General features: G+C 43.4%; 2 protein-coding genes across 2 annotated transcripts; both read left to right on the top strand.

Moving 5' to 3' along the window:
• The first annotated feature begins 29,044 nt into the window (after nucleotides 1-29,044).
• On the top strand, nucleotides 29,045-41,557 carry LOC146197257 (putative phospholipase B-like 2). Its single transcript, XM_084596453.1, has 8 exons — nucleotides 29,045-29,164; nucleotides 33,271-33,362; nucleotides 34,520-34,680; nucleotides 35,984-36,076; nucleotides 36,175-36,246; nucleotides 37,802-37,954; nucleotides 39,347-39,506; nucleotides 41,343-41,557. The coding sequence occupies exons 1-8, from the start codon at nucleotides 29,101-29,103 to the stop codon at nucleotides 41,514-41,516; spliced, it is 969 nt and encodes a 322-aa protein (XP_084452579.1). The 5' UTR covers nucleotides 29,045-29,100; the 3' UTR covers nucleotides 41,517-41,557.
• An 11,466-nt stretch (nucleotides 41,558-53,023) lies between these two features.
• LOC146197256 (putative phospholipase B-like 2) lies at nucleotides 53,024-71,698 on the top strand. The gene is made up of 11 exons (XM_084599054.1): nucleotides 53,024-53,281; nucleotides 54,255-54,501; nucleotides 59,464-59,561; nucleotides 60,771-61,000; nucleotides 62,497-62,588; nucleotides 63,474-63,634; nucleotides 65,246-65,338; nucleotides 65,436-65,507; nucleotides 67,027-67,179; nucleotides 67,586-67,745; nucleotides 71,478-71,698. Exons 1-11 carry the CDS (start codon nucleotides 53,076-53,078, stop codon nucleotides 71,649-71,651), a joined length of 1,686 nt encoding a protein of 561 aa, XP_084455180.1. The 5' UTR covers nucleotides 53,024-53,075; the 3' UTR covers nucleotides 71,652-71,698.
• Nucleotides 71,699-72,089: the final 391 nt, after the last annotated feature.

Here is a 72,089-nt window from a genome sequence, read left to right as displayed (position 1 = left end):
AAGCCCGAGATTTCGATTTGGTGACCGACTTGGCTACTTTGTAGATATTTGGCATAGTAACCATTTCGACTTCATTTGGCACTTGGCAAGGACATGCCCAATGTTTATTGGCAAATAAACACTTGACCTACCCGTTTAGTCAGTAGGGCGTTTAAGAAGAAGAAAATCAAGAAGACAGCTGGCCCAAGTGAAATTTTCAATAGAATGCGACCACGGCAAACCTTCTTATGTCTTCTCTCCAGAAGTCTTTAAAGGGCCCCTAGAACGATACCTGCGGCCATATTGTAATGGAAGAAATCCATGGAGGAGGTCTTTGCGAGTATTCGAGTCAAATTTCATGGCTTTACATAGGGTTACAAACATTTATTTAAAATTCCCCTGGCGATCACTAATAACAGATTAGGGCAACACCACCCCGCGCGCTCCCTCTCTGACGACGTCATCGGGGATTGCTGAGCGCGCCCGTTCATTGGACACTCCCAAGTAGCGGAGCATGACGGTGCGTGGTGGGGCGCCATCGCAACGTGTGTTGGATGCCAACTGCACCGTTGGCGTAGCCGGCGAAGCCCGAGAGCTGCTAACAAACACAGTCTTTATTCGAGCCTGGCATAAGCTATAACTGCGCAGCACGAGCCTCGCCCAAGCTGCCGGTAGCTTCCACGAGCGCACAGCAGCGCCCCCCAGGCTATCCAAGACTAACCACTGCAAGTGGCTACTGCCTACTACAACACATCATTCCACTCATGCCGGATTCATAATTTTCTCTTGCGCGCCTGCATAGCATAGCCTGGGTTTAGGCGGTTGAAGGAGAAACCATTTCTGATCGCCCATAAGTTCGGTGTTAAGGGAGCTAGCTTAACCATTTTTGCATTGTGCAGAGGATTTATGGAATATGCACTGCTAGTGCGCGTTTTATAATTTTGTTAAAAAGCTTTCGATGTTCCCTTTTACTCTGTTTGATGAAGATGCTTACTCCAATCCACTGAACATGCCGGCGAGGTTACCATGTTCGCTCCTTATCCACGGGGAGCAGTGCAGCCTGCCGGCTTCTTTGGTGTTTATGCCCCGCAGGAGTGGCGCAGTGGTTACGGCGTTGACTACTGTTCCCAAGGATGCGGGGTCGAATCCCGGCCTCGGCGGCCGGTTTTCGATGGAGGCAAAAAGCAAGGCGCCCGTGTGGTGTGCAATGTCAGTGTGCGTTAAAGAAGCCAAGGTGGTCGAAATTTCTGGAGTCCTCCACTACGGCGTTTCTCATAACCTGAGTCGCTTTGTGACGTTAGCAGAAAGCAGAAAAAAAGCAAAGTAAAGCCTAGCGAATTATCTGAACATACTCATCACATGAAAAATCCTGTACGTTTTGCAAGTTTAAAGAAAACCAGCGCGAAAGCGTAGTATATTTACCGCAATTCAGAAAAAAAAAATCTTTTCAGGGGTATGCAGCATCCATAAACAGCTCAGGTACGGATAAAAATATTCGGAAGGAATTTCGAAAACTAAATGGTAGGCATTCCCTATATAAAATTCCTTTCTTGACAACCTCTCATAGTATATTATCAGAAAGACAGACGTACAAATTATGCAAAGATTTTTCGATAGTTTCTCCCATTGCAATGACCAATTTCTAAACTATAAAAATACAATTGAAATAACAATTCTTCATCTATAGTGTGAATGATCATTGCACTACTTTATACGATCTTCACGAAAACAAACTGTACTAGAGGCTGATGAAATACATTATGAATGTGTCTCACACTCCTGAGGATGCCATAGGAACAGTTCTGAACTTTTTAAGCGAGGTATGGGCACAATGTAGACTGCTCGAAGCACAAAAGAAAGAAATCCATTCCCTGTAGTAATCAGCCCATAGCACTCACAAGTTTTTGCATCAGATATTCAGAAAGTGTATCAAATATTAGATCAATTTCCACGCTGAAATCTTGTAAGCTGCGTGATGTTCATCCATGTAGGTTTAAGAAACTCAAGGACTTCGTACGGGCATCGCGCACGATCTGCATCGTCCATGCTTAGTCTATCTAAAGCAGATTTTCTGCGTTACCAGTTGCCCAATCGGCATTCAGCTTTTGCCAGCGTAACTACCTTCTCAAGGTTCTTTCCTCATTTTTCGCGGTGTGAGAGATTCTGATAGCGATCTGGAGATGGCTGCTTAGCTAGATGGATGTTCTTGGTAAATGTACTTAGCAACAGTTCATCTATACTTTGAGGGCACGTCTACGAAGTACTTATATTTAAACGTGAAAGGAAACGTTGCAAATATAGCCAAGGGGCAGTGCATCTTCGAGAGCGCCCACCAACCCGTTACCATTTGAACATGTACGGCCCGGCACTTCGGCTCGGACAAAATAGCACCACTAGGCTTTGCTGCCTGGCGGATATCACTGGCCACCGCTCCCGGACCGAATCCAGTGGGAGGCGGACATGTCGCTGCAGGCCTCTGAAGCGTCTTGCATCGTGCGCGCTCTGGAAGAGTGGCGAGCACCATTTATCACGCACCAACAAGCAAACGGGCAATCTTCATTGGAGGTAGCAGCTCTGGGGCAGGGCCGAAGATTGTGGTCCAGAATGCCCAGGGGTGGTATATAGCCAGTTTTTTCGCCTGTATATAGGCACTCACATATAATTCAGCAACAGCAATATCAAATCATCGTACCCGCAGAACCAAATATTCATGATGATTGTTGTTGCCAGAAAAGGTGCAACTAAACTTACCTTCCTTATGCTCTGCATTTCGTGGCCGTCCCAAGGAATAAATGTTGAAAACCGGGAGGAGAACGGGACGCAACGTCTTCGAAGCTTGCTGTGTCCCAAGTAACTCATGTCTACAGTAGAGGGCAACGAATTTGTTTCAATTCGCAGTTGTAAAGTAATTTATACTTAGAGGCTAACGCGTATGGCTTAAAGAATACAACACAACGTTTCATATTATTTCATAGCCTGCCTAGCTTAGTGTATCAAGGGCTCTAGTGTGGTGTCAATGAAAAACTTCAGTAGCGTGGGTTACCTCATTGATTGATCCGCTTCCATACTCACATAAGGGAGGGTGTCTTCTCATGTTGCTGGAGCGAGCTGGTTACGTCACAATTAAAATACCTTTTAATTCTGCGGGATAATCCTTGAATTTTGCATAAATAGCTTGTAGATGTGGCTTTTACGCGCACGTACTTACGTATATTGAATCGGAGAGGTGGCCTCCCTAGAACGTTCCTCTTGAGGCATAATTAGGGCAGTTATGTACTAGGGGTGTGCCCGGTATATGTGCCCGAAAGGCGAACGCTAGCCGTTTCCTATAGGCTTGACCAAAGAATTGGGAAGCTCTACAGGCTATGCGAGCTTTATCGCGCTTCTTGAACGACACGGGGCTGAACGTAGGGTTGCCAGTGATGCAAGTTACGCACTTACTTTCATACTTATACTCAGCATATCGCCCCCTATTCTGACACTTTTTCTATTTCTCCTCTTTCCCTTCTCCAGCGCAGATTAGCAGGCCAAATACAGAGCTTTCCGGGCGATCGACCTCACTGCCATCCCCACCAATAAACACATCTATATATCTTTTTAGACATGCACTTAAATGGTTTCGGCCAAGTTGACGAAGGCGAATTGCAGGGTCGATCACGTTTTGGAAGGCGAGCCAGTTAGGCCACAGTGACGGTAGGGGAAAGGGTATATGTGGCGCACTTGTAAGGCTGCAGTGTCCTGGCATTGTGTATGACAGTGTTCTAGATTGGCTTAGCTTATTGAGTTACTACAACATTTAAAAAAATGTTCCCGTTGTGAGAGACGCTGTATCGAATGGCGCCCTTTAATTTAGACCAGCTGCGAGTTTTTAATGTACACTATTTCACAATACGTGGGCGCCATGCGTTTCGTCTCTATAGGAACACGGCAGTCATAGCCAGTAGACCGAACCGGGTAACTCGGATAAGTATTCGAGAGCCGCAGCCACGGGGCTCGGGCTGTTTTATACCTGCGACGTGTATGAACAGTTGGAGCACTGAAGCATGGAATCTCTCTGTCGAAAAAAGGGGGCAGAATTTTATTTGGCGAAGGGTGCGAGTTTAACGGATCGGTAGAGTTATGTGCGGCGGGAGCGAATTAGCTAAGTCCAATTTCCGGTACGTGTGGTTTCATGGCCCGGCAAAGCTTTTGCTGGTCCGGGCTCCCCCTCCTTTTTTAATGTTTTTTTTTTTTTTCAGTTGTTTGCGAGGACAAATAAAATGGTAAATGGCCAGCCTCTTTCTGACTGCCTCCAGAATCGCTGAATTGTCCGTGAGATCCCTGGCACCCGGAGTATTGCAGTGCAGACAGTCTAGTGCATGTATTAGCTCACTTCTAAGAATAGACTTCACCAAGATTCGCCAAACATATTTTTTGTCATGGTGTCAAGACCAGGGCCTGAAGTCTGGCTCCATCGAAGGGGAGCCTCTGTAGTTATTGGAGCAGAGACGAAATGGGAAATAAAGAGGGAGAGAGGGCAAGTGGTTGGCGGACTGTTTTACACATTGTTGTATGCAGAGAAAACCAAGTAAACTTTATCGGTGCTTTTTTGCTCAATTTATGACAGAGACATGAAGCAAGCGAAGGGCCCGTGTGTTCGACGGTATCGTATACCTAACAGGAAGTGTAAAAGTAACCATCATAACTTCTAACGTTTGTAGCATTTTTCGGAAAACCAATACCTTGTATAAATAAAAACATGTCTAATCTCATACGAAATAAAGGTAAGAGAAGACAAGATTTTAAACTGCTTGAAGCGATTTTGAATTTGGAAAGGCTGGTAGCTCCTTTTGCTCGTGAAGGTTGCTGGCTGGAGACCGCACTGCTTCATATTGTTATTGTGTAGCCTCACTGGATTGACTCGTCGTGGGAGGGCAGGGATTTCCCATTTTGTGCAAGCCTTTGCTCCTGATATTTAATTTTTTTTTAAATGTTAATAATTCTGATTAAAATCAAGGAAAAATTTTGGAATGAGAGCGAAGAAATGGCTTCACCACCGCTAACAAGAACACGTAAAATAATTTGCGGCTTCGGATTTTATGCAGACTTACAATGAGAGATCAAGGTGTAAGTGAGTCATATGTGAAAGTACTGGAAGATATATATAGTGGCTGCAAAGCAACCATAGTTCTGCATAGAGAAAATGATAAAATTTAAATTAAAAAATGTGTTAGGCTAATAGACACAATCTCCTCTGTATATTTGCAGCTTGTTTAGAGAGTGTATTCAAAGACATGGAATGGGAGCAGTTAGGCATCAGGGTCGATGGAGAATATCTCAGTAATTTGCGATTTGCTGATGAAATTGCCTTGTTAAGTAACTTAAGGGACCAACTGCAACTAATGATAAATGATCTTGACAGGAGAAGCAGAAAGGTAGGCATAAATATTAATATGCAGAAGACTGAGGTAATGCTGAACAGCCGGGGAAAGGAACAGCATTTTAAAATATGTAGCGAAGCGTTGGAAGCGGTAGGCGAATATGTCTACTTAAGGCAGGTAGTGATCGCAGATCCGGACCACACGAAACAGAAATAACTTGGAGAATAAGATTGGTATGGAGCGCATTCGGAAGGTACTCAAACATCATGACTAGAAGCTTACCGGTATCACTCAAGAGAAAAGTGTATAACAGTTGCATCCTACCGGTACTGACCCATGGGGCTGAGACATGGAGGTTAACGAAAAAGGTTCTACTTAAGTTGAGGACAACGCAGAGGGTCATGGTACGGGAAAATGTAGGTGTAACGTTAAGAGATAGGAAGCGTGCAGAGTGGGTCAGAGAAATAACTCAAGTTACTGACATGCTATTCGAAATTAAGAAGAAGAAATGGGCATAGGCAGGACATGTAGTTTGAAGAGAGGATAACCGATTGTCTCTAAGAGTAACCAATTGGATTCGAAGGGAAGGTAAGCGTAGCAGGGGAAGGCAGAAAATTAGGGGGGGGGGGGGGGGGGCGATGAGATTAAGAAATTCGTAGCAGTCAAGTGGATGCAGCTAGCACAGGACCGGGTTCATTGGAGGAATATGGGAGAGGCCTTCACCCTGCAACTGGTATAGTCCGGCTGATGATAATGATGACGACGACGACGACGACGATGATGATGATGATGCATTCTAATGCGGGTAGCCCAGTTCCCTTATCTGGGCTGGTGGGTGGTCTGAGACCTCCCGAGAAACTCTGAATTTATGCTTTAGACACTCAGCGTGAGGCACCTCAGGTCGACCAAGTAGGGGAGCGGAGACCTCTGCAATGAAATGCATGTAGGGCTGCTTGCAAATCTGTGTCGACTATTCATGCTGGAGACGAGGGTACACGATGTTGAAGATCTTGATGGCATCGGCGACTCCACAGACTTCTAAAGCGACAAGGATTGCTGAGACCGTATAGATTCCGGAATAACAATCTGCGTGTCATATCATGCCCACCAAGGCAGAGTACTGGCCTCTTTTAAATCACAATCACTACAGTGCGAGAGAGACAAAATACAAAGCGACGGCTGCTATCCCTATCGCTTTCTTCTCCAGTCTCTATGCTTCTCTTGCGCGTTACATATACGAGCAAATATGAACTAATTATTCATATACAACCAGCCATGGTGGTTCATAGGCAAGGGTATGGTTGACTACTGACCCTGGTTCAATTCTGGCCTCGGCGGCGGCTTTCGATACACGCGCAAAGCAAAGCCCCCATATGTTTTGCGATGTGACTGAATGCAGGTTAAACAACTCCAGGCGGTCAAAATTTCCAGACCCTTCCACTATAGCACCCCTCAAAACCTGAGTCGCTTTGGGATGTTAAACTGTATAAACCTAGGCGAACCAAGATCTTTCCTCGAGAGCTGTGTAAAACAAACTACCCCGTCTACTTTGTGGCCATTCTATGGCGTTGGTCAGCATCGGTTCCGAGGATCACTTCCGCCGACCATTTTAAAAAACTGAACGGTAATGCAAAGTGTACGTGCGTCAGGAAAAAGAAAGCGAGAGAGAGAGAGATAAACATAAAGCGAAATACAGCGAGGTATCAAGAAGAGGATTTAGGTTTACTGCACTGCCCTTGGTGAAAGAAAAGAAGGGAGAGGATCGGGGGAAGAGAAGGAGATAATGACACTCGCGAGGCGAGACGTTCACGGCATTGTTACAGCCTCTAGCGCAAGCGCAATGCCCTCAGGAGTAGCAGTGCATAGCAGACCTTCAGGGCCGACTGCCGCTGGGGCCACAATCGAAGGATCCGTTCACTCTCAGCGACCATGTGTCAAGGGCGTCGAGTGCTGGACGCAGCAGTTCTTTCCGCGTAAAAGTGATGGCGTGCGCAATGCTGCATGATAACCCAGAAAATTCTACAACGTTCAATTTGCCCTGCGTTCATTTAACGCAGAGAAGCACGAAAATTTAAGAAGAAATTGGAAAATCATATCTTCAAGTATCCGTACCCATTCAGTGCTGCAACATTACATCAGGTCCTTATATCTCATAGTGAATGCTACACACTTCAGCGGCACTGTAGAAATTGCATAGTATTTTAACGTGGCGCTAACAGAGTAAATGTTAATTGTAAATGCAGGGACATCATCGAAATTCCCTTTAGTTTCCTTCCTTGATGAGCAGAAAACAAATGCAGGGAAAATGAGCTACATCGTTATGAGGTACATAAGAATGTTGGCGCTGATGAACACTGTCAAGGACATGTTACACGTAACATAAATACCGGAAAAAGTAGAAAACTGAACAGATGCGTCGCCATAACTCGGTCAGTAAATCATCGGAAGCGAAATTCGGAGATCATTGATTTCGTTCTCACCTGCGGTATGAGGTTGTTTTTTCTTCTACTTTCTAATCAATATCTACGTGACATTATTACTTCACAATGATTCCCAAAACGTACCCTATGGTTTGCTTTGTATCAGTGGTTATTTGTTTCCTTCTAATGTACTTCCTTGATGAAGGAGCTGGATTTATTTATTAGATTTATTTTTTCTGGCATTAGATGGAAAGAGGCTTTTATTTTTTCCAATACAATATTGATTGGATATTTCAAAGACCGTGACTGACTGCTGAACTTCCGCACCATATAATACAATATACGGCAAGGTCGTTTACTCACTGGGCGATATCAGGTCTACTTTTATATCTTGAGGTCCGATAAAACACTACGAAATTCAGATATGCTCGGAAGCATAAACGTTTGGGTAACCTGGTAAAACGTGGTCAGCTGCAGCATTTATTACATAAGAATTACTTAGCGAAAGAGTCTTTGTCGAGTGAATGAACAGCCGAATAATTCATCCGCAAACACAAATTCTTGCTGATAAACCCCTCATTTTTACATTCAGTATAGACTTCATCAGGCTCCGCATTGCGTTTCTGAAGACGTTTAATCCCTCTCATGACCGGTGGCGTAAATCCGCGCCATTCCATAAATCCGAGCCATATGGATTACACTGTTCTCTATGCCGTGTACTCAGTATGGCTGCGAGCTTTCATGCAGTTCAGAGTCAACAAAAAATTGGCCATATCGAGAGGAAATGAGAGGAAATTGTATGAATAAAAGAGGGCCTCCAATGCCCGCCTCATAGACAGTGAAAGTCCCTCATCTCCATTTATTTTTTAACCACTCGAGTAAAAAATGGCACTGCGTTTATTACTATCTACGTCGAGACAATCACGTTTATGTTAAGTCCACGGGTTAGCCGTACACATAGCTCGCGCTAACTGAAAAATAATGGATTGAATGTCAATTGGTTCGAATTAGCAACATACCGCTTTCTCAAAATGTAGCGGGCTAACCAAATTTTTATATTGGCATTTCAGCTTGGCTACATTAACCACCATACAGTGGAGGTATTGATTGTTTTTCTAGTGCGCCTCCATATTTGGGTCACTGAAGGGGTAAATATTGAGTTGTATAAATCTCTGTAAGTAATTGTTTGAACTTACATCCACCAGGAAAAGTGGGGGTGAATTACGGCATGTGACCTGCAAGAAATTTGCGAGATAGGGTACTTTTATGCAGGTATACGTGAGTCGCATGATAGCTTTGCCTTTCTAAAACTGTTGTTCCAGATGAATATTAGTATATGAAGGCGTGGTGAACACTTACTTTAGGTTCAATTAGTAATATAAGTAATGGGTCATTTCAGAACTTCTGATCTAGTGCTGGACTTTCAGAACAGCGATGAGGTGACCAGCTGCATACTTCTTACGGCCTTTACCGGAAGAAACATATGGCTTGGCGAATCAGAAGCTCTAGCTTAGGAATAATACTGAAGGATAAATGATTGCTTTGAATCAGATAAAGAGGCTGCTGAATCTACGCCTCATGAAGCGCAGACATGATGGCACTTAGGGCGCAGAAATACTTATTCAAGATGATTTTTTTCGATGCAGAAATAAAAATACCAAGATTCATAGGAAATGTGCTTTAGTGTTGCAAATAAAGCGATAGTGTAGTTGTGCCAATAAAGATTATGATGAAAACATAATGCTGCCGAGAGTGTGAGGAATTGAAAATATCGGCGGTCTGTTTCCCCGGTTTGGACAACGCGCTTAAAAATGGCACAAAAAATGAATCGTTAATAGATTCGATTAGCTATCATATACTGATGGCGCAGTCCTGAGATATATTGGTCTGGGGAAAATACAGAACCTTGTTCTACCAGAGCAATACAATGGCAGAAGCAAAGCTCTATTCGAGAAGTTGGCATCGATGGCTTTGTTTTGGAAGCATCCAAAAGAAGAAATGCATTCAAGGTGACATTCAGTATGCCCTTAATCTCTATGTCCAGACGTTTAACTGTGCCGACGGTAGCTCTCTCGCCAACAAAGAGACTCCGATCTTTTCAGAGCGTTATTGTTCTCGGAGATCAGTGCCGAACAGACAATGCTAATGGCAAACCAGACTCACGGTTTGCCCTTAAATGACACCTTCCAATATCAGATGCAGTACGCGCCGTAGACTTCGAAGGTGGTCCGTCACTTTGAAAACCCGGAGCATGTAAGCATACATTTGAAGTCATTATGTCATGTAGCCGCGATAATGTTCTTTTACTGTGCCAACAATGCCGCCTGAATGATGCCGGTGGTTCCAAGTCTCGGCCGATGCTGAACAGCAACAGTGCTTAGAGGAGGAAAAGGGGTGAAATAATACGCATGCTATGCTTACATAAAAACGCGACGTATCACGCACGATCTGCTTGTCGGCTAAAACCAGTTTATTTGAAAGTATCACTATATTTCTTGCCGCATTTAAATTCAGGCAATGGAGCTAAATGTGATGCATGTGTAAGGTGGAGTCCTCCGCTTTAAGCCTCCGTGTGCCAACGTTAGGGTACTTTGCTTCCACAGAGTGTCTTCCAGCGTAGGACACAGGCAAACCGGTGGCAGAAGCAGTGAAGGAGACGAAACCGCCCTTTTCATTTGAAGAGAGCGAAGTCAAGCGATCGCGTGCGTCGCTGAGGTTTGACGACCTCCAAGCGTGTAGATGCAGTATGCACGCATGAAAAACGCTCGCGTGAGTCATTCGCCCCGCGTCGTCCGCGACACGTCGTTACCACCTCCCAGGGACGCCCTCTAATAGGCAGCCTGTTGACCAAGTATTCGAAGAGTGCAGGCGCGCCCTCAGTCGGTTGTGGGACACACCACTGTAACAGCTTATGGGCTTTCCTTACTGCCCCTCCTGCAGGTGGCGCAGTGCATGACCGGACGGATACTGTGTGAGTGTTCACCCGATTCATGAAGTTGTTTCCTTCTTCCATGACCCACTTCAAACGGCCTGGCCACCAGTTCATCATCATCATCACACAGACAAATCAGAACATGCATTAGCTGCAAGCATTGCCACGTGAGCGTGATGGTGTACGTATTCAACGGCTATGAAGAGTTCTGGTATAGTCTTGCAGCATACAATGCTACCCCCTACAGCTGCTTTTAGGTGCTTCGCACAGGTATCACACGCGTGCATATCTAGAATAGAAATCAGAACGTTTTAACATCCACTTACAGCACTGCTATGACAGCTAGCAAGCATGAAAAGAACTGGGCATGCGTGTGCTGTACGTACGCTCCCAGTCAGTGATTGTCGAGAGAGGGTATAGAGAAACATGATTACAGTATGCTAAAGCATTCTGATGTGCACTTCCAGGGCCGTTTTCAACAGACATGTGTAAGAATCCTCATCTCAACTTCGGTCGCGCGAGCCGCCTTTCTCTCGAGGGCGAGCCCTGTATAACGTCGTGGGACGCCGGAGCAGACGCTCGGCTAGCTTCTTGTGCATGTGAGGCGGATGAATTGCTGCAGGCGGCATTTTCACAATGACAGAAGCAGTCCCGTCGATGCAAAACAGAGGTGCGAAGTACTGTTGCGTTGTGGGCTGCCATAACAGCCCACGAAACACTAAAGAACGAGACCCGTCTGGGAAAATGTCAGCTCCGAAAGTATTGTTTTCCAACCAAAAGGTGCCTTTCCAAGACGTGTCGCATTCTTTGCGTAAACGAGAAAAACCAAGTTCCTTTTCTGCGCAAACTTAGAAATGTCGCAAGTTGACCAAGATGGCTTTGAGGGAGGAGTCGAAAAGGTGCAGTGATTTAATACCCCACCCAGCAAATTATGGAGACGGAGAATAATCTTGCTTTGCTTCTTGGGCGTGACAGGCTCTGGCCGATTCGTTGCGCTCTCTTAATGCTTTGTCGGGGTTCAGAAACCAACCGGATCGGGCGCGCGATGCCCCCGTCTCGCAAATGTGAATGTACCCTAAAGTAACCTGGCTCTTCATTTGCACGACGACGGAGACAGTGCCAGCGAATGATGCCTTTTGGTTGAAAAACAAGCCTGACATGTAGTTTTCCTCAAATTTGTAAATTACGAAGACACGCGCATGCGAAATACAGCAGCGCGCCTGTGGCTCAACGCCACTCACACGGAACACCTCACTCATGCCACACGTTTTGTGTGCAAAGTTCATGTTCACCAATAGATGAGATGGGAGCATTAAGAAGAGGAATAAATGACAGGGGCAATGCTCCTGATTTCTCTCAGCTTCAATTTCATTTTCAACAAGAAACAGCGAGCGGGTTATGTCCCTGCGCACGCAGCAAGCATGTCGCAAGCATTACCAGGCTGTTCAGTCTACTAGCATTCTTGCCCATGAAGAAACACTACTTTCGCTCCGTATACGTATTCTTCGAGTCTACACAATTTGCTTTAGTAAGGTCGTAATACATAGTACACTAAACCGCGTGCGCGTCGCCTGCTACAGTCTACAGTGACGGTCAACGAGTGTGCCTCATAATTTCCCAATGCTGATAGTACTATGGTAAAATTTAGGCGTATTAAATACGCTAATAAAATACATAGCAGACCTGCGACGAGGCAAACGTCGTACACAATGCGTTTGCTCGCTTGAAAAACGCATTTCGCAATCAAATCTCTCTCATCATGATCAGTCGTCTGCTTTGCAGAGTTGACGTTGTAATAAGTTTCTGGCATTTAGCAAAGTTTGCTTCGCGTTAACACGCAGCAGTGTGCACGGCGCAATTCAGGCGGTACATTGCGACAAGCCAGTGAGTACACGCGCAGAAGTAAGAGCGCGAAGAAATAAGCGAGTGAAGTGGTCAGCGCCTCAGTTGGCACTTTTATATGCCACTGATAGCACTGAGCAGTAGCAGCTGCAGCGCCGCTCAGCGTTACTTTGGGAGTCTATGGGGTACGTGCTTCTGAACGGACTCAACACTTATCATCCTTATGTTAATTTTACGCGAAAGTAGCTTTTATTGTCGCGAGTACCTGACATGATTCTCAGAATCATAATCTAGTGAACAACACCCCTTGTTCGGGACTTGTTAGCATAAATCAAGTTCAAGCATTTCTTTCTTTTATTTATTTATTTATTTATTTATTCATATACCCTCAGGGCCCGAAGGCATTAAAGAGGGGAGTGGGAAAGATACATTGGTACAGGGTACAGTGCAGCATAAAACAACATAGGAGAAACAATAACACGGCGAAAAGTGATAAAAAAAAAGAGGATTGGCGCAAAAAAAAAAAGCGGAAAAGCAGTTGAGGCAAAAAAACATTTCCGACAGTCAACAATGTCACCGAAAACGAACAAAAAGAATTGACTACCATCTATAAATATAGATTACATACGGCAGTCTTAAAAGAATTTGGGTCCGTAATATCAGCAATGTGCCTAGGAAGGTGCCTATAAGTATTATAGGAACCGAACACTTAACCGGTCAATGCGAATCCATTACTAATGCTTCTCTCCTCTGAAATCTATTGAACGCCAATTGCACGTAGTCAAGTGGGTGCTTTATAATTAGGGAGTGATTATTACTCACTGGCATCCACCTAAACGCAGCCATACGGCCACAAAGAAAAGTTATGGAAATGCGGTGGTCGCAGGTGCGATCTCCACACCAGGAAAATTTTCCTATGACTACGAAGTTTCTGAAAACGCGGTTAGCTTTCTTTTGTATATATCCGTTTCGCTTCGTTTAGGTGGATGTCGATGAGTAATTCCTCCCTAAAATTCTTCTCCACCTTGTGAAATTCCCCTGAATTTTGAACTACGCTTGCTTTAGTTGCGTCACTGTTATTATTACGACTGAAGTACAATGCTTAGTCGATCTGCAGTTAGGGTTTTTTTTTTTTTTTTTTGTTTGTTGGCACCCAGCCTTTGAGAATACAGCAAATGAATCTCACCTTCTTATGAATACTGGCGGGATTCGATCACCCCTATGTTTCCCGCGGCTTTAGACCACTCGGCCGCCCCAACCCTTCTCTCCGTGCCTAGGAATGACAATCTCTCGCGCTGGTTTCGGAAATCATCGTCATTAACATTCATTCATGCATGATGCAGTTCAAACGGGAGAGCGCTTTTCTTTTCTTGTCCAAGTTCCAACGCGCGGCAGGTTTTTCGTGCCTACTTGCAAACACAAAAGCATGCGGGTACTTTAACGTGCGAGCCAAAATTAGGACACGTCTGGAAACTCGGCTGAGCTATGCGTGTTCTGTAGAGTTTTCTGCAATGCATTGCGTGTTGCTGGGATAAATTAAACGATGTACGCAGATCAAATTGTTCTATTGAGGACAAAACTAAACTAACTTACTCCCTTCCATGCTTCCATTATATTTGTTTCCCATAGTGCATCTCAGGCACAGTTTAGCGCATATTATGGTTGCTGAACAAGAAGTCTATTTTCATAGCAAAAAATGGCCATAGTATTCTGCAGTTGGGCAGGACACGCGACACAACCCTACGCGAAAAGAGCCGTGCAAGCGCGGAGAAGTATAGAGGAAGCTGGGAGGTATGGGACTGATATATTCGCGAACTGTCACGGTGTCACCTACATACTTGACTGCAGGGAGGCAGGGAAGCTAGGCAAAGTTTGGCTGCCGAAATTACGAGTAAGGGAATTCCATTAATGAGTGTTATTTTAGCGGATTCGCGTAGGTAAGGTCCGATGCGGCCTGCAAAGTTAAGCTATAGTAAGGCAATAATCTTTAAACAACGCTAATACTAATGGATTCTGCCTCAATCTTCCAGTAACGATAGCGTGGGGTCTCACTAGAACGACGATAGCCACTAGTTAATTATTAGTTTAGTGTTACTTTTTTTTTTTCATACGGCAGGTCAAATATTTGCCTCGGCAGTAGGAGCGCAAGTATTTATGAAAACGGAGGAAAACCCAAAATTCTCAATCCAGGTGCTGGCAAATAATCTGAGAGCTTGGTACGCTGCCAGGAAATTGCTTTCTTATCCTTTAAAGATGATTTGGAAAACGGTGGCATGCAGAAACGAACACAAGTATTTCACGGAAAAATAGCCCACAAGCCCCAGCGCCCTCTTAGGGATGCGCTGCTGATGTAATTGGTTTTGCCGATTCGCTCGCAGATGGCGACACCATTCAACTCAGCGGTTGTTTCCGCCGAAGAGCGGATTTGCAGTGAAAGCGGTAAAAGAATGGAAAGATGCGCTCATCTTACGCATGCTTATGAGCACCGCCCAATCGAAAACCATCTTGTGTACGCACGTTAAAGAACCCCAGGTGGTCGAAATTTCCGGAGTCCTCTCCTACGGCGTCTCTCATAGCCTGAGTCGCTTTGGGACGTTAAACCCCACACACCAACCAACCAACCAACCAACCATCTTGTGTACGTAGCTTTATGTCGAATGCGCTGAAGATAGGAGAGAGTTAAGGCAGAGGCGTAAAATTTAGTATGCAGAGGAAAAGTAATGTTCAAAGCCTCGGAAAGGAACACCATTTTGGTTTAGTATATGGGATATAACATTCCAAAGCGACTCAGGTTATGAGAGACGCCGTGGTGGATGGGTACGGAAATTTCGACCACTCGGGGTTCTTAAACTTGTACCGAAATCGCACAGCACACGGGCACCTAGCTTTTCACCTCCACTAAAAAGCGGCCGCCGAGGCAGGGATTAGATTCCGCTTTCCTTGGGTACAGTAGTCGAGCGTCCTAGCCACGGAATAAATCCTGCTATGAATTTTGTATTTTCGTTCATGTAATCAAGCATCTTTTCTGGCCGGTACTGGAGAAAGAGGAGAATTACACTCGTCTACTTACAAATAATACAGGCACGTGATCGACGAGAAAGCTATGTTCTCGTTGATGAACATGAGGCTATGGTTTCATGTTCGTCGCGGCTGTATGTCCTAAATTACCGAACAAACAACAGGTAATATAAGAGTTTAAATTTACTGTAGCGTCACCATTACTTCTTGTTCTGCACTTCCGACTTTGGGAGGACGCGTGGTTTTTACCTCATCGGTTAGTCAGCATCAGCAGTTGTTTGAAAGGCCGACTACCAGCGAAGAACAGTATTATTTGCAGCAAAATTACAGCTAATGTGAAACGGAAAGTAATATGGGTTTCCTTAAAAAAAAAAAAAAGTTGTTTTTTTTTTGTTATTATCGTGCTAGTATGGGCACAGTTTAGTCTTGCAACTAATTTATTTATCTATTTTTTAATTAATTTATTTTTTTACAATACCTTACAGGCCTCCAGGGAGGCATTGTGTAAGGGGGTACAGAAGAGATATACATGCATATAACAGTGCCTAAAAAAAGTAGCGAAATCCGCAGCAATGCACAGTGCTAAATACAAAAATATATTAAGCAATAGTGACAAATATAACAACCACGCAAAGGAAAAGCCCAACATGAACAAAATAATTAAATAAGAAAGCATACATAAAAAGTAGCCAGGCAGAAAAACACGTGCATATCTTACACATGGGGAAATTAGTAACACATAGCAACCACATGTGATAAGACAGGGAAAAATAAAGTGGAACAAAGTCGTGACTTCCTGGTACAGATGGGAACGTCCTAAGTGCCATTTTCGATAAAATGTTTAAATAGATGATCATGAAAAATTTCACGATTGCGCTCAGAGGCGATGTGGTTCGGAAGGTCATTCCACAGGCGCATAACACGTTGTAGTGCAGAAAAGGTAAATGCATGAATACTGCCATAAATGCGTGTAAACCTGTAGTTAGTGTGGCGTAGCGTAAAGAATATGATGAGCCCAGAAGCTGTAGAGGAACTGCAATTCCAGAGAACCGATTACATTTTCCTTTTAATATAAAGAAGAGCATGTTAATCGCAGATATGGATGTGATGCCATGCTGAGGCAGAAGTTTTTTAAGTATAGTTAACAAGTGGCGTGCATTATAGAGGAGAAAAACGTATTTCATGGGATATGTACGAACATATAATCATAGTGCAATTAATAAGTAATCTTCTTTAATTCTACTAAATGTAAAATTATGTCGTTTTACCACCGCCGTAATAACTTTATATTTTCGTAAGATCTCCGGCGCCCGATAGATCTAGTTCAGTCGTATAAGTATTTAGGTGTCTCTTGCCCTCTTATTTAAGCTGGCATGCACATGTAACGAACATTATCTCATCTGTTAACAAATCATTAGGCTTCTTAAAGTGTAACCTCCGTAGTGCCCCTTTCAGTGTAAGAAAACTTGCTTAGACAGCATTGGTCCGACTAAACTAGAATATTGATTTGCAGTTTGGAATCCCCACCAATACATCTTGATAATGCGCTGTTCAGACTAGAGCCACTATAGATTCATACATTCATGCTACTCAGGCGATGTCAGCATTTCATCCTTAAAAACAAAAAAAAAATCAATCTGATCTGCAGCATCTCTCACTCCGCCGCCGCATTGCCAGTCTCTGTCTTTAACACAAGTTTTACTGTTCTGCACTTCATCGGAAACCCTACACATGCGTACCTGCTTCACGCTTTTTTACCGCACCGGCCACCTTCTTCAAGTTGCGCATCCATGCGCCTGTACTGTCATCTTATCAACGTCATTGACTCCGAGAACACAACCGACAACGACCTTCCCCACTACATCGCTGTCATCCCGTCTCCCTTGATGTTCCATAAAAATGCTACCACGCATCATTTATGAAGAAAACTTTTATCTAACACTGAGGTCTTTAAGGTAATAAAATGAAATGAAAAGCTTAGTATGAGCTTCATGTGCAGTCTTAAAAGTTATTTGCAAGCAATTTTTTTCTCATATAAATGACAGTATCGCAAACCAGAGTCCGTTTAGGCTGCTTAGGATGCAAGACAGCGCATTCGGTCGAGATAGCAGCCTGCGGGGACATCCGTGCCACGAAGGCGTCGAACGTACCACGTGCAGGCGGTTGGCTCAGGCGAATTTGTCCCCAAACGACAAGGTGTCGCAAGCAGCTGAACTTGCTTTTAATTTATTTTAACTCGTTCTGTTTTAACGCGATAAGGTTGAAGGCTCCGATCACCAGGAAATGCGATGTCGTTGGCGTCGTTATCGGCGTTGGCATTGGGAGTGAAAAATTCGCGAGGATGACGCTGATAAGTGGTAGCTTGCAGCTGGCATAGTCGCGCACTGAAGTGACGTAGGGTCGTCAATATTGTATATTGCCAACAAGAATTCGAAGCCATTCGCTTCCATCTCCTACGAACCATCGTAATGGTGTTCACGATGTTCTTTTTCGAGACTTAGATTCAGAATAATATATTTTTTTCAATTGTCTCTGGATAGATTCCAATGCTAAAAGCCATGTGTTTGGCTTGAAAAGGTTACCACGATCTGTTTATACTACAGCTTTTCATCTTTTACGGGCAAGACTCGGCCTCTCCTTTCATATAGGATGGTAAGATCAGTATCAGCCTGCCAGGATCCTTAAAGGAACACTGAAGCGGTTTTCAAATGTACCAATACTATAGGCTTTTGAAGTAGATTATTTGTTGATCATGCCTGTGAAGTTATTTTTTCGATTATACATAAAACACCTGCTCAATCGTCGACTAAAAGCGCGCAATTCAAATTGCCCGCGCCCCGCGAGACAGCTACAGAGGAGGAAAGCGGAGGGAGAAACCTCGCTTCTCCGTCCGTCGTGACGTCACCGTTAGGCGCCGGAGGCATTCAGAGCCAACGGAGGGGGTTTTCGGCGTGCGCTGTTCCTCGTTTTGCGTACGTTGCGGATGTAAAAACACGTCAACTTAGTATTGTGCACCTGATACAACACAGCTCTGCATGTGTACGGATGCACGAACAGCTGTGGACGCGACGATGTGATCTTCCATTGTATTAAAAGCTCGCGGCGCAATGTGGTGTTGCTGAGAAGAGAGATAATTCAAGCCGACCAAAGGAAACATTCTACTCGAAGCATTTTCGTAACTGTGACCACAAGAAGTTTGTTTCTAATGCGATTTCTATAGGGCTTTGGCAAAAAGGCTTGGCTGAACCATGAAACGGTTCCTTCTGTTTCCTTGTACAAAACAGTCGGGACAGTCATCTGCGATCCGTTCATGGAAAGAGCGAGGTTTCCTTCGGTGCGTCCAAGCAATCAATCATCAAAGTTGTTCATACATGGCCTTGCGATTTTGCACCCGTTGCTGCCTCGTCATTTTACATACCCCTGTCTTGTTTGGAGATGCACATTAAGTTGGAATTAAAAACGACGAAGCTCTTGTAAGAAAACACATTTCGGAACACGGCTTTCTCATGAAGGCATGGGTGCGGAGGAGCTGCAGCTTGGCTTTCAACATACGTCAGCCGTCAATTCACTAAACGTGTATTATGACAGTACGATAAAAAGGAAAGGCTTTCAACGTCTGCTAAATGTCGTATGACTCAAGCAGCATTCTGCGCGCATTTGACTTGGTCTCCAGCACAATGGCCCCGTCAATGCCCCGTATGCATTGCAGAGCTCCGCAACCGTGCTTCGCTTATTGTTCATTTGTCTGGTGGTAGCTGTGTACTGCTTCACCCCTTCTATAACATTCTTCGTTTTCCCAAAGTACCACGATTGGCATTAAAGCAGGATTTGGTACACCAAGCTTTGGGTTCATTTTTCACAACAATCATCTTTCGGGCGGGGCGAGAGGCCTGAGACGGAGGTAGTCGGCTAGGGCATTGTTCGCTGCCCTTCCTTCCCAGGAAAATGCGGGCCGATGTTTTGTTGAGGGCCATGTAGTTTCTGCTAATAAAGACACACACTATTTTCAAAATGTCTGTAACTAAAGCAAGTTTTGATGCCAAATCTACGTTCCCCACAACGGAAGTGCTTCATCGTTTGTGGGCGTATCTTGTACGGATACATGCGGTAAAAATTCCGATGGTCATTCGTGTGGAAATGGCATGTCATAACGACATTCACAAAGCCGCAGAGAGCTGCGATCAACCCAGCGCAGCGAAGGAGCCGCATCGGCAGCTTCCCCGCCCCTGAGAATGTCGTCACGCGACGTCTTGGCCAATCACGGGCGGCGGTGCGACCCGCGGTGAGCCCCGTCGCGCGGGCTGCGTATCTCTGCTGAAAAAAAAAAAAAAAAAAAAAAAAAAAAACCTATTTCTGCTTTCTGCATGAAAAACTATGGCTTTCTGCTGAAAGCCCAACGTTTGCAAAAAGTGCTGCAGTGTCCCTTTAACTGCATCCTATAGTCAGATACGATAACCCTATAGAGCACGCAGGTACGCTGATACGGCTTGATAAATCCGGGTTTATATGTCGAGTGGTGGCGCATGTTATCGCATCATATCCTTAAAGTTGAAGCTTAGGTGTCCTTCATTGTTTTTATGTTTCTCCTCACTCTCTTTTATGCGACAACTTTCTTTAAACTGGCTATGGATCTTAAGTGTGAGCTCGGTCGAGTTAAAAAATAAATTCCCTTGGTTTCGGTCAGAGCCTTTTAATCCGAGGACTGGCCCTTACGGTTCTGTACTCGTTAACAGACAAGCAGAATAGCATTCAAAATTGTATTAAAATTTTTGCGTTCTCTTTCAGCCCGGAAGGTTCGAAGGCAGTCCACGACGTCCAACATGAACTACCTGACAGGGCTGGCGCTGTTTTCTATAGCGTTTCTAAGGTCGCCAAGCCAGGGAGCACCATGCAAATACGCTTGGGCTGCCCTGGAAAAAGGAACTGATCGCCTCGTCATCTGCGATGGACAGCCGCCAGCTATTGGCGCCAACCGGCAGCCCGCCATAGCCTGGGCGAGCTTTCAGGACGATATACAAAATAGTGGGTGAGCCATTTTTGCGGCTCCAGTTCTTTAGATAATCGCTGGGGCAGCGCTCATAGTGAAACTTATTAGAATGAAGGGTCAGGGAAATACGGGAATATGGTGGCGTTATATGAGAAATGCAGCGTTTGTAAACGAAATCTGTGCAAAATTTTGTGGAGAGTTTTCGCTAAGGAAGCGTTCATTATATGACTAAATGTTGACATTACCAGGGCCAAATATTACATCCTTTATGTAAACGTGAAGCTGCAGCGGTTGGAGAGCAAAGCGTGAAAATCTTGAAACTTGCGCAATTTTATTTATATCGCATAAGATCTCATTCGTGTCTATTACAGTTCCAGTGTGCTTTTTGAAGGACAAATACAGTACAAGAATAACTTCTCAGCAAGTCCTCGGTACATGGTGAATGATCCCGGCTGCGCTTCTGGGTGGCGCTTCCAAAAATAAAAAAAAAAGTATTCATTACTCGCTGTTCCATGCCAGTTAGTCCAAAACATACGGCTTAATAATTCGGTCAGGTTTCTGTGCAGGTCATGGAAAGTATGTCTTCAATTACATATTGGGGCTCGGCACACTATAGGTCGCCACTATTGCGTAGTGAAATAGACCTTCATATATCATCCAAACACACTTGCAAACACAAAACCCACACCAATTTACACATCAAACACACACTCTCTGGGTGCAATGAGAGAACGTCGGTTGCACGTCGGATTAATGTGCATTGTTGGCAAGCAAAAATTTCCCAGCTGTAATAATACGAACTCACAAATAGACGCAAACAAGACAGGCGTAACTCCAACTTCGTTTTCGAAACGACACCTTCTAAAATGAAGCTTCTTCTTCAAAATGACAAAAATGAAACATTTTTGACCATGCTCAAAATCAAATAATTCCACTCCGTGGGAAAGGTATGTATGTCACGTTAGGCATTCCTTATATAAAAAAAAAAATTAAGATGACGACTTTGCTCACTAAATAGTGATACTGTCTGTCTGTGTCTATTTCTGAGTTCGTAATGTTAGCGCTGTCGAATCTTTACTTTTCTGTGAAATGCACCAATTAGCCCAACAATTGGTTTTACGTGCTTTGTAGAGGTCACTTAGTGTTCCTAAATAATGGTAATATGCCGCGGCCTATACCATCACCTGCACAACTTCATGGATCTATCAGTAGTAGATAGTCGGGTTCCTACGCTCTTGGGATGTTCCTTCCGAGATATGCCTAACCAGATATAGAAATGCATTGAAATGCTCATCTGGGAAGACTGCACGCTTAGCATATTGCAGCCTTAAATTTATGCTGCTGGCACTACAGATATTGAAGCTTGCCATCAACCTTCGGAATAAGAAGCGCGGTCCTGCTTGTCTTCCCTATGAACGTGACAATGCACAATTTTCGCCAATGCATGAATTTAAGAGCGGACATTCGTTCCTGTTCGGACAATGGCAGCTGTCGGCACGTATCTTCTTTTTTCTTTTTCATAGAATTCCTCTTACCAACCGGATGCCGAGTTCATAATGCTTCTTCTTAGCACTTGGATCCATCTCTTCAATACGGCTTCAAGGCGTGCTGGTTCACCATGCGCAGCAAATAGGAGCCTTAGACTAAAAGCCCTTCATTCCCTGGAATTGGGCTTAAAACATGTTATTGATTAAAATTTTTATCACAACCTTCGGCATACACAGCATTTCGACTTACTGAAAAATATTGTTGGCTTAGTCGAAAATCTTTGGGGAGGGATTATCTCTCACCACATATATTCAAGGCCGCTGTCAGCCGACCCTAATCATAGGCAATATAAGCTACATTACCTAGTAGCAAACACTCGAATTGCCATCAGACTTCAGGAATCAGTAACGCCAGTGGTCCTGTCTAGATACATCGTACGTGTTTGCGTATAATAAGAACTCTAAGTCGCCTTGCAATTGAACTCCAGCCTATAGTGACTAAAAATTAAAATCATTTACATTTCCCACCTTATGGTTAGCGTTCTCATGAGGACCTGCCTGCTATTTTAGTTAAATGAAGGTTTTCCTTGTTGGATGGTATGAGACAATATGAGTTGGGTATAACTTTTTTTTTTTTTCTGGCAGATCCTTTGAATTAGGTCCTAAATATGCAATATGGGATATTCATGCATTACCTTAATAAGATTTAGCTTCGAAAGTAATCTGACGTTGCGGTTTACTAGTTAGGGCGCTCGATTGCTGACACCGAGGACGGAGGTTTGATATCGGCACTAGCGGTCGCTTTCCTATGTCAGAGCAGCACAATGCGTTCATATATGCACGTTAAGAAACTCCAGGTTGTAGAAAGTTTCGGCTCTTTCCACTATAGCACTCCTCCTAGCCAATTTCACTTTGGAAGTTTAAACTTACAAATAAAGGAAACGAGCCTTCACCTTCGCAACCTTCACAAGAGTGAAGGTTGATGTTGCAAAACAAGGCCATTTTGCTTGCGTTGACAGGGACGCGCGTAACAGGCCAAGGAAGTGCTACGCACAAAACACGTTAACACGGAGCGAATGTAACTTGCACAATATTCGCCTGAATGTCTGCAGGTTGATAGCACAGCATTATTTTCTTGTTCTCAGCTGGGCATTCCTGGAGGTGGAATCGAGCCATAAAGTGAAGGATGACATACAGGCGTACGCTGCTGGAGCTCTGGAAGCGCACCTGACACGGCAGCTGATGGAGAACCAGTGGGAAAACATGTTTTCCCGCTACTGCGACAATCAGAAAGAGTTCTGTGCCAGGCTCAACCACTTCCTCCAGAAGAACCTCGACTACTCGCGCCACAACGAGGAGCAGCTGAGGACCAGTGACCCGTACTGGAACATGGTAAGGCGGCCACTGCCGATGGCAGGCAGCTCCTGCCATAAAGCCAATTTTAAGGCGAAAACCTTTAATGGCGCATCGTTGTCGTCAGCAATAGTGTCACGCTTTTGCAGCGGCTCTGATTGGTCGAGACGGGATGACGTCATGGAGGTCTCGACCAATCACTGAGTATGCGCGAATGCGTGCCTTATATTGCCGTATGTCAATCAATAATCAATTGCTAAATAACAGCTGGTTAGTAAATAATTAATCATTATCTAATATTTATTTAATATATAACTACTAAGTACAACAGCTGAATAATTAATAATAATCACTAAATAATTACATTACACCTGGACTTCGAAGCAGACCTCAAAAGCAACAAGGTGCCGTAGACGTCGTGCAAAGCAGAATTCAATGAATAAATGCACTCGCAAAATGTGAAAGAGTAGTCGCTCCCTTTACTCGTAGGAGAATTCATTGCTACATGCGCAACAGTCGCGTAGCAGAATGCAGCACTCAGGCTTTCGCCTTTCACCACTTTAGTCGCCAAAGTGTCCTCGAATATTTTTCTTTACAGCGAGAGTGGGTCAGGGCTCATCGTGGTAAGTATTAACCTAATCTCGGTGCACCTATAGTGGGTGCATTTTTCTTGAGCTGACCAGCGTTTTGTGCCGGTTGCTTCTCGTCAAGTAACGACGCTTCTGAAGAGCAGTGTAGCCATACTTCACACTGCTGCGACTCCGGAACAGTGTGCCACTGCATGTTAACTGAGAGAGTACATCTTGGAAAAGGAAATCAGCGCACATGGACGAGGAATAAGAAACGGGAGCACACCAGCGCTATTTCGCAACCAAACTTTATTCTGCTCCGCTGGGGTGGGGCAGCGGTAGGGCGCTCGACTACTGTGCCTAAGGATGCGGGATCGAATCCCGGCCTCGGCGGCCGCCTTTCGATGAAGGCGGAAAGCTAGGTGCCCGTGTGCTGTGCGATGTCAGTGCACGTTAAAGAACCCCAGCTAGACAAAATTTTCGGAGTCTTTCAATACGGCGCCTCTCATAGCCTTAATCGCTTAGAACGTTAAACCTCACAAACCAAACCCAAACTTTATTCTGAAGGAAAACACGTATATAAACAGGACGTCGGCGCATGTGCGAAAAATACACAGGCCATACAGAGAATATGCAAATTAAGGTCATACAGAACAGAACACACTACCCTAAAGCGACATAGGCATACTAACATCGTTGTTTGCAACACTGAAATTAAACGCGTTATCCGAAAAAACGGATATCTTAGACATATTTGGCGTGGTCGAGAGTGCACTAAGACTTTCTTTTCAGGAAAACATGATTCCATGATCGCGCGTTCGCTGATCGCGATGCCGGTACACTCCTTGTCCTCGTCTGAGCGCGTGGATTTTCGTTTCCAAGATGAACTGTTTCCAGCTCGCCCAACTGTTTCTTCTGTAACTGAGACAGGACAACACACATGTGAAGCTTGCGTTGGTGTATATAGGTCTTTTCTTTATTCTTTGCCGCATACTTTCGACTAAGCAGCTACAACAGGAATGTTATCAATGCGTGGTTAGTATGCAATGCTTCTTTGTGTGCGCGTATGTTCTCGGGGAGGTTGTTTACTTTTGCGTAGGATGCAAACATATACTATCTCTACATATGCCATCTCTACTTACACTACTTCACCTTTTCATTTCTTGCATCAGCTGCTGGGCGAACATGCAGCAGCTTCTGTGGCTGGCAGTCATTTACTCAGCGTATTTTAATAGTTGAGTATTATGCGAAAGCGTTTGACTGCGTAGATCACAGCAGATTGTGGCAAGCTCTCCAAGAGATGGGAGTTCCAATTCACCTCATCTGTCTCCTCAGGAACCTTTATGAAGGGCAAGAGGCCACAGTCAGAACTGGGCATGGTCTTACTGATTGGTTTCCGATTGAGAAAGGGGTGAGGCAAGGCTGCATACTGTCGCCCTGCCTATTTAACCTATATGCAGAGTGCATCATGACGAAGGCCGGTCTGGAAGAGTCTTCAGCTGGAGTGAAGATTGCTGGAAAACGTATCAACAACCTTAGATATGCGGATGATACCACTTTAATGGCAGAAAGTGAAGTGGAACTCAAGAGACTTCTGATGCGCGTACAAGAAGAGAGTGAGAAGTTTGGGCTTAAACTGAACATTAAAAAGACGAAGATCATGGCGTCTTGCCCTACCAAGTCCTGGAGCATCAATGGACAAGAAGTGGAAGCTGTGAGAGATTTTCTGTTCTTGGGCGCCAAGATTAACTCGGAAGGAGACTGCAGCCATGAAATTAGGAGACGCCTGCTTCTGGGAAAGAGAGCAATGGTTAGCCTTGACCGCCTAGTAAAGAGCAGAGACATTAGTCTGCCAACCAAGATCCGTATAACCCGTGCTATGGTCTTTCCAGTTGTGATGTTTGGATGCGAGAGTTGGACTGTGAAAAAGGCTGACCGCCGAAGAATTGACGCGTTTGAATTGTGGTGCTGGCGAAGACTCTTAAGAGTTCCTTGGACTGCCAGAAGATCAAATCAGTCGATATTGTCGACCATAAACCCTGACTGCTCATTGGAGGGTCAAATTCTAAAGTTAAAGCTCAGCTGCATTGGTCATCTGATGAGAAGAGAGGAGTCGCTGGAGAAAGATTTGATGTTGGGAAAGGTTGAGGGTCGCCGGAGAAGGGGTAGGCAGCGAACGCGATGGTTAGATGGCATTCTCGAGGCATTGCAGATGAAGCTATGTGATGTTAAGAAGATAGTAAGAGACCGGAAAGCGTGGCGTGACATGGTCCGTAGGGTCACGAAGAGTCGGACACGACTGAACGCCTGAACTGAACTGACGTCGGTGTTAGTGTTATACGTGTAATTCAGTTAGGCTAAATAAACAAAACGGTTTTCTGCTTTGTGGCTGTAGTCAGGGCAAGGGATGAGACGAATTAATAAAAATAGGGCCCTATTGTCTTCAGAACGTTCAGATGACCTCTTTATAGAGGAGCCCCTGCACTTTGCCGGACCAAACACAGGCAACATAAATGACGAAGCAAGAATTTCACCCAAGAGAGAGATACTAAAATAGGTATTGACCAGTCGTTGGGCCTTCAGCTTGGAAACGTGAAACACCTTCTATAGGCGAAACGAAAAAGTTTTGTGAACTTGTTTTGTTTTGCGGATAGCTCTATAATATAATATATATCTTTAATAATGTATTGGTGTATACACTGAATAACTGTAATGCTACCTGTTGAGTTCCTTTCCATCATCGGTGCCTTCAGGTGGGTTAGCATTATGCATGCGTCTCACTTGTAGCATGCATGCGTCTCACTTTTCTTGCAGCAGCAACAATGCGTCAAAAAGAAACCAGCCAGCTCGGCAACTTGTATTTATTCTGACTCTCAGTCTAATGAATTTCTTTCAAAGTAAATAATGCTCCTAGTACACACGTACTGTATCATTTCATTTCGACGTGGATTTAGTTGTCTTGTAAGTAGCTATGTTCGCACTCATTAAATTTACCACTGTCTTTCTTCTTTTCTTAAGTTTCAACGTAGGCTAAAGATTTCTTCAAACGATTTCCGATCAGCGTATTGTCAAGTTTTTGAGGCCCTAGTGAAGAAGAAAAAAAATGTAGATTTCTACGTGGTTGCTTGATATCATTTTTGTTGTCATAGCAGGAGCACTGCTAGAATGCATCTTCCTTTTCTCCGCAATTTGTTCCTACAGATCCACCTTCAAATGCGGCAAATGGTTGGCCTGAGCGATACCTTCGAAAACATCACGCTGGACACAACTCACAAGATGACAAATCTCACCAGAGCTCTGTAAGCTTATGATATTTGCAGATATGTTTTGTATATTGTTTAGTATAAAAAATAAGAACCGAACAAGTGTAAATAGGGTACGCCTCAGGTCGCAGATGAGCCAACGTTTCGACAAGTGGACTTGTCTCCGTCTGGGCATGCCCAGACGAAGACAAGTCCACTTGTCGAAACGTTGGCTCACCTGCGACCTGAGGCGTACCCTATTTACCCTTGTTCGGTTCTTCTTTTTTATACCGTGCAAACCATCTTCTTCCTTTCGTTCTACTTGTATATTATTTAGTTGCTTTATTTACACATATTGTTTCCCCATTGGAGCTATAGAAAACGTGCTGTTATATATTAACGCAATGACCGCACAGTCAAAGGTATTTCGAAGTAGTCTCAGAGCATCATTCTTACCCAAACCTGATTCGGACGAAGTGCTGAAATGCATTAGGAAGATTACTTCCGTTCACTTATAGTTCCCAGGAACAAAACGTTCTACATTTGTTCGTTCGTGAGCAAGAAAGTAATGCATTGTAGAGCATGGGACGTACATGAGCTGACAAAACGCTACAGCCAATTATTTGCTTCGCAGCAGTTTAATATGTGCGCTAAACATAGACGACTGAAATTTATACGGGCTGACAACGTTTTTTATAGAGGGTATTTTGATGACAGACCAAACATAACACGGACATATTACCGTGCACTTGTGCATGGCTATCCGGGAAACAATGTTCGTTGCTTCATCAGCGCAGCCAATTGCTTCATTAACGCCACAGAACAATGACACTCATGTAACTGAGCTAACAGCCTCATCTAAGCTAGAGAGCTAAGGCTGTTATGCTATACGAAACGTCATCATGCGTTTTAAGCCGAAGTGCTCCCGGAAGCCGAAATGAATAACTTAATGAAACTCACGATCACACCGCCACTGCTCCATCTAAGCTAACAGTTTGTCAGAACCTAGCCTTGGGTGATATCAAATCGTTTTTCAATTCAAGGAAATGCGCTAACAGGAAAGAAATAATACGAGGAAACGACGGGTGGGACACACTCAATTGGTTCCGAACGCCCATCGAGTTCTGCATTCGTGCGGTTCCTCCCTGTCGAAAAAAACTACAGAACTGTGTCAAAAATACGACGAAATATCCTGTAGTTCTGTCGTAACCATCAAATGTTTCTGTAGTTCTGTAGTATTTTTCTGTAGTATATTTCTGTTGTCTGTAGTTCTGTTGCACTTTTCTGTTGCAACTACAGAAATTTCTGATGTTACTACAGAATGTTCTGTTGTCACAACAGGTTTCCAGTCAAAAACCGCACAGAAATTCTGTCGTAACATCAGAAAAATTTTTCTGTAGTTTTTTCCGACTTCACTCGTTTGCTTTTGCGATGCATATGTCCGAAATACCGCGCCATGGAACATAATTAAATATTCCCCTTTAAAGAACGAACTCAACAAGCTTCAGTACGCCTCATTTAACATTTCGAGAACCGAACAGCTGTTGATTTAGACGGAGACAAGTCTTCTTCCTAAAGCGGTCTTCAAAGGACTAAGGCTTCCTTCCCTTCCTTTCCTCAAATGTGCTGCAGTAATTCCGACCTTTCTCATGTCTATATACACATCATCCCCGTTTTAGCTGTTTAGTTTGAATGGGATATGGTAAACAACCGCGAACTCTAACTAATCTTCATCTTTCTGCAGGTTTTTAAACCTCGATGGCGACTTACTTGACCTTGAGGAAGCTCTCAATCGAAAAAAAGGACGTGCAATCGCATAACGTCGTGCCAGCCTGCAACGCACTGGTCAAAGTAGTTGGCAATTACGAGGACATCTACATAGCGCACAACGCTTGGTTCGAATACCGAAGCATGCTGAGGATTCAGAAGAAGTACACATTTCCCTGGCACTACAGGCCGTCTGAAACGGGACCAGGTAAGCACGACTGTCGTGTTGTTTCCCTGAGCTCTCTAAAGGTGCTGACCAATGTATTCTCTAAACAGTGCTGCTTACTATGCACCACACGCCAAAAGAAATAATAGCGCAGAGACGAAGGACAAAGTAGGAAGACAAAACTGGCGCTGACTATCAACTGAAAGTTTACTAGAAACAAGCAAGCAAAATGCACTCTTTCCACAACCAGGAGCAGGTATACAGAAGCGGTGCTTATGCACGAGCCATGGTTTTTGTGAATATGAAACGCTTCACTGATTTCCCTTTTTAGTTTATCTTTACGTTTGTAAAGGATTTTGGTTGTTATTAAAAACAGGAATACATGATTTTGCAGAAAAGGGAAGTTGCTTGCTACGTGGGAAATTCCTGTAATGCAGAGCTGGCTTTGAGGACAGAGACCCTTTCAATGAAGTGTCGTGTTCACGTAGGCGGGTATTCAATTTTCAAGCACTGTTTGACCTATATAGGTCTTCCCGTGTGTGAAAGGCACTTCATACACAACGCCTTCAGCACAAAGGACAAACCTCAAGTAATGATTCATCTGGCACCCTCTTTTGTTTTCATTTGTTTATTTTCCCTGGTTCTTCTATCAACCATGACGCATATTTTTGTACAGCTTATTAGAAGAAGAAAAGAGAACTTTTGCGCCATATCTGCTACCTGCCTGGTTCAAACGGTGGGACATCTGGTGAATGCACGGTAGGACGGTAATTTTCTTTTCGTCTTTACTGAAATGCTTTGTTGATTCAGGCCTACCGCGTTATTTGACCTATTTGAGTGCTTACTGTGTGCAAGAAATATGAAATCATCTTAAACTTCCGCTTTTTTTAACCTCTGAACTAGTTGACTAAATTTTGCAGGGATAGCAATGTAGGTATGACTTGAAAATGGCGGCACCTAGAAAAGAATCTGCTATGCCATATTTTACAACAATCGAATGGAAAGTAAGTAAACGCTTTTCAGATCTCTGTATACAAAGGACCAGCACACGTGATACGGCTTCATTTCCAGTATGACATCTAAAATTGCTGCTCATTCCTGTGAGGCGTTTCAAAGGTGAAAGTTAGGCAGTGTCCATTGTCGTCAAAAATCTTTAACTCATTAAAGACCTGCCTATTGAAGTCCTCATGCTTAAAAAAAAAAGAACAAAAAGAAACAAGATATATTCATCCACATATCAGAACGTGCGTTTTGTACTCATGACCAAAATAGGTTTATAGCTTTACCTACATAATTAAGAAATGTGTTACTTATTCGCGTAGAAACGTTTGAACTAATGCACACCCGCTTTTTTGTGTGTACGGTCTGCCTTCCTATTCAACAAAAGTGAGCTGAGATAAAACGACACAAGCTCTAAAAAGTCCGCACACAGTTTATAAGATGATAAAAATGAATAATTCATTTCAAAATTAATTCTTTTTTCATCGATGCCATCTTGTACACAATTGCTAACAAATTGTAGTGCGGAAGGGAGTAAAATAAATCCTGACCATCTATACCGAATATATTGCACACACCTGCATTATGGCACTTCAAATAGTCAACGGCAGCTAGAGAAGTAGGCACTAGAAACGGATTGGGTATGGCCAGTGAACCAACGTTTTTCTGTAAAAACATGAAACTTCATACTGCCATGTTGCGCATTATGTAATAATGCAGTGGAATAGAACATTAGGCTTACGCGTTTTACCAGAAAAAAAAAAAGCGTTCAAACAGTCTTCTTTAGAGTTCTAAAAAGACGATCTGAAGCAGTTCTAGACCCATGTCCCCCACTAACCGCAAGGCTTGGGTTTTTTTATTTTACCTTGACAGGGAATTGTTTGAAGGTCTTTGCGATAACCTCTCTAGCTTTTTCATTGAACAGTTTTTCGGCAGTGTAACAAAACACCCTCTTGTCAGAAACAGTCACCCTTAACTATTTCGACTCCAGAAAATTAAGCAATACAGCAAAGCTTCCATTTCCCACAGCCACGCCTTGAGTCCCTTTCAAAGCATAAACATATTCAACCGCATAACCTACGCCACTCCTCTTGCTGGGCATGACGCGAGGTAGACCTTCCAAGAGTCAGTTTTTCCTGTTTATTAAGCGTCGGTTGGAAATAGAACTTCGATACGAACTTCAACACTTTCTGGAACTTCTCAGGCACTCGCTGCCCACCCAAAACCTGTAGCTTCCCTTCAAGATTTGGAGGCTTCTTCGTCAGCAACCAAGGGCAGGATTAGTATACACTCGAGCATAATTGAAGGTAATCGCGTGAGCGTCGACCGAGGATATGAACAGCGCCATAGCCCAGAATCCTCTGCTGTAGCGAAGAAAGTATAAAGTAGCTTCCCTCACTCTCTTTGATATTCAATAGCCGCTACTCCATTCAAAGTCATTATGATATTTTTTTGCAACTTTAATGTCGTTCGTGCCGAGCACCAGCTTTGCCAGATCTTTCCCACCAATTTTGGTATCATCCGCGAAGAAGTAACTTAGAAGTAACGAAGTCCACACTTTATCGGAACGACAGGAAAGCTCGGAATAGAGAGAAAGCGTGGCGAGTTCGCCCCGGTGGCGATGGTTGTAGCAAGAAACTGCGAACGAGAGAGAGAAGATTGAGAAGTCGGGATTTTCCCGGTTTCAAAGCCGGCCGCTAGGCGACTGGAACGCTATAAGTGGGTCTAAGTTCGCGCGATAACCTTCAAATCGCGCTAGGCTGTACAAAAGGAAATCCGTGTGCCTGTTCGCCACTTCGCACCTCTCACTGAAACGTCGAACGGGATGGTGATCATGGCCGCATGCTATTCAGAGGCAGTCCTTGTAGAAGCGATGCTGTCGCCACCATCCCGATGGCATTATCCGGCACATCCTACGCTGTGGCCTTTTGACGCAAACAGCCCGTCGCACAACATGTGAACCAAGATTTTGCACAGACACCAGTATTCAGTAAAACGCACAGATTAACAAGGGAAATCAACGAAGCGTTTCATATTCACAAATATCATGACTCGTCCGTAAGCATCGCTTCTAACGGTTCATGACTGTATAATAGTGCGTATGCCTTGACTGTGTATACCTTTTAGGGGGCACGGACCTCGTCAAGCCCATTTAGAGGTTTTTGTGCGTGCCCCTAAGCATCGTATGATGTTTAAATAAACTGATGATAATTTTATTTGAACTAATGTATCTTGACTAAACAAACAGTCTTATCAGTATGCTGTCGGGTGCTTCACATGCGCTGTGAAAGAAGAATATTTTGCGTATTTCTTTCTCATAAACATTCAGCTGGTAGTGAGTGCGGTCTTGCCCTCCTTCTTTGTCGCTCTTCTCAGCGCTGCTATTACCTTGAGTATATACCAACTAGCTCAGCTCCGTTTTATTGAACTGGATGCCGACAGAATTATGGCGCCTTCGTAAACGAAAGTCGCTGGATTTGTTCTAAAAAGGAGTCATTTCTCGCGTTCCTAGGAATGTAGGTACAACAGATCTCCTCTACAAGGCGGCGCTGCATCCTTTGACAGTAGTAAGGGAGCAGCAATGATCCGGAGGTTCTGGTACTTTTCTACTAAACCTACGGAAGGCAAATCATCTAGAATCCTTTCGCAACATGTTCGCCAAAGAACATGATGATTTCTGCTACAATCAGTAGCAAGCACACGTGACGCCCCGGCTTTTCGCCATAACCTTGAGAGCACTTACGCAAGTCCTGGAGACTCGGTAAAACATGTATACAATTTATGCTTACATTACGCGACGCTCTCATGTCTGACGAGTCCGTGGCAAATATTATTTATTATAGCGCCTAAACTTTGTCTCCTTCTTTATGTGAACGGACAAAATCGTGCGATAATTTTAGCCTGGCGATTATGTAGCTGCTAAGATGAGAACAGACTACCATACAAAATTTGAAAAAAATTCACTTTTTAGCAAATTGTTGCATTTCGTGCTCATGGAGGATTAATTACGACCCAGTTCAACTTCAAGGTTTCTTCAACGGATCCGGGTTTCTGCGAAGTTTTTCAACGGATCGATCACAATAGCACGCGAACAAAGTGCGGCTTTCTGCTTGTCTTTAATTAAAAAATATTTCTGGTTTTCATTGTAGGTGGCATTGTTCCTGGTCATACCATAACCATGTCCTCTTACGCCGGAAAGGTGGTCTCTATGGACGACTTCTATCTGACTTCAGCCGGCTTGGTAAAAACACAATCGGCCTTCCCGCATCGTGGTGGAAGCGCAACACCTTAAGCAGCTGTTAATGTGCACTTATTTGCTGCATCATGCATTCGGAAAGAAAGTACGACATGTTTCGCTCTATTTGAAGCGGCCTAGTTCAAGCAGCTAGTTAGCCTAATAATTGCGCCAGCAGCCGCCTAGCAAAACAGGCTTAATCTATGGTCGATTTTTTTTTTTTTTTCGTGAACAAAAAAATTCTCGGACGATAAAATTAGTTTTATGCACTTTTTAAATTATTAGCCTGAGTAAATTCCGGTGATCAAGGGCAGAATTAGGCAGATAACTGCAAAATTATTTAATACTCCTTGAAAGCGTTGTTGTGTTTGAAACATGGCTCCCCGTGCCAGTTAAAATGAATGTTTGATCTGGTCTTCCCTAGGGGCGCTTAGTTGCGCTGACGCACACATGACACCTTCGCAGAATGCGGTTTTCTTTGGTTTGTGCTCTGGGGCATCTTTTCTGTATGGAAAGTTGCGCACCGCCAATCGTTAAAGGATGTCTTCGCTCTGTCTCTCTCGCCGTCGTGTTTGGTCTCGAAACTGGTACCCTTCGAACCTTACAGCTACGTGCGACTGTCTTTCTAAACTCAGCAAGCTCCATCGATGCGCCAGGGCTATCATGGCAGAAAATACCTCCGTAGAGCAGTGACTGGCGGAGCAGCTGCCAACCAAAAAAAGCGATAATACCCTTTGAGTATCAGTAATAAAGATAAATGCGGAGTTAAAAAGACAAATACACTTTCACTCGCCTCCGTCATGATCATACGGAAACTGCCATTCGATCTCCGTGACCCGGGTAAGCCGAAATCACGAAAGCACAGCTCCGCAAACCAGGGCAGACGCTCTAAATCAGTTCTATTTTTTGTTTTCTGCAAGAAGGTAGCCTAAGAAATTTTTTAACTCTTCTTTTAAGTACAATAGAAGACGGCAGCACATACCGGTCAGAACGTATCTTCAATATGCCGCCAAATTCACGAAGTTCAAAATTATGCCGCAAAAACACGCAGGAAGGGAAATACGCCACCGTGCATGCACAGCAAAAGTTCTCAAATTATAATGCGATGTGACGGGGGAAAGGGCGCCAAGGTGACGTCGTCCACGCGGCCTCCATCCTTGCAGGCAATCACGGAGACAACTATCATAAACAACAACCGCGACCTCTGGCTGTTGCTTGACCCAGAGGCAGCTCCACTTGCCTGGGTAAGGGGGACAGTGGCCACCCGACTGGCCAGATCCGGACGCCAATGGGCCGACATTTTTGGGAGGAAGAACAGTGGAACGTACGTACTTATACAGTCTCGGCTTTACGATGCTCCAGCGCCTGAGAAGTGGTGCTCATATTAATGTGTCCTGCTCAGTGGCAGATAGTGAGAGTGCGAAATGGTCCTGTAAGTTTCTTTAAGCATGTGGCCAAATAGTGCCTCTAAATAATGTGCTGTTTCCAGACGCTCTGCACACCTCTTGTTGCATAAAGTCTGAAGAGAAGTGCTAACATGCGCTGACAAATAGCGGTGCGTGGCGCTGTCTGTGAAGTAAGAAATAAGTGACGATGTGTTTCGTTTTTCATGTACTGATATGCTGAGTATTTGAAGGGACGCTTGGAGCACCACTGATGCTGAATAAACTTGATAGGCGTGTAGACGATTGATTGATTGATTGACTGATCGATTAATGATGCCGAATAAATTTGATATACGGATGCACGATTAATTGATTGATTGATTCAATCATTTGCCGACAGACAGGCTGCATTGTCTTTGTTCTTTTCTACTGCGCAAAATGTTCAAAAGAGTATTTAGCTTTATCCCAAGCTTCCAGGCCGCACACTCTAAAGCCGAAGTATTGGTTGTGAGCAGCCAAATTCGGCCTTAATTATTTTCTTTTTTCGTCACCGTCATTCGTTATTACTGCTAAACGTCATTATCTGATGTCTTCACTGAAAACATACAAGCCAACTGAAGTGTGTCACACTACTTCACACCATAATTTGTGACCCGCACTACAGCACCTATCGTCAAAGTGCAAAGTGTTGTCGCAAATGCTACCGCGAATGTGCATCGGTATGATGTCTCATTGCGACAACTAGGTCAAAATTTTAAGTATAATTTTAGACATCTCGCACTCAGAATAAATGAACTAGTAGTTTTGTGCATTATTTCTTCTTATTTTATACATCGGCCACTTTTCAACATTATCTCATCTTTTTAATGCTATCTCATCAGCGCTGTCGGCGCCCTGTCCTGATTTCGAGCAATCAGACTCGCAGAATGCATGTTGTACACAGAGGGCATTTAATTCGGGTTCGCAAGATGCCTTCATTTGTGCAGTGGCTAGAATATCAGCCTATCTTTTTTGAAAATGTTGCCTCTGCAGTGCCGTTATCTACTTGTTATCCTGAAAGGATTTATTGAAGCGCTAACGTTGCAACTATCTGCTATAGACAAAATACGTTTTCTGTTCGGCTTTGCTGTTATTCTGGTATGAAGTATTTAATGTTTAATCCAAAACACATAAATTAATCAGGAAATAAAACACTATACACTGGGTACAAATACGGCTATCATAAATTTCTCACATTTACAGCTACAACAACCAGTATATAATCCTCGATTACAAGCTGTTCACTCCTGGGAGCCCCATTCTGAACGACACGTTGTGGGTGCTAGAACAGATACCGTAAGCAAAGCTTCTGGTTTTCTCTGACTTAGCCTGCATCATTTCTTTATATTCGTGCGTTGCTTAAACGCTGCTCTGCTTATGAACGCTTATTTCAGTGGAGTTGTAAAACAACAAGATATGAGCGACATCCTTCGGAAAACGACGTACTGGCCTAGCTACAACGCTGCGTAAGTGTACACTTAATACATTGTCGCATGCGCTGTGTTAGGCATCGCTAAAGCAAAAACACAATTTTCACCACATTTTAAATTAACGTTTGGTCTCTTGAGCCCAGCATAGCAGCGTGAAATTTGCTTTCTCGACCGGCGTTTGCAGCTCTTGGCGCTTGATTAAGCTTATGGAGCACCAATGTCAAAAATAATACCTGCCTGTTGGCATTCCGAGGAGGGTCACTTTTTTGAAGTGCAATATACCCTTTAAATACCGTTAAAACAACTTGAAATAATTTCAGAGGATGTCACACGCTTTCACACCAGATCGCGACAAGATTTCTGAGGTACTTGTTTTCATTTCAATAAATTTAGCTTTGAGTGTAAAAGTAAGGATATCGAGGAATAGAGAGGCTTGTCAAAGGCGGGGGAGCGCTTTGCTACAAAACAAAGAAGAAAAAAATAAGCACTCCTACTGCAATTTGAAGCCACGTCCCCTACTTTTAAAGTCTTTGTGCTTATGCGGCTCTGCTTTAGTCGGTCCTTGAAACGCAATTCCAGCTCAACGATTTCTGTTGGTTTCCTTTGACGCGCCCCACACGAGCGCTTGCGACGAGCCTGCTTTAGCTACCCTGCCCTTGTGAGTCGCATTCATGTGCTGCTAGCCAGTTGTGACAGTTCTATTAATGAAATTCGCATTCATGTCGTTTGTGAGCGGTCATAATCGAACCGATTCACCAAAGAGAAAGTGACACATGCAAGTCTTAAGGCGTGCAAAAGTATTATTTTGATCGTTGTGGGCTAGATTTGATAATCGCTCTTGCAGGCAAGGTTCAGATGGTAACGGAAGTAGAAATATATAGTATACACGAGCATATAATATTAGTGGCAGAACCCAGGAGAAAGTATGGTCCATGCTGGTTCTCTTAGCGAGCCAGCCGTTTACTTACCTCACCTGCAAGGATTCCGTGTACTATAGATAAGCGCTGGTTTGTTTGATATGATGCGTGTTATTCAGATTGCACATCGGCAGCAGCATATTCGTGGATGTGCGTACTCTTCAATCAATATTGCTTTTTCAAGACACCTCGCATATTTTAGCACGGCCTTTTAAGTTGATTTCTTCGGCGTGTCATTTCGGTCAGGGGCTTTACCGTCATCGCGTTTCAACCAAACAATCAGTCAAACTGATCCTAAGCAAAAATCGCTGTTCAGTAAAGGATCTGAATATCTTATTGTTCGTTAGAGCTCTGAAGGGTGATGACGTAATTTGTGCAAGGATGCTAGGATAGACTTACGAGTTCCTCGTACTTTCCCTTTGGTTCCCGCACTAAATATTAGCACGAACGCAGGCTGTTGCATGGAATGATGCGTGGTTGATGCAACTGTATCAATAATATGGCCGCGTGTTGAGGGACTGCATGTCGCACGGTATACATTGCAGCGCACGATTTCGGCGCTTCAAGTCGCGCATCAACTTAATGCCCTCCTTGCTTTGCCTGTTGAGGGCATCTTGGACACGATGATAAGCGTGCTGAAAATCACGCGTGTGCACTTCTTTATATCCGTTTAGTTTCTTCAAAGAGGCTTTCGACGGAAGCGGACAGCCGCAACTCGTGGATAAATACGGGGACTACTACAGTTATGACAAGTCGCCGAGGGCGAAAATCTTTAGGAGAGACCACGTCAAAGTGCGTAATATCGACTCGATGATTGCGCTGATGAGGTACGAAACACGTTTCTTTCTTTTATGCTATATCTTAGCTCGTTCGACGCAATAGCCGTAATCGGGCGCTGCGTAAAAAATCGTATATGCTAATTTGAGGTTCTAGTGATCGATGATTGATAGGTATGTGACAGGAGATGAAGAGGTAATGAAATTATTGTGAATAATTGGTGAATTGATAAGTTGAAGAAATTAAGAATATATATAAAACTTGGGAAAATTTATGTTCAGAGGGGTCAAAATGCTCAGAATTAAAAATTAACGCTTGATAATGCAATTGAAAGAAGAGAGTGTATAATTGATGTATTGATTACTTGAAATATTTGAAAAATAAAAAGATGACAAAAGGGGCTACAAAGGTGAGAAAATACTAAGAATGGAAAGCCAATGTTTGCTGATGCTAAGTATCGACGTTTAAAAAATTTAAAAAATACTGAAATCATAAAAAGTAAAAAAAATTACATTGTCCGTGTGTTTGAAACGCTATTGGATCGTGCCCTTAACATTGGAGTCCCCGGCTTTGCATCGAACGCAAACAGCGCGTTTCGCTGAACGCGCACTGGGACGCATTAAGTTTCAAGAAGCGGTATCGGAGCTAACCGGTGACGTCATCGCCATGCAGGCTATGAGAGAGAAATAAAAGAAATAAAAAAAAATTAACACAATGAAAACTTAAAAACAAAACGTGTATAAGCGCTTACTATCGTGCTTACCCTTTAAGGCGGGGGTTGTGTCCCCCTAGTATTTTAATTACATACATATGCCGCTTGTAAAGATGCCAGTTATTCATGACTGCTTTGATGCTTTTGTTATCTAATTTCTGAAAATGGTTACGTTATGAATTAATACCAAGTAAACATATTTATAGAAAACAAAGGATTATTACTACGTATACCATGTCAGAAAGATACTGATTTCCGCAATCAACATCTTTGTCAATGTGCTTTGTTTGCGCAAGATCAGAAAACATGTACAGTCATCGTCAAAAGTTTAGAGCCCCGGGAGTTCGATTCTGAGGCACACATTGTGGCTCGTATATAACGAATCCTCAGTATTCTGAATCGCCTGAAGGCGAGAAGTTTTCTCATCTAGCTTTTCCAATGACAATTTACCGTCATGTATGCTGAAGCAACGCGATTATATCGCTTGAAAGCGGACCACCTAGGCTCCAAACTGTTGATAAAGACTACACTTACATAATGAAGAAATGAGCATCCTTGATTTAAAATAACCGCTCCAGATATCCAGAAAACTGCCAGCGTTGTTCCATTGAGATATGCAACCGGGTGAAAGGGTGTTGAAAGCGAACGCCGCTCTCCATGAGATTGTGGCGAGTAGCGTGGATGCTCACTAAACGTGGCTTTCATTAATTTTTTTTTTTGTTTTCACAAGGTACAATGACTACAGCCACGATCCCTACTCACGGTGTAACTGCACGCAGCGGTACAACCCAACGTACACCATATCAGCTCGCTATGACCTGCTTGACCCGAATGGCAAATACGATGTGCCCAAAATGAACCGCAGAGCTGTGGGAGGCATCGATGTGAAGGTGAAGAAGGGAAGCTATACATAACCAAGATTTTAAAAAGGTTGGAGGGTCCTAGCCAATTGGCACCCCCCCCCCCTCAAAAAAAAAAAAAAAAAAGAAAACCAAAGGGGGACTGCTGATAGCCGCGAGCCGCGCGGCCTGTTCTAAAGTGTTTTATTCGGTCTGTAAAGTTAATTAATATTCAAATACTAATCAACTAGCGTATTAATTATTGATCTGAATAACAATGGGACAATTAAAGGTTGCAGATTCACTTGAAAAACGGCTGACTTAATTGTTCTCACCAAATTATTTATGCAAAGTAGTTCGTCTACCGGCTTGAATAGATAAGTCGCACAAAAAATGTTCCATGCAACAAAATTAGTTTCTCTGTAATGTTATCCCAAGTGCAGCTTCGCGTCTGCACTGCGCGAAAGATGAGCACTAGCACGTGCGTGTCCACGTGGCAGACAGCTTTCTTCTATGGCCAGTAAAATAAGTTTCATAAACTATACCTGGGTGCAAACGTTTCAATTAGTTGTTTCTCAAGAAGCTTAGTTCAGGACTGACTGTTTCATCCTGAGAACAATAATTAAACGTTATCCATTTGGTATTTGCTATTTAATAAATTTTTGAGAACAAAAATACTGCACGCTATTTGAGCTAGAGCTCCAGTATCTCTAAAAAGCTATATTGCATTTAACTGGGGCCAAATATGGCAAAACATGTTTTAAAAAGTAATAACAATGCATTAGTATTGAACTTACCAAATATCGCAAAAAATGTAATTAATTACATGACATCAATTGCTGCTTCCAAAATAATGCCATAACATCACAATTACTTCTGCTGAGTAAATTACTTAATCTTAAATTGTTTTCTAAGTTTATTATACAAATAACACTAAGAAAATATAGTTAACAAAATTATAACTCCTCTCACGATATTAGGGCCATATCGTTTCGTTTTCCCGGCAAATTCTATCCCAGACAACTAGTTCTCCCCTTTTCTTTCCTACAGCACGCGCTATTACAAAGGTAATAGGCAACGGCAACAAAAGCACAAACATGGTGGAACGCTCGTAGTTTTCATTGTGCTCAAAGCAGAAGCGAACGGCAAACCAAGCGCCTTGCTGCCCCGAAGCTGTTTTAATACGTTTGAAACTACAGAAGCAGGTTATTTATTGCATCCGTGGTCCCAGGAGTCCACCACGGCACCTTGGGTCAGTAATAATCCTGCCATGGGCACTTCTACCTGTCTTTCCCATAGTTCCGCATCCTGAAACATACTAGGGCCCATCTACTCAATATTCAAGAGGCTTCTTATAAGCTCAAAGTCTGAGAACAGTGACAGTCCCAAACGAAATTTAATCACTCCGTCTAACAGAAGGAACAGGCTTCAAGCATCCAAGAGGTGAAATTTCACTTTGGATTTTCGTAATTGAGATATTAAATTGAAGTATTGTGTTGTACATACACGGGCATTCGAGTCCAGGAACAACTTCATCTTGCATTTCATGCTACGAACAAAACAGCTTATTAACCATGTCGTGACGTTTACATGCCTTGCGAATAGGTCATTAAAGAGAAGCGTTATTTTGTGTTGCGCCAATTTTTATGCCTTTCGCCAGGTGGCATCGAACGCGACCCTTACTTTTTGGAGATGTCTCCGAACTGACCACGCACACCGTTAAGTCATCCACCGATATAACTCGTGCCATCGGAGGGCATATCTGTATGTTTAACTAAGCTTTGCCCACTGCAAATTTTATGGAAGGTGGTTTTCGGAGTTTCCATTCTACGATTTTTTTATTTTCCATTCTGTACAACTCATCATCTATTACGCATTCTGTTGCAGTTGACAAATTACACCATGTTCAAGTCGCTGGAGTTCGTTGGGGTCAGCGGGCCGACCTGGGTCACAGTGCCTGTGTTCCAGTGGAGTACCAGTGGGTTCAACTTGAGCCACAAGGGCCATCCTGACCGATGGGACTTTGGTCCTGTGCACCATGTGTGGGGATCCTGTACATAGTGCAGCGGACCGAGCTGGGCGAGAAATAAACCAATACGTATGACTCCAGCTCGCTCTTCACAGAGTGGGTTGCTGACGGTGACATGTTCGCACACCAAGAAAGAACATATTGCCAGCATGTAGTCTAACTATGGGGCAATGCCCCACGAGGCCTTTCCACAAAGCACGGCGCACTGACTGAAAGCGTTTAAATGTTATCCCCTAAAGTTTTATTCTAAGTGTCTCCTCCAATTCTTTCAGTGCGACATCGTTAAAGATTCCGTACTCCAGGACATACAGACTCCGCATTGTGAGCGAAAAATCACAAGCATGCCCTTGGCAGGTGGTAGTCGGCAGGTGACATCATTGGTTACTGAATTATGTGCGGGTTGTGTGACGTCACAACACAAGATAGCATGGCCGAGTTGGCAGAGGGTGCCAACTCAGGGCGCTCTTTTGAGATGGGAATCAAGCCTTGGGCCATTGACTCCCAAGTCAGCAGTAGGGGGATCCATTGCCCACGCAGGCACATTTAGCGGATTGGTTAAAGCGAGTATTTACATCTCTGTCGGGTAGTCCTTCATGTAATAAGAAAGCTTACGACTTGGTGCTAATGACTATGTGTCAGATATGAGGGGCAAAAGTTAAGAGAATAAAAAAAACAAGTAGGTGTCAATAGTGCATGTAGGCGACCTAGCATATCACATTAAAACTGTTGTATCATACCCTTAAAAACAGGACTTAGGTATCCACCTATCTTTAAAAGTAAGAAATCCATCCCATTCAAAGTTTGCTGTATAATAATCGACCGTCCATTATTGCTTACATAAAGAAAGACTGGAGAAAGAGATCCCCCGAGGATCCTTCCAAGTATGCGCAGAATCTACTGGTCGCTCTTGTACAAACGTTACTGTGTTTGCAACAAGCCTATTCGTCCAGCGTACAAAGGCATCGAACCATTATTGGTGCTCGCTTTGAACCAACTTTCTGGTGACACCCTTTCTCTCATCCCTGCTTCGGGTTGGATCGCCTCCCAGCGGCATCTGTACTTGTGCGATGCTCATCAACATATCCTAATATATCGGACGAATTTTTGAACATTTTCAAGCGGAACTGTTTCACATATTCTACAACCGAACCATAACTATCTGTGTATCTGTAGATACTACCTCGGAAGATTTGTAGCTTCGTACTCTTTATAAAATACACCCCTTTGTTTGTTTGTTGTTTTACAATTTTAACTAGTTTGACTAGAAAATATACTGAATATAAATATTTTTTCTGCGCGTCAGAATCTGGGAGCACTTCCATCAACATGTACAGAAAAGCGTCTTACTATATCCAACAGTTTCCTCGATAATGAAAAATATTGTCTTCCAGAAGGCTCCATTTCAAAGGAAAGGCGCTGAAGTCTCAGTCCCCCCCAGATAACTAAACTTTGTCGTGACAGAAGTTTTGCAAGTAGTGGTGCGGATAAATAAACTGCATTACAGGGTTCTATTTACTAAAACGGCAAATTTGTTGTCGAGGAAACCACAATTGACGGCTCTACATGCATTCTGGCTGCTATTGGTCTAGACCAAACAGAGACAGCCGGGAATTACCCCACATGGATCATAGACTCCCAAGCAAAATGTCAAAATTAATGTAGGGCCTTCATTTCCGTACGCGGCTTGAATCCTGAGACGGTGCTTCATCATTCAGCCCAAGGCCGCATTGGTATGAATACAGGCCATGAGTGACTTCGTGGCAACTAACGTGCTCTTATCGCTGCCAGCGTAAGCGCCACTCAGGCACCAAGAACCGACACCAACTGCAGGAGGCGGAGGAGGAAGATGAGGAGGAAAGGCAGGGAGGTTAACCGGTAAATGAAACCGGTTTGCTACCCTACACTGGGGGAAAGGGGTGAGTGGATATAAAAGTTGTGGGTAAAGGCGGGATGGGTGAAGTCAGTACAGTTACATCACAGACATATGTCACATCACATCACGTCACACTCATATCACGTAACATAACAGCAAAATCATAGCCTTTCGATCAGTTCTGTGCTTTTAATAAAGCGGAGCAGTGCCTGGGAGGCCTTCACCATAGACGATCCTAGATCCCTGGCCACAACACCAACTGGAGTCACTCAATAAAGCCAATAACGAACAAGTACGCTTTATATCTGGCATTATTGCCTGGCCAGGCACAAATGTCCACCCATCCCGTAAGCGACAAGCGACAAGAGACGAGGCTGCTGCCTGGAGACTGCTTCAAACAGGTACGTCCACGCACCTGAGGTTACTGCACAAACTGCACCACAAGCTGGACCACTAACTTCATCTTAACATGTCCCCATCCCATGTTCATCTCCAAATCTCACCACTTGGTCTTGTCAACTCAACCCGAAAGTCCCCCTCCTAGCTATTTGTAATAGATTGATGGCAATTAAAGACCATCCCCTCGAAACAGGGTGGTGGCACAATGCTTGGCTTTTTCTCTTTTAAATTTCTTCAGAGTTGTTATGAATTGGCCCATAAATTCTACATTTTCTTTAAGGGGGATGCAGGGCTTTAAGGGTCAACTTTTGAACCATTGCACCAATTTTGAAAAAAAAAAAAAGGATTTTTTTTCAAGGATGGCTTATCTTTTTTTTTATTAGAATATATCTGCTTATATCATCATCATCATCAGCCTGATTATACCCACTGCAGGGCGAAGACCTCTCCCATCTGCTTATATATATTCCTCTTATTCTAATATATTTTGTTTCAACACCTCAGGTCGAACAGAGGAAAAAAAGAGCTGTAGTCATATTGAATAATGAAGTGTTTCAGCTTAAGAAAGCTATCATTTAAAAATCATGAAGATGTACTAACCCTTTCTGATAAGACAACGTCTAGGTAGTTCATAATGCAGGATAAGGCCGCTTACGGGCTCTTTAATACATTTTTGTAAAACTTGAGTACTCCAAAACAAATTTATTATGTTCATTTGTCACAGTATGTCAAATATTTAAAACGTTTTTTTTTTCTTATAGAATGATTAGGAACCCAAAAAGTACATTGTTCTGTTCACAATAAATTTATAGTTCCGAAACCACCTTGATAGCAGCCTTTGGCGAAAGTGTTTGAAAGTGGTAGCTTTTTTTATAGGTTGTGCTCTTGCAAAAAATGCAAGCTGAGAAAAACGAGTTAGATATTTCAGATGACGCTTTTCAAATTTGGGCAACAAATTAATAAACCAAAGTGGCAGAGTGCATTAGTTTGGCCGTCATTTTCAACACGACACTACGCTATGGAGATTGATTCGAGCTGTCGCTTTTTTTTTTTTTTTTTCAGCTTTACAGCTGTCCAGCGTCTGCGTCTGCAGTCGTGAAATGCTTTTCTTAGAAGCTCGCTGGGCATGACTGTTACTGAACACTTTAGTTAGCCAGGTTACCAGTGGTGCGAAAACACCGTTCGAGAGTTACGTTCTACGTTTTAGTCAACCAAAGCTTACATTTCGGTTTACCAGTCAATCCGCTGTTGTCAGGTCCCACAATTTTCTTTTTCGTTCCGTTTTTCTTTTTAGCTATCCGCTGTTCTCTGATTGGCAGGTCATTTTTTCCTACAAAAAGCAAAAAGCAACACTCTATCTTGGCGCTACACTCCACGCTCAGAGTCTTGCACATCATCCCGCTGCGTCTCGAAATCAGCTTTCATAGACGCCTTCGGTAGTGAGTGCGCCTCATCTCGGAAAATAATAATAATAATAATAATAATAATAATAATAATAATAATAATAATAATAATAATAATAATAATAATAATAATAATAATAATAATAATAATAATAATAATAATAATAATAATAATAATAATAATAATAATAATAATAATAATAATAATAATAATAATAATAATAATAATAACTATTATTATTATTATTATTATTATTATTATTATTATTATTATTATTATTATTATTATTATTATTATTATTATTATTATTATTATTATTATTATTATTATTTTCTACTGCGTAGATGACCCCTAAACATGTTGAGAAGATTGTTTAATACACGCACAGTTCAAAACAAAAAAAAAATTTAAAACACGTTTTTGCGCGTGAAAATCGTGATTTAACGGAATTTTTGTGGAGTAACTGAATTTCTCGCGTATCTCTGATTTTGGGTTCAAAAACAAACGGTGGTTGCATGCGATACATTGTACGTTAGTAAATATCACGTTGCGTGCACGGAAATTGTAACGTATGACATAAGCTGGTTGCTTATTTCCTGTTATTTGCTGTCATTTGCTATCATTTTCGCTTAAAAGGGAGGCTGTTGTACGAATCGTAATGACATAAAATGATGAAATAGGGATTGTACTACAGCTCTTGTATGCCTCATATATGACCTGAACTCATCTTATTCGTCGCATGGTTCATTTCGCCGTGAAAACCTAACATAGTAAAATAATAAATTCAATTAGAAATTATATGAATTATCTTTATTACCTCCCTTCACGGTGAGGTCGATGAGAGAGGAGGGGAAGAAAGCCCAAACACAGGCTTGGTGTTTTTTCATCAGCGGAGAAACAGGGTAGCAGGCAGCCGTTCTGCGGCGAAAAAGTTCGCAATGCAAATTCGAAATTGTTCCCAATTCTTAAAGGTCAGAAAAGTGTAAGGGATTCAAAGTGATTGCAGGACCAAAATTTCTCGGCCTCCCTTCCGTTAAAACCCAACCTAATCATTTGTCTTAGAACACTTGCAAAGTTTATTTATTATAGCGCTTTTTTTTTTGTAAATAAAAAATTCCTGTTTCCTATTTAAATTTTGTATTTAAATAATAGGGTATATTGCAGGGTTGTAGATATTCCATGTGCATGTTTTCTCAACTGTGCATCGTAAAAAAAGGCTACACATACAGCATGAGACTTTGGCGCAAGTGTGCTCGAGGGGAGAGGATGACGCGCAAATATGTTGAAAATTACCTATTCTTAAGGTGGGATCCACTTGCCGACCGATTCCGAGTATTGAATAGCAGAGGCATAATGACTGGCCTTTCTTACTTATTCAGCAAGTTAAGTGAGCAGTTCCATCCACAGCAGAAGAAATCTAAAACACTACTGAAGATACAAGATATCAATGCACTTTTCCTTAGAGGCTTCCCTGACAGAGCCAAAAAGCAGGAAAACAAAACACAAAGCGAGAAAATAGAGAAAAACCAAAGGAAGAGGCCCTGACAGGCAGGGCGTTCTTCTATGGTCAGTTACTAGCCTATATTTGCGACAGTTTCATGCGTAACCAAATACTCCATAGGCGGCGCTTTCTTGTAAGCTCGACTCAGCTGTCTGGTATGCGCAGCTGCTACGAATGATCTCACCGCTTATTCGACAGATGACAAAAAACTCAGTGCCTCGCGGCCACTTTCGTACTGCAATTTGTCGGCAGTGAGTAGAAGCTATGGTAGCACCCCTATTCATATTGTTACGTGCTTTGTACGCACGGGGGGTTTATTTAGAGGGATCGGTCCAAACAGGACTGCGGTGAAGCGTACAAACGTCCCTCTGCTCTTATTCTTCTTTCTTCTTCACCGATCTAGCCGACCGTTCTTCATCTTCCGTCGACGTTCTGCGAAGGCGCGTGACAATATACTGCAGTACACTACATCAAATCTTGCGGTAATGCCAGGTCTGCAGATTGAGCTAGAGATATAAGAGTTTTTTCTTTTTTGTTTTGCGGTCTTTGCGGGGCGTCATTTTTTTCTTATTTTACCGATTCTTTTATGTTTTCTAATAGTGAATCATTGAGCATCTTTATAATAGATTAAGAACAGATAGCCACTGTTCTATGTCAGGAAAAAATGCAGGGGGGTGCGAATTTCGAAATTTTTTATTTGGGAACCGAATGGTTTTCCGTATCGTTTCATTGAGCAAATTGTACGACGCATGTACAAAACCGTTCAAAAGAAACCAAATCTGTGCCAATGTTTTCGAACTATGCCATTCAAACAGGGCAAGACATAGTTTCTTTCAATGTTTGCTTCAAACAGGACAAAGCTCCGATGCTGCACAGTGAGCTGCAGAGATCGGTCTGTGCGAGAATGAGTCTTCAGCGTCGCGGCGTGGTCGATTCGTATGGCGGTTATGATGCTCACACATACAATCTTTACGATTAAATACCCCGGCATCGTTTTATCGGGTTTAAAGAGAATTGCCCTGATGCTGTCTTTCGGAGGCCATGACTCAATCTCTCTACCCGTCATCAACTGATATTTCCCGTTTGTCGGTTCGATGGCGTCACGGGTAGGACTCTCCTTCACGCTGACATGATGATGACAGGTTTGGTTTGATGTATGGAGTTTAACATCACAAAGCGACTCACGCAATTTAATACGCCGTAGTTGAAGACTGGAAATTTTTACCACCTGAGGTTCTTTAACATGCACTGAGATCGCACAGCACACGGACAGCTAGCTTTTCGCCTATATCGATAAGCGGCCCGTCGAGCCCGGAATTCGATCCCGCATCCTTAGGCACAGCAATCGAGCGCTAGCGCCTGTACCACTGAGGCGGGACTAATGGTCATTGAGTTAATATTTAATTTACTGTCTTCGTGCTTCGTATCACATCGTGGAAATTCCTTTGCCTCAAATCAATTACCCGTTAGCGTTCTGCATGCTGGCACAAAGCTTAGGAAAGTAGCAACTCAGCGATTTCTTGATATCTGGCTCAATGAACATTGATCCTGGGATACACATTTTTTGGAACTTACGAAATACCCAAGCCAAACTGTCCGACGACGCCTGACTTTCGTTTCGCTCACTGATTGCATATAAGTTCACCCAAGTAATCCCTCTGTCACACGAACACTTTCTGTCCTCGTTGAACTAAATATGCACTAAGGTTTTCAAGAAGGATTGAAGCATCCGGTGCTATACGGGTGTATTGAATGACCTTTGAGATGTTTCCTTCGTATGCGCAAGGTGGCGCCAAGCGTGGGGTCGAGTTTATAAAAATAATTTAAAATAAACAGGCTTATGTTCTAACAATGTTCTATTATACCATTTAGTACGTTGGTGTGTTAATATTTGACTTTCTATTGCATTCATTCACTTCTATATATAGACCTCGAGGATAATAAAGACTATAGTTAAGCTTGAGCGCATTCAGCGTCTATCTGCCAGATTTATTTTGTCTAGTTACCATGTAACATATTCCGTCACAAACATGCTAAATCAGCTCAACCTGAAACCACTTAAAGTACGCCGTCAGATCTATAGGCAGAAGTTCTTTCATATGGCGTACAACAAATCTAGTTTGTCACGTGATACCTATATTTGTGCTGCCCCTCAGAGATCCAATAGACTGATTCACTCCAAAGTAGTTCTTCCATATTTCTCCAGGATCAGACTTTTCTAGAATTCATATTTTCTCCTGACAACACATAAGTGAACTGTTTGCTTTCATTTACTGTTCAATGCGTGAATGAAAACATGTTTGCTGAGCTATTATTACAGAAAATGTTATCTTTTTCTCTCTCCTGGTTGGCTAGCGCTGCTGCCTGCAGTATTTGTAAATTAAAAAAAAAAAACACGAACAAAGAAACAAATGAAGAGGGCGTTGACGCGCTCTCTCGAATGCGCTGAAAACTCTTGAGTGCTTGTGGAAGCGGCTTCGAGCGAAGCAAGCCCGGGCTCGATTGCATTTTAAAGTAGCCTTGTTACAAGTCGAGTTCCATGAGGATTGAAAGTGTTCGTGCGTCAGAAGTATAAGAAAGTGTCAGCCATACTATGGCGTATTTGTCTCCTCCGAGTCGTTACCACACCGTGACTACATGTTCGCTTCTCTGTTGCTTCAACGCTTGGTTGTCAGCTTTCTTCGACAGAGTAGCAGTGTGTGAAGTGAGACACACCGTAGAGGACAACTGCGATTTACCCGCGATCGTGCTTTGAAATCTGAATAGAGATCTGTGGTTTGACTTTTATCGATCGAGATGTAGCCGTCGAAGTTCTCGTGCGTATGTGCGTTTAACGAGTTCACTTAACGCGGCGGAGTGCCTCGACATTTTGGAGCACATTATGTTAGAAAACCACCGATCTAGAGATCTAGAGGGCTTTTTTTTTTCGGTCTTTTCGGGGTTTAGCGGTATTCTATTCAATTCTATTCTATTCAATTCTATTCTATTCTATTTTATTCTAGAGACACCCCTCGGCTCACGCTGGCGCCCACTGCATGCATAAGAGGGCGACCATGCTTAAGACAATACGAGCACGCTCTCCCCTGCGTAGGCGTTTTTAAGTTTCTCTCCCAGCCCGCACATCTCTCGCGGACTTATCTTTCCACCCGGACGTACGAGGATGTCACTGCCGGAGCGCCCTCGCACTGCGCGCCTAGGAAGCTGCCACCGATAAGGTACCCTGTCGCGTCGTTCGTAGCCAGACCAAGGCTTCCCTCAGCCTACCGCGGTAAGTCTCGTTTCTTCGCTTCAATAGGAGCCCAGATATTTTTGTGTTTCGCGTGTCAGCACATTTCTTTGGCACTTTCTCGAGTGTTATTTCTAGTTATCACTTAATTGCTTGGAAACACACTCGAATGGTAAAAATGAACAAAATTTAACTCGCCTGCGGTTTTCTGACATGACCGACGCGCTATGGTTATGTTTATCTAAGTCTCCAATACGTACTCGCGTAAACCGACCCATTGCATTGAACTGATTACCTTATCATCCCATTTTATGAATATCCAAGCAAAGAGTTGAAAGGGCAAGATAAATATGATACGATTTATTCTTCACGAGATATGAAGCACATGTAGTCATAAGTAAGTATGCCGCATTTTTTTATACTTGCAAGGGGAAGTATAGAGTGGATTCACGTGAGTTTTGTACTATCAGCACTCACGTGCGCTGATGCTAGTGCCTGTGCGGACAAATCAGTGTCGACGCCATTGAGTGCTTTGACTACAATGATGGCTCTTCTAAGCTGTAAGGTCATGAGATTAAATTGCTCTTATGATAGTCTCCCCAAATAACCCTTTAATTTGCTTACCAGCCTCTCGTTTATTAATAACCTCTGCAAGGTAGATGTGGTGGTCGGTATACCAGAATAAGCCGGGGCACAAGATTTCTTATCGGTTGTATTATTTAGTTTTCGTTCATTCAGTCACTAGCAATGCCTTCCCGTCATCAGGAATAACAAGCAATTACGTACGTGCACATATAAAAAAATGCCGACACAGCATTGACTACAAAAGCATCCTCTCACGTTGTTTACTATTGCGTTTTGGGAATTAACGAAGATAAAAAGAACCATTTAAGAACTGAAGTTTACCGCTGTGTAAATTTTACTTCTTGTGCTCCACGTACTTAGTTGGAAATATATGGCTTGATTTTAAACAAATAGCTTTGCATCGCCAGTAGACTGAAGAAGGACAACAAAAAGGGGAGATAAACATAATCCGCATCAAAACGGAGGTTCATGTGAAACGGAAAACGATAAGAGCGATAAGGACGCAGACTTGTGTGGAATAGATAACTCTGTTCTGGTTCTTTTTTTTTTTTTTTTTTTTTTTCATTCAGTGTTTCCTCTTCACACAAGTAGTCAGCCGAGAAAAAAAATTCCAGAGGTGAACTTAAGTACCCTTACGTGCGGTATCGGCGGCGAAAACCTTGCATATACGCGGCGCGCTTGGCTCGCTTGATGCTTGGCGATGGTCGCTTTCTCCGCTTTTTGCCTTGACTGTTCGAGTATAGCGCAATTCACTTGCGCTAACCACACGGACACCGCTATGCTTTCTGACGTCTGCGGGGAGCGAGCTGACTTTCCCGAAGACGGCGTGACATGATATCCCTAGCTCATAATTATTTTGATATAATATTAGTTATGCCGGTAAGGCTACCAATGGGGCAAACCGTCCCTAGATTTACTTATTTTTCTTTAGGTTCAGAGAATGTGTCCTTAGATCTAGAAAAATTTGTCCCCAGATTTAAAGGCCTTTTTTTTTCCTAGTTATGACGTCACGTGAGGTAGGACGCAACATCCTTTCACACGTTTTGTTTACAGCTTCCGTTCACGGGATCCTCCCACGGCATTCATGAGACAAGAAAGACTTTCTCCTTATAAAGCTCAATAACCTCCCAATGTCTCAACACATTAGTATTGATTCAATGAGCAGCAAACTACATGGCTAGAATAAAAGCATGTGCTTCCCAAACCAATTTATAACACGAATATCTTACATCAATGGTTGCATACGCAGTACCAGCAGGAACACACAAAATATGCAGTAAGGCGAAGCGAAACGATAATTACAATTATATAAACAAGCATATCATTCATGTGTACACAGAAATTATGTGGTCAACTTAGAATTGGTGTCCTACCACCATCCGCCATAAAATTTAACATATGAATTGACATCGTCAAGAAACGAGAAAAACAAATCAGTACAATACTTAACATCAGGCTAAAAAAAAAAGTAGAATATAGTTAGCAATTAATCGCTGCTTAAAGTTAAATTTAGATACAATTTTACTGCATCCGAAGCGAACCTTCTAAGTTAACCTTTTAAGAGCGAAAAAAACTTGGTGACTTAGTGTTTGGTCGCCATAGTTTATTTGAAATGTGGTTATAGCTTTCCATTTCATTCGGAGGCTATATCTTGCAGGCTTGTCTTCAGAAATTGCGACATCTAATCTGTGCTATGAACATTCCGTGCCAATAACATGTATTCACTTGGCGCTTGCACACAAGGCCAAGCTGAACCAAATGCAGCAATGAAACTGAAAATATGAATGCCTGGATTTCTAAAAATGCATTTTTTTCGCCTCTAGTAAAAACTAAATGCAAAAGGCTTGCAACAAGAACTGTGTTTACAGACAGTCGGTTGCATTTCCAACTTTATGTAGATAACAAACTCTCACTGAATTGCAGCAATTTTTTCTCACATTAAGTTGGAATTGCTGACCTCCCTTGGTGGATAAATAACTGATGGCGTGTAATGTAGAGAAACGATGGATTTCATGGGCTATCTCTCACTGTGCGCTTTGTTGGCTGTCTCTAAAGTTCAGGTGCAAGCTCTTTCGTGCCTTAAATATATGGCAGAGCTTCATTGCTGAGTGCGTCGACTGGCTCGGATGCTGAGGCAGCGCATCCGGTCTAGCTTGTAAGCAACATCCCTCTCTAAAACAATCTATGGCTTGCCGCCCAAAGTTCTCGTGGTGAATAAGCTGATTCGGCTGAGTCGCTACACATGGGTCTTCGTATGTTGCAGTGCTTACGTTTAGTTTATAGAAGGCTGATTCATCTGAATTTCTCAGCATGGGCCTTTGCACGCTTAGCTTCAGTTTATTCGAAACGCTTCCTTTTGTTTCATGTTTTCGATTGCTCTGTTTCGTAACCAGCCTGTTTAAACTGGATACTTGCTACCAGAGTGCGCTCAGTCAAGCTAATAAATTAGTCAGTTGCTTCAGTTCATAGCCTCCTTATCTTAGAGCTGGGCTTGGCAGTTCTGCCGGAATTTAAAGACGACCATCACATCACAAAGACTTAGATTCAGCTCCCTGCGTTCGATTTCAGTGCGTACGAATCGAAGCTTGTTCTGAAGGTTCAACATGAAGTACAAGGCCGCGCTGGTGCTGCTTTTCTTGGCCTCGATGCTATTGAGGAGTCAAGGAGAACCGTGCAAATATGCTTGGGCTGCCCTAGAAGAAGGAACCGATCGTCTCATCATCCACGATGGACAGCCGCCAGCATCCGACGCCAATGCGCCGCCTGCCGTGGCGTGGGCAAGCTTTCAGGACGACATCCACAGCAAGGGGTGAGAGATTTTTAAGTCCGTGGTGCATCAAAAAAATGTTTGGAGTAGCTCTCATAGTCATAAATATTAGGATAAATAATGCAAGCGATTTGTCGTAATGGCGTTGTTATTTGCGTTTGGTAACTGCCAATCTGCGAAACGTTTCTTGAGAACAGTTATAAAGAAGCGTTAATCATGGGCTTGAATTTCGCCACTGCTGAAGCCACATATTGCATAATTCAGCGTTTTCAACTTCTGGTTTCGGATCATGAAACTCGAACTCATGAATCCATGATATAATCTTTAATAAGGAACGCACCACTTCTTTATTTGCGGCTATTGTACTATTTTGTTATTTTGTAAAGGGCAATACAGTGTCAGAATTTCTTGTGATAACCTGGGCGACATATGTGTTTCCGAACAGTGGCCAGATTATCAGGGCGAAAGCTTTACTCGGCTGTTTGCGAAAATGTGTCCGCAAAACGGGGAACCAAAAAGTGGATCCAAAATGTAACGTGTGATATAATGTCACATTAAGATGAGACTGCTAGTTTTGAATGTGTATGTAAGGACAAGTGGTATATAAATATCATGCCATGCCTAGTCATGTCTTGAAAGTCATTGTAGTTTAGTCATGAGTCATAGTCACTTGTCATCAGTCAGCCAAATCGGAGATCTAACGTGAATGACTATGGAGTCCATGACTTGCGTAAGTTAGTCATGGCCATGTCTAGTGTCTAGCCATTACTTCCAAAGGGCTGAGTAATGGCACCCAACAGTGCTGAGTCATGACACTCTAGGAGCTACTAAAACGAAGTCAAGTCACATATGCTTTCGCATTTCTCTAATGCAGATCTCTGCAGAGCTCTCAAATTTTTTTGAATGACGCTGGGGAAATATAGATTTTTCGCTTGAAGATTAATGCCACGGGATGCCACTGCAACGTGGCGTCAATTTCGTCAAATTTATAATAGCGCTGCTTCCTTTCCCACAGCTGGGCATATCTGGAGGTAGAATCGAGCCATAAAGTGAAGGATGACGTACAGGCGTACGCTGCCGGAGCTCTGGAAGCGTACCTGACGCGGCAGCTGATGCAGGATCAGTGGGAGAACATGTTTGCTCACTACTGCGACAACCAGACCGAGTTTTGTGCCAAGCTATACGAATACCTCCAGAAGAACCTCGACTATTCGCGCTACAACGAGGAGAGGCTGAGGGCTAGCGATCCGTACTGGAACCTGGTAAGGCGGCCACTGCCCATTGCAGGCAGCTCCTGTGAAAAACCCAGAATTTTTTTTTTCGTGTATGCCTTAGCTTGTGCATTTTTTTTCTGCTCTCGAGCGTGACTTCTTGGTTGCTTCTCGTAACATAGCCACGTTCGGCTCTGACATACAATCAATCACCCGTGTGCTCCCTCTGAATAGCTGCGGAGCCATGCATGTCAACTAGGCTACTCTCAGTGATATGTACTCTGTAGTAGCTGAGACAAAAATATGACAAAAAAATACGTGCATTTGCGTGCATTTCTTGGTGTATTTATCAAAAAAGGACCCTGTTGACTTAGTGTAGCCGTGAGACGAACTCGCTAGAGAAGCAACTGCCCTCTCCCACACCGAATCGCACGCAACCGAAGATAATAATCGCTCACCATTTTCAACCCAAGCTACATATACCACTTGATGTGGCCTTGACACCCCATCTCACCCCGCCCCCCCCCCCCCCCCCCCCTCCCCCGCGAGGAAGAAACAGACGCAAAACAAGGCGGCCAGCCATTCTGTGCACAAAAAAAAAAAAGGTTTATGACTACCACTAGACGCGGAGCCCTTGGCAAAGCTAGTGAGTTTGAGATCACGATTATGTTTGAGCTATTGCCTACTCGTACAGCGCCCAAGGCCTGACTAACACGGCGAACCGAAAGGGCTGACTTAATGGGTTTCTGACTTTAAAATATACGCTGCTAGTCAGAGTTAGGAGTATTGTTTGTTGGAGCAATCTAAGTGTATAAATTTAGTTGAAGATTATCTGCAGTGTATTTTGAGAAGCCTCGATGGCTGCAATTTGACTTGTCTTCTTACAATCTTGAGAGTTCGAATAATTCATTTAGCATAAATCTTGCTTTACGGCACCAGGCCTCGCTCTTTGACTTTCCAGCATAGTGCTCTGCGCCGAGCCTGTTTCGCCACTTGTACAAGGGGAGTTCCGCGCAGGGTTCCATCCGAAGGGTTTAGTTGACGACGCTCTCATTGGCCAATGTTGTCGCTGGCGCCGGTTATCTCGATTCCTTCCAGAGGCTGTCTGCCTCCAGACTCAAAAGCGCCTTGATGGTGCGAGAGATCGATAGGCAGCTACGTACTACGTTCTGTGCACAGGCCAAAGTCGCATCGCCCTGAGTGATAACAACATCAAGTGGCTGCAGTTATCGCTTTTCCCATGAGGCTGCATAGTTTTCACAAGCCCAATCGGTTCCTTATTCATCCGAGAGGTAAAATTTAGCTTACGTTTCTTTAAATTTTCCGGCATCTGCTTCGGACAATAATAGCGAAAGCCCGTTTTTTTGCTTACTTTTTTTTTTTGTGCGCAATCTAATGGTGCACAGCGCAGCCTGTCTTTGGCGCCCTCAGTGCCCGCGCAACATCAGAACACTCTTCTCGCAGAAGGAGCAACTGTGATGCGTGTTCTCACAAACGTACCTAATCTCATGTAAAATTTGCCGACGATTACGTTACTTCCTAATGCGAAATTTGAGCTCAGCTCATCAACTGTTTCAGCTTTTCTCTAGATTGAGGCAAAGTATTCGAGCAAGATATGTATGTACAAATATAGACAACTTTTTATTTTTCACACATATTCCATAGCAACTAGTTCCTTTTCTGCGAGTGGCAGATACTAGGCCTTTACTTTCTTTTAAACCCCTTAACTGGCTCTAATTTAGGTTTTGATGGCGGCGAAACGTAGAGGCGTTCGTGTGCTGCGCGATGTCAGTGCACGTTAAAGATCCCCAGGTGGTCGAAATTACTACAGAGCCCTCCACTACGGCACCCCTTTCACTCTTTCCGCTTTCCCTCTCATCTTCCTCCATTCCTTCACGGCGCGGTGAAGGTGTTCACAGAACAGGTGCGATAGGTATTGTGCCTTTTCTTTTCTTTGAACCTGTTATTATTGTTATTGCCTTTAATTAATTAGCTAATTAAACCACACCAACCATTTTGTCACTGCACACCTTTCCTTGACGCTCTTTGCTATGGTACCATTTTTTCCCTATGTACCAACTAGTTCCTCTTCTATAGCACCGACAAGGTCATGCATACCTTTCCTGACGCTCTATCCTATATGGTACCCTTATTTTGTGGCTGCGGAGCTGGTTACGAGGCACAACGGCGACGCCACGGAACGAAGGAACGGGCGCCAAAGAGCTGCGCTCTGAAATTTCGAGAACATTGTGGACACCTGGGGTTCTTTAACGTACAATGGCATCGCACAGTACACGGGCGCCTTGCTTTTCGCATCCATCAAAAAGCAGCCGCCGCGGGGGATACGATCGTGCACCCTTGGGAACAGTAGTCGAGCGCCCCAACTACTGCACCACCACGGCGGGGCACACTGCAGAAATGTAAAAGCCTAAGCATTGCATGTACACGGCGCATCACGTTTGCTCTCATTATCTTTATTAACTAAATGCACCGTCATTATCATTGAAAATGTCATCATGGTCATTATCACTAATTGCAGCGTCACTGCCGTCGCTATTATCATCCTCACGGTACACAAGGAGAATTATGACGTGCGTTCTCTGCTGGGGATGCAAAGGGTGGAGGTTCGATTCCCTGTGGAGACAGGATATATGGATTTATTTATTTTATCTGTGGAGCTGGTTACGAGGGACAATGCCGACGGTGAGGTCGCGAAACGCAGGAACGGGCGCCAAAGAACTGCGCTCTAAAAAAATGAACTGTTAACAGAAATAAAAACCCACGAAGTACATACATATCCAACTTGAGCAGCACTGTGCTTCGTAACTGTATTTCTACACTAAGGTAGGCTTTCCCTCGAGCAGTGCCCCGCCGGAGTGGTGCAGTGGTAAGACGCCCGACTACTGTGCCGGAGCACCCGGGTTAGAACCCGACCTCGGCGACTGCATTTCGATGGAGGCGAAATGAAGAGGCGTCCGTGTGCTTTGCGATGTCAGCGCATGTTAAAGATCCCCAGGTGGTCGAAATTACTCCGTAGCCCTCCTCTTTCTCTATTTCCACTTTCACTCCCACCTTCCTCCCTTCCCTTACGGCGCGGTTGAGATGTCCACAGAAAACAAGTGAGACAACTACCGCGCTTTTCCCTTCCTATAAATCAATCAATCAATCTCTCGAGCAGCGCCTCGTTACTATCGGGGATAGATTTACTGCATATTTATTTCTATTACCTATTCTCAGGGCTTATTAGGGGGAGACTTTGAAAATGGCAGACATCCGTACGGTACGCCTTTTTGTTAACTGATAAGCTTGCGAATGAACGTGGCTATTTGAGTAAAACTAAAGTATAAAGAGTGTTTGATACTTCACTTCGATTGTTATAGATGTAAACAGTGGAGTCATAATAAACTATTTATATCTAATAGTTTTCGGCGAGGATGTCTGCGAGAGCGGAAGGAACAAGTAACAGGGAAAGGAAGTGCACCGTAACCTCCAGCATACCTCCATTTCCGGTCTGCGCGCACAAAATGAGCTGTCAATGAAGAGAGAGGCACAGTAACTGTCTCGCTGTCTGCAGACATCTCAACCCTGCCTCGAGGCAACAGATAAAGGACGGAGGCAAATAAGAAAGAGAAGAGGAGGCGCTTGTCCTCCTTTGGACCTTCTTTTTTTTTTTTTATAAGCTGCCGCTTCACCTGAGCTGGCGCAAGGAGAGGGTGCATGGTCAGTGCCACAAATGCCAGTGATACCAGATGTGGTGTGGACCAGATATGATGTTGGATGCGCACTACAGCATTGAAGTCGAAATGAACGTCTTGCGATTTTTACACCGTATGCGAACGCATGAATGTCCGTGCCTATCATGCGGAATACTGGTATCAATCATAAAATAATGCTGTAATCGAAATTGTTAAATAATTTACAATTTCTTTTTACATGGAAACGGATGTTCTTATATTTATTGCCACCGCGCCATATAAAGTTACTCTGAATTTTTTTCAGACTAGTAAAACTGTGACGAATTCGGTACTGTTTTACAGATCTTGACGTCCAAAAGGAACAGATAGTCATTGAGTAGTTAGCCAATTAAGTAAACATTCAATATCCACTGACGACACTTCCTCGACCAGTGTATCTTTATAATTTCTTGATCAAAATTCTGGACAGTGGTTAGTCTAGTAGCGATGCGTGCCTTTGATAAAACCTAAAAGAATCCCGCCTTCTCCCACACAAAAGGTCATATCCATCATCCGTCAGGAAAAAGGAGTATTGACGTATGACTCCCAAGACATTCGAAATGGCATGCCACATTCGCCTTTTAAAATTAGGCGAGTATTTAAGCTGGAATGAAATGTTTTACGCGGTTGCATCCTCAGCAGTGGAACACCAGCTTACAATTTTTAAAAGCGCTAACCTTCGTTCGATGGTCGAGCTTTCTGTCGTAAATGCATTTAATCGTCTGACCCATGTGAAATATAGCTCAGTTTAAAGATATTTTTTTTTTAACATTTGGGCTGAAATGGGCTATTTGATTCTTTGTGTAGAGATACAATTTTGTTTTTCTTTTTCTGGCGAAACATGAAAAAAACAGGCGAGAATGCAATATTTGAAAACATTACATTCATCGCTGACGTTCGGTGACATTTTCGAATCTGCGAGAACCATTGCATGGTAAGGATTGACCTTGGAGTTGCTTCGTGTCAATTGAAAGAATATTGAAAAAGGTCCTCCTGATAGCAACGTAGGTATATCTAGCAGCCTTCTACAGCGAAGCTTAGATTTAAGGAACCAGCTGAAGCTTCCATGGGCTACATGTATCCAAGTTCTTACGCCTTGTTACGTTTTTTATGTATGTAATTTAGGTTTAACGCATAGTACCAATTTCGAAGTCAAAGATAACGCGAGAAAATTTGTTGATTGATGCATAAGTTCTTTGTTTATTTTTAGTCCTGTAACAGGATCACTGAGCATACTCAACTTGGCGTCCTATACATTTTTTTCTTTTTTTTGTAACAGATTCATCTTCAAATGCAGCAAATGCTTGGCCTGAGCGACGCCTTCGAAAACATCACGCTAGACACGTCTCGCAAAATGACAAATGTTACCAGAGCCCTGTAAGCTTCCCACCCATTTACATAGGCTTTCTGTATTTAATTAATTGCTTCATTGATTGTTTACTTAGACTGGCGTTGTAGCTACAGCAAGATTGCCCTTTTAGCACAGCAATCTACTCAGTAACACATTATCACAATAACCAGACGAATAGAAAATCATCACATTGTAAACGAATGCAATTTTGGACAAAACCTAGATCAGTCGAAGCGCCCCGACCCGCCAGAAAGGATGTGTATCTATTCGTAGCGGGAAAGGGGTTTTTAAATATTTAGCTCCTGTTCTTGCACAGGAAACAACGCTTCTTAGCGCATGGTAGCTTTAAAGCGAGAGTACCTTCAGGAGATTTTTAGATACTCTTTTGCAATAGGAAACAAAAATAATGTATAGTGCAGAGAAAGGCATAGATGGAAGTAAGAACATGTCACCAAGCCTTTTTACTCCTTATCCAAAACTTTCTCGTACATACGCCGGTAGCGCATATATTTAAGGGCTGGTAGAAAAAAAGCGATTGCTTTCTATTCCTACTGTTTCAGCTACCTACAAAGAGTAGACCATAACTTATTCCTACCAAACTCCAGTTATATTTTTGTATATTCATTTAAGGTAGTATCATAGCAGCCAAAGAAATCTGTTTCTAATTTGAACACAAAAGCTCTCGAAGAAACAGGGCAGTATGTGACCTCTAGGGCATATTCGGCTCATAGTGTCTGTGTCGCATGAGTTCCGGAAGTGCGCCCTTTCTCATTTATTTGCATTTTAGATTAAAATACCCGGTATAACGAGCTTTGGTATTCTGCTTGTTCCACTTTGTAAACTTTAACGAGTGTCAGATGGCTGCATTTCGCTGAACACCGTTTCGAGAACAGGACCATAGTGTCCTGTGAGACGAAAACAAGTCATTTTCTCTAAGCATTGCTCAATGCGAGGCTTTTCTCCCGTCGCTTATTTAAGTGTTTTGTCAAGAACTGAAACCTCCTTGCCTGTACCGGTTCTGCTTTAGCCGTTCAGTATGTGCAGTGTGCGACAACTAACCTCAAAATCTGTACTGTGAAAAACTGCGCCGAAATAAACACACCACAAGAAAGAAGACGTCTTCTTTCTTGTGGTGTGTTTATTTCGGCGCAGTTTTTCACAGTACAAATATAAACCAACTAGCCCAAGAAACGGTATTAAAACCTCAAAATCTACTACCTCTCATCTCGGCCCAGACTGTTCAGCCTCGTTGGCGACTTCATCGACCTCGAGGCCGCACTTCGACGCAGTAAGGACCTGCAGTCGTTCAGCATCGTGCCAGCCTGTTCGGCACTGGTCAAAGTTGTAGGCAACAACGAAGACATCTACATTGCTCATGACGCCTGGTTCCTCTACCGGAGCATGTTGAGGATTCAAAAGAAGTACACTTTTCCCTGGCACCACAGCCCGTCTGAAACCGGTCCAGGTACGCATGAGGAGTGGGCTCTTTACCTGAGCTCTCTGAAGGCGTTGGCAGTTCGTAATATATATATATATATATATATATATATATATATATATATATATATATATATATATATATATATATATATATATATATATATATATATATATATATATATATATATATATTGGTGTTCCTTATTGATGTCCCCCACCTCTTACAGCACGCGTGAGAAAAACACTTTCCTTCAACCAGTTCCAATAGTCTTGCCTCCCTAGAAGCAACACTTTCTGACACCCCACCGAAGAACGGAACGAGAGGCCCCAGAGAATGCTAGCATGCTTTCGTCCCTCTCTCTATAGCCCTCCACATGCATAAGGAAGGTCACCGAGCCACTTAACTGTGTCACCTGAGGTCATGCCAACTTAAGTGCTTGCTTTCATAAGCGGTCTTTCTCCTCCGCCCATATCCTTCTTCGATCCTGACGGCAAACCATGCTTCTTCACCTCGCGTTTCGTTTCCCTTCTTTTCTCTTTTTTCAATTTTTCAAACCAGCCTTCCTTCTCTTCCCGTTTCTTCTTGCCTATCCTTTCAGATCAATGTTCAATATCCGTATACGAAGTACTGACGAAGGCCAGCAATGTAGCAATGTAGCAATGTAGCAAGGTAGCAATGTAGCAATGTAGCAATGTAGCAATGTAGCAATGTAGCAATGTAGCAATGTAGCAATGTAGATGTAGCAAGGACCTTAATGTTTAGGGCAACTATACATGGTAATTTCCTCAAGGTATACTGATCACGCTAGGCAGCGGATCCAGAACAGCGTATGAGCAACTTTTTCAATGCAATAATTTTACGAAACAGTAACACTTACTGTACATTACAAGTCGACAAATTTACGGCGTCTTCACTTTGAAGCGTCGGTAACCGCGTTCTTGTTTGATGCCATCTCCCGTGCTCCTAGGAATGTATATCAGTGCTGTCAAGGAAGATATAACATAATTATCCTCAACTGCAGGTGTTTTGCTAAAGTGCCCCAAAACCTCAAGACACCGGAAAGCCTTTCATAACATGGTTTGTAGGAGTACGGTGGCGAAAATTCTGCTGCACTCAGCAGACGACACACAGTTTAGTGCTACGACCTTTCGCCGTGACCATGAGAGCAGATGCGATATGTAAACCGCATACTACTTGCCAAAAAGTATCCATTTGCAAAAATGTGAGCCGAAAATTATTATTCTTCTATGTGGTGTCTCAAATTGGTTCGTCGTGGAGGTATTCGGGACAAAATCGTGCGTTAGTTGTTAACAAAAACATTACGGAATGAAGTGAAAGAACACAGTGCAGTTACATTTTATGCTGTTGTCAAATTCCTCACCCAGGGCATAATGTGCAACATACCTGACACTTTGAATTCGACTGATTCACAATATTCAATCCTTGTAGGCAGACCTCTAAAGTACAATAGCATAATTGGCGCTCATTATATAAGCTTGTTACATTATCTACCATTACAGGTGGCGTTATTCCTGGCCATACAGTAACTATGTCCTCGTATGCCGGGAAGCTGGTCTCTCTGGACGACTTCTACCTGACTTCCGCCGGATTGGTAAAAGCACTCTCAACCTGTCTATGTGGTGGTATAACTATCTCTCCTCCCCGGCACACGCTTCTGCTGGAAGTGAAGTCCCAGCTACAAGCAGAAAACACCTTCTGTTCGTAGACGCAGCTAGATATAGTCCTTCGTTTGCTGTCATTGATTTTCGTTTTAACCATAGTATGCAGTAATTCGTCATTTATGGCATATTTCTGGTAAAATTCGATACTTTCAAATAAAAGAAATTTATCAAGCAGTCTACTCACAAAAAAAGTATGAAACACAATAGAAGCTTGAATAAATGGTGCCAGCTTCTCCACCAACACAAGCAAGTTTCCGCCGGGGGCGCAACGCGCTCACTCAGCGGAAACTCGGTTCTGTGGATACCAGACGCACCATGCACAATCTGAACAATAGTGAGATTTAGTATATCGGGGACGTACAAGCGTAGACGTATACTAGTTTACCGTACGCCCGCTACGCACGGGCAATAAGGGTGGTAGGTGAGGAAAGGTGCAGCCAAATCACTTGCGTAGGAGGCGTCCGGTAAAGCGGTATACGCTATTACGTCCCCGGTGTGCTAAATCTCTCTTATGTATACTGTAGTGGAAGACGTAGGGACGCTTTGACACTTTAGCCTTAATTTGGCCGACAAGAAAAGATGTCTAGTCTAGCAGTTACAACACTGCAAGCAGATGCTTTGTGTCTGTGTTTCCAAATTAGTATGAGAAAATGTCTATACATTTGACTCTGTATTTCAAGCTGCAGTCATCTAAATAGAAAAGAACGCTAATTTTTCTTTATTCTGTCATGTGATCCGAACTTAGTGCACTCGGCGACGTGAGAGAGTAAAGGGTGCTAAGGCGACGTAAACCATTTGTCGTGGATCCCTGACAGGTCGTCACTGAGACATCTATCGAGAACAGCAACCCCGACTTATGGCTGCTGCTGGACCCCGAGGCGGCTCCTCTTACCTGGGTGCGAGCGATGGTGGCCACCCGACTGGCCAGGTCCGGAAAAGAATGGGCTGATATATTCGCGGCGAAAAACAGTGGAACGTAAGTACTCTGATTAGGTGTTCTGTTGCTACTGCCTGTAAATGAGAACCCGGGAATATATGGTCGTGTACAGCTCTATGACAGAGAATGACTGCGCAAAGAGGTCATGTCATTTTGCTCAAAGGTGTGCGCAAAAAGTATCTCTGGACATAGTGTGCGATTTCCACAACTTCTAAGAACTTCCTGCGGCGTGCATTACCGGGTGGAAGGTTTCTCTAGTGGCGTACGGACAATACTATGCGCAGGACCTTGCCGCGACCTCTACATGAAAATAGCGTGCACAATTTTTATAGTATACAGCAGATGCAAGGTATACCTTAAAGCAAGTGTCCGAAAAGAAAAGGGTACTAACTCAGGCTTGTTGATAAAAGACCCAAGAAATAGGACCAAATCACGCTTTCAGAACGAGACAATGAAGAAAGCGAAGACTAATGGCAGCGTCATTGTACCCTTTTTTTTTTTTCATACTCCATGTTACAAAACAATACTTCAATATGCTCTCTCCTAATCTGCAGATCATATCGCCGAAGAAAAAATAATTTTTGACTCGCGAGAAATTATTGCTTGAACAATTCGTTTTTTCGCCGCATGGTCACTGAGGTTATTACTTGAGTGGTGCCAGCTTCATGTGCCACGAAGACGTGTCATATATAATCGCGTTGGTGCCTATTGGTGGAACGGTCGCCGACAGCGCAGCATTATGCTGAACCCTTCAGCGGACTGCAGCAGCGGCTTTTCAAGGTTCCCGTGTTCAAACAAAATGAATTACTCTTTTACCTACCCTTTTTTACACAGCAGACGTTCTAATACTGCTGCACGAACTTCATTCGTCGGTGCATCGGCGTTTTGTCGCAACTTGGAGAGTTGAGGCGAAAGGAAATGTACGCCGCACAGAAAGCCCATTTCTCTTCTACCTACATCTGACCCCCGTTGGCCGGAAAGAGATATATTCAATTAGGATGGCATATTGACCTCATATTAGCCCCCTCAGGTTTGAGCATTAAACTTATTTATAATGGAGCTGCAATGATGTCTTTACTAGATGCAAGGGGCACTCCGTGATGTTCCCTTTAAACCGATGCGTTTTCTGCTAACCCACATGATGCTTTTATTCACTCAAATTAAGGCACCATCAATTATACCCATTTCGCGAATGCTTATTATATGAATACGGTCTCGCTAACAGTTTGTTACCATCTAAAGCATTCAGTATCACCCCGAAGTTACATCCATATTTGCTTGATTAACATTTTTTTCTTCTACTCAGCAACCACCAAGTACGCAGTCCAGTGTACAGTCTTCGTCAAAAGTTTAGAGCCCTGGGGTTGAGTTCCTAAAACCACAATGGTGCTCCTTTACATATTACAAGGGAGTCGTTCTCGTTGGAGAGAGTAACAAAAAAAAAATCTTTTTACCTTCAGGAAATCGAAACACTGGGAACGCATTACGAGCAATACGATGTGGAGTAGAAGCAAACCACCTAGCCTCTAATTGTTTCGCAAAGAATGCACACACCTGTAATAAAATATCTTTGGAAGAAAGCAAGCATAAAAGCACAGCCTAACTACTCATTTGAGTTCACACATTACTGTCATATTCCCTAATTTGCAGGTACAACAACCAGTGGATAATCCTCGATTACAAGTTGTTCACACCCGAGAAGCCCATCCTAAACGACACGCTGTGGCTCCTGGAACAGATGCCGTATGTCTACCTTCCGCTTTTAAGCCTGCGTAATTTGCAGTAATATTCATGTTCCTCTTTTTCTAAGGCCTGTTGTACTTGTGAACGCTTGTTTCAGTGGGATCACAAGGCAACGAGACATTAGTGACATTCTTCGAAACAGGACGTACTGGCCTAGCTACAACGTTGCGTGAGTATAGAGTTGCATGAGTATGAGTGTTGTGCGTGTGTTTGAGTACGGAGGAAGCGTACGGCGCATAACGCGTAGTGCGAAGCATGCAAAAAGTAGGAAATACATTTTCAAAGCTTGGTATTGTAATTTTAACATCTGACAACAGTTCAGCGTAAGTACGGATTGAGACTGATGTTCGTACATGTGTTTATCACTATTTGGACTCACCTATAGACCTGTGGCGCACTGCAAAAGGGTGCCTCTCAATCCATCCCCCAGCAAGCAGCTTCACAAGCGCAAAACGTTCATAGCAATAGCGGTGAAATGGTGCGAAATATTTCTAGAGTATGTAATACGCATTTAAGCCAAATCACAAACTCTCCTCCGGGGTATCAGTTTAAAACCTGGAGCTTTTAACTACCGCTGCCGTTATTTCTATAAGCGGCAGCAGTAGAATGAGGCCGAAAATGAGAGTGTGGCGTATTAGAGTTGGAAGACATGTACAAACGTAATTTTGTTCTCATAGCGTCGTTTCTTTTTTATTCCATAGTCCAAAATTTTAAGTAAACCTCCAAGATGGAGTAGAATTTGTAACGAGGGAGTGATTATTCAGTTTATTCCACATAACCGCAGTCATACGGCAACAAAAGAAAACAACACAGCTTTTTGAAAAGTTTCGTAGTTGAAGAAAAATTCGTCGTTATCTAGCGTTTGAACCTGAGACCTTGCGATAACGTTTCAGGGTTTAGTAGAAATGGAAAAAGAAGAATCAGTAGACCCAACACACGGTGCCGAGAAGGGAGGGAGACGAACTGTTTGAAGCAGAATTGATTAGAAAGTACAGGGTACACGGGATTAGAAAGTACCTTAGTGAGTCGCTCGTTTAAATTAACAAGTATGGGAATTCCGTTTGTTTCGGTCGGGGTGCCTGATGTGATGCATCCTTTACAGCACGCCCTAGCGCAGCAGGCAATTTGGCATTTTGTGTACCTGTTGTTCAGCGCTGTATGTTTATCACACTTAGGATGTTCCACCATGAACTTGTATTTGCTGCTTTTTATCTTGCGCTATACCAGTAGGCGCATCGTTTTCGGTCCACACAGTTTGCACCAAATGACAAGCCACACTTATTCCAAATAGGTGTTTCTAACCGATAGCGGACATGCGGGCATGAATACTATGCTGCTCGAGAGAAGAACAACAAATGGTGACCCCGAGAAGCAATGAAACAAGAGCACTAATATGAATTAACGCAACTAATTTCCAATTCCATTGGTGATCATACCATCACTTAGGCTTGAAAATATGTCGTGGCATTGTGAGGCGCATGCTTTCAGGTCAGTGACAGGGGTTCGTGTGAAGGGAGAGCGTACTAAACCGTCAAAGTTAAAATGGATAGCACAATTACTTCTACCGAAGAAAACCACGCATCGGAGTAAGGTGTAATACAACACGCGCCCTCCTCAGTGAACTCAGGTGGCTCCTACAAAGTTACGTCAGCTTAAATATTTATGCCTATATTTTTTTTATTTTTCAGTTACTTCGACGAGATTTTCGAAATAAGCGGACAGCCACAGCTCGTGGAGGAGTACGGAGACTACTACAGTTATGACAAGGCGCCCAGGGCAAACATATTTAGGAGAGACCACGTCAATGTTCGTGACATGGACTCGATGATGGCACTAATGAGGTAAGAAACACGTTTCTTTCTTTTGCAATATACAAATATGATGCTTATAGCGGTGCAGCTAGTGATACATTCCAACTAAAGAATAGTAACTTTTCCCTAATGCCTGAAGTTCGGCATATTATTAATAAAAGCATGGAAAAAGCGAAATTTATTCGAAATATAATATCTAAGCCTAATGGTGTCCACTTTCAACAGGCAACACGTTTGCCGTCCTTCTCACACAACGTCAGAAAACTGCGGTCTTATACACGGATTAAGAATAAAGCTTTGCTCCGAAAGACGACCAGCACTATTTCGTGCAATGCGCCAGAGTGAAAAGTTGTGAATCGAAAAGTGTTATGAGTGCCGTTTAGAGCTGGCGTACTCACTAAAAGTGGTTTTCATTTGTTTATTTTTTTTTTTCAAGGTACAATGACTACACCCATGATCCCTACTCAAGCTGCAACTGCACGCCGCCCTACAACCCAGTGTATGCCATATCATCTCGCTACGACCTGCTCGACCCGAACGGCAAATATGACGTGCCCGAGATGCACCGAAGATCGGTGGGAGGCATCGATATGAAGGTAAACACGCGAACCTATACTCCGTTTCATACATCAAGTGCAACACTGCCAAAGCTAGAGCTCTTTTTTGCGCCCCCCGCATCCGCGATGAAAAATAGTGCCTGCTCTTGGCGAAAGGTAATAACAGTTGCTTTATCTGCAAGCTTAATATATTTTAAATTTGCCATCAACTTCATAAAAAGCACCTTTTTTAGAGAGAAAGGATTGGATTCGGTGAATTTGTATGTTTTGTTCCTCGTTTTCTTTTGTGCCGCGTTTTCACTGCCCCGCAACCCTGGCAGCTGTGCCCTCCGCGCTGCGCAACGCAGCGGCCTCAATTTCCTGTTCGGAGCAGATTTTTTTCTAAAGATCCGCACTGCGAAGATGTCGAGATACACGAAGCAAGTTATAGCAAACGTGTATGCTCGGAATAGAGCCCATTTCCACAGAAACCATTCGGCCACAAAACGAGCGCGTAGTGATACGCCTCCCTTTTTTGTTTTCTTGTGGACTACTTGCGTAGCTTTGGCTGCGTTGCACCTGATGTATGAAACGGAGTATAGGCAGCTCGAGATGAGACACGTGAGATAAAAAAACAAAACAAATACAAGGAACGTATGCGGGGCAGATAGGACGCACATTCAGACACGTACACTAGAGTTTTCAGTGGGGGTGCCACTATACAGAACCCAAGCTCAAATTTCGCGGCGACTGCAGCGCCACATTTCTCGCGTAGTGGCAAAACGTGACACGTCGGGTCTTCGCCGGAGCAGACGCTCCGCTAGGTTCCTGTGCACGCGCGATGGTCGGGTTGCGCCAGGCGGTTTACTCTTTTTTGCGATACGAAAACGCTTCCGGCGATGTCAAATGGAGTTACTAAATAGTGTTGTTTTGTCAGAAGCCACAACAGCAGGCCAAGCGCGGACGAGGCTCGCTGTGAAACTATGCAGATTCCTTTGTCAGGTTCCAGAAGTCGTTATTGAATGGGATTGTTCTGACAGGTCTCGCATTGTCACAACCCCCCCCCCCCCCCCCCCCCCCTTACGGTCAACAGAGGCACGGGATCCCCTTTACGGTTACCCGTCGTCCCTGTATGAGGTTTGAGAACACGGTGAATAGTTATGCCGGTCAACCGGTGAAGTACTTGTGTCGGTGTGTGATTGAGGCAATAGTTCAAGAAAGTTACTTCCTTTTACAATCAATTGAATATATAGATAGTAGTCCAAGTTACACAGCATAAAAGTAAAAATAATAAAAAAAGAATGCTATGACACGATACTGATAAAAGACGACTCGGTAAATCACAAGCGAAAAACCCGACAATGAACCAAACGCTGCGATAAAAGAATACATAAAGATAACAAAGCAAGTATTCCAGATATAATAAGTAGGGGCAAGAGTTACACAGAAAACACAGCATACAAATACCAAGTCAGATGAAGGTTAAACAAAGGCGAAAACAATGAAAAGGGATAATTTTAGCGCGAATTAAGTAGGAAACGGACGAGGACAAAACACAAGAGACGAAAGAGCGCTTCGTCTCAACAATATTCAATTAGCAGACAGTCTGTGGCAAGAAGAATTTTCACGGTTTTCTTGCTAGATGAGGCGTCGAAGTCGCAGAACTGATCGCTAGCGTAGGCCGTACAAGAGGAGAAACGATGAGTTGATCGCGGGCTCCGTGAAATACAATTCGCTTTCTCAGAGCGCCGCGAGAGAGGCCCGGAAGACTGATTATTCCCAGAGCATAATTCCGCGGGCATGCTGAGGTCTGCCTTTTTGTACTCTGGGCTGTTTGCGCTGTGGCCGCGTCAAGGACGCTCGCTTGCACGGTCGCTGCTCCGAAGCGTCATATCGCAGCATGCTCGGAGGAGCGGGAGATCCTGTAAGTTCCGCTCTATAGGTGAGGCAGCTTGTGACACGCATTCTTTGTGCAAACGAAAACATCCAAGTTCCCCCTTGGACGTAAACTCAGAAATGTCGCCAGTTGACAAAGACGCCTTGGAGCGGAATCAAAAGAGTACAATGGTTTAATACCACGCCTAGATAATGAAAGGGATGGAGGAGTATTCTGTGTTTCGCTCCCAGCGTGTGACTTGTTTGGCCAATTTTTTAGCCGCTCTTTCTGTTTTATGAAAGCTCTGAAACCAACCAAACCAACAGATATGCAACGTGCCACGCCCGCGATTGACTCACATGCATGTGAATGTGCCCTATGGAACACCTGCCTTTTCATTTCTAAAACGACTGAGAAAATATCAAGGAACGAGGCCTTTTTTGGGAAAACATGTCTCGCTGAGACGCTTTTGCAGTTTTCTGCTAATTGGCCAATAAAAAAATAAGTCGTAAGAGCATTAAAAAAGCGCCCATATGTCTCGTCCACACTACTGACACGGCGCACCCCAATCGCTTCACAAGTTTCATGAGCGCGAATCAAAAATTGCCATAAATGAAGCACAGCCATTAAATAAGAACCGAAATAAGTGAGACGAACAATGCAGTAGCTTTCACTGAGCTTGGGTTTCACCTGCTTCTCGAGCCACCTGGAGCACACGGAGCACGCATGTCATATATAATACTATGCTGTTGAGTCTCCTGTAGCATTTATGCCTCCGCAGAAACACCTCTCGTGGACTGCAAGTTTACTTTAATAACGTCATAATATAAAACGAAAATCGTATATGTCCCACACTACAGCCCAAAACGATGATCAACGAGCCAGCCGCTTGATTTCAAAGTGCTGATAATAGATTTGAATTGTTAAAGATATTACATACGACAATATAGTGGACGTACCTCTAGACGTACCTCTTTCTTTCGTTTTTTCTTTGCCCCGCTGCGGTGATGCAGTCAGTGGTTAGGGCGGTAGACTGCTGTGACCAATAATGCGAGATCAAATTCTGGCCGCGGCGGCTGCTTTTCGATGGAGGCTAAAGGCAAGGTCCATGTATACTATGCGATCTCAGTGCACGTTAAAGAACCCCAGGTGGTCAAAATTTCCGGAGCCCTCTACTACGGTGTCTCTCTTAGAGCCTGAGTCATTTTGGCACTTTAAAAATTGCAGCCCATGAACCTTGTTCTTCTGTGTTACGCTATCTGAGCGGAGTGTAATGGAACCGTTGCCAGAGCTCAGGGACCTGTGTACCCAAAACTCTTCGTTTTTCAGATAAATGTTTTGCCAGTCTCTAGAAAAGTGGCGTCCTTTTCTATAGCTGATTGTATCAACAGTTTTCTATTCTAGAACACGTGTTGAGTACCGTACCTCTCATGCTCGGTATTATTATATCCGCCTGTAGGTAATCCACAAAAGGACTTCTACGCTTCACCAGCGGAAAACAGTTATCCTAAATCAAGGGGAGTCGAAAATTATTTTCATGTTGTGCGTGAATTAGTATATCTATAAGGATCACCGGGCACTAGGTGCAGCGAACAAACGCCTCCCTTGGCATTACGTCTGAACCTGTATATTATTTGCGAATCGACAGTCCAACAGGAGGGCTGTGTATCATGCGGCACTTATTAGACTTGGACGAGTACGCCTCCTTTGTTCTTTAAGAATGTTTTCAAACAGGCTAGCTGCAGCATGCAGTCATTAATACCTACCACATCAAAGCCGGAGGCTATTTAGTTGGCTATGTTCTTTAGTTAAGTATATGTCCAGGATACATTTAATGAAATGCTAGAGGTTCTCATTTTACGTCTCATTCATGCTCTGCGGCTGTGTATTCCCATGTATTATTCTTTCTGTTACAGCTCACAAATTACAACATGTTCAAGTCACTGGAGTTCATCGGAATCAGCGGACCAACCTGGGACGCACAGCCTGTCTTCCAGTGGAGCAGCAGCGGGTTCAAGGACAGCCACAAAGGTCATCCAGACATGTGGGACTTTGGCCCCGTGCACCATGTGTGGGGATCGTGTCCATAAGGCGATGAAAAGAGCTGGATGACAAATAAATTAAACATACGACCCTGTCTCAGCTCGTTCTCAAATCGGTACGCTGTTGAAAAATATTTACACACCGAAATAAAACGTGTGGAGAGTCTGCACTGGTACCAGATGACGTTGTCCAACGTGGCCATTGCACAAGACTGAAAGCAGGAATACACGGTGCACGTGCAGGTGCCAGAGAAAGCTCTTTGGCAGACAGTAAATGTGACCCTCTCATACTTTCATGCATAAAATAGCGTTAATTATTGAATATACAAGGAAAGCTACGTGAGATATCTCCCAACCGAGCGTTCGTAACAATGGGAAACATATAATGGCCGCTGTTACATACTCCTTCACGTAGACGTAAAAGTAAACTTGTTATACTAGAAAGGAAGAGAGAGAGAGAGAAATTTTATTTGCCCAACAGAGCCA

The sequence above is a fragment of the Amblyomma maculatum genome, chromosome 3 (genome assembly GCF_055883805.1).
Source record: "Amblyomma maculatum isolate TAMU_Amacu chromosome 3, ASM5588380v1, whole genome shotgun sequence".
In the NCBI taxonomy this organism is placed as follows: Eukaryota; Metazoa; Arthropoda; class Arachnida; order Ixodida; family Ixodidae; genus Amblyomma; species Amblyomma maculatum.
The sequence above is the reverse complement of the archived record's forward strand: the minus strand, read 5'-3'. Positions and strand labels throughout refer to the sequence as shown.

Excerpts from the sequence above, each read along its gene's own strand:
- LOC146197257 (XM_084596453.1), top strand. The coding sequence starts at position 29,101 with ATGCTGAGGATTCAGAAGAAGTACACATTTCCCTGGCACTACAGGCCG. Across the intron at positions 36,077-36,174 it reads TGGGTGCTAGAACAGATACC|TGGAGTTGTAAAACAACAAG; the intron begins GTAAGCAAAGCT and ends CGCTTATTTCAG. Across the intron at positions 39,507-41,342 it reads TGGGAGGCATCGATGTGAAG|TTGACAAATTACACCATGTT; the intron begins GTGAAGAAGGGA and ends ATTCTGTTGCAG.
- LOC146197256 (XM_084599054.1), top strand. The coding sequence starts at position 53,076 with ATGAAGTACAAGGCCGCGCTGGTGCTGCTTTTCTTGGCCTCGATGCTA. Across the intron at positions 62,589-63,473 it reads ACCTGACTTCCGCCGGATTG|GTCGTCACTGAGACATCTAT; the intron begins GTAAAAGCACTC and ends GATCCCTGACAG. Across the intron at positions 67,180-67,585 it reads TCGATGATGGCACTAATGAG|GTACAATGACTACACCCATG; the intron begins GTAAGAAACACG and ends TTTTTTTTCAAG.